The following is a 72,089-nucleotide window of genomic DNA, read 5'->3' on the forward strand; positions in this document are numbered from 1 at the left end:
TGATCCAAGAGTGTATCCACCACAGGTGATGTCGCTTATTGAAAAACATATATTATTTTTAATAGACAGAGAAAGTGCTGAAGGAAGATGTGTTCGAGATGTTGTTAATTATCCGAATTGGATATATGGTGCATCAAATTTGTCAAGACAAGCAAGTGCTAAGGATGTTTCATGCCAAGGAGTTCTTAACTGTGGCATAAGAGATTTGTGTGCAAAACTTATGTTATCATAATGTTATTATGTCAAAACTGAGTCTTATTACTGATAATTAATCCCATTGGTATTGCCAGCTAGGTGCAAAGACAGTTGCACAAAGATCATCAATTGAAAATGCTAAGATGATTATTGCACAGCCTGCTCCACATGTAGTGTTAATTGAATGGATTAAAAAGCAAAAGGAAGACCTAAGATATCAAGGTTTTGGCGGAGGCAGGAGTGGTGCACCTCAGGCTATAGAAAATTATTATGATGAATTAACATCTTCTTAAGTATTGTAAATTATGTTGTGCTCAAACTGGGGCTTTGTTTTTTAAATTTTGGGATATTACTTTTGTTTTTTGTTCAAACCAAGTGTAATGCAATGTTCCTACACAATATGACAAATGAAATTCGAAATCCATGAAAATTTGGTATGTTGAAAATGTGATCACGGTCAAATAATTTCCATCTGATATGATAGTTTTTAAGGCCATCAAAGCATGGCTTTTAACTTTGACAAGTCCACAAAGATTGAAGTTGAAAAGAATACTACACAGTTAAGGCCAACAAAGCATGGCTTTAAACTGAACTTTGGAAGGTCCACAAAAATAAAAGAGTAGGATTTTCCAATTGCATATGCCTGTACATTTTAGCCTTTGTTGTAAAACATGTATTTCAAACCTTACAGAAGCATAAAAAAAATCATCTGTTGTATGAAGTAATTTATGGACAAAACCAAATCAATTTCAACATAATGGTCTTAAACAAATCACAACAAAGCATACAAGTGTCCAACAGAATTACAGAATAGTTGGGAGTTGACTTGTAGAAGGGTATCATCAAAAACACTGTAAGGTTTGCTTTTAAGTGTGCTGGCAGCCTACTACCATTTGGTGCAGAAATGTCTAAAATTTGCTATATACATATTTATAGTATTTTGTAGGAAATAAAAAAGTAGATTCATAACTTGCTAACATGTGGCTACAACGTAGGTATAAGCTACACTAAGTCTACTGGCTACCAAAAAGGTGTTGTTACCAACGACAGCATAGCAATCAAGAGTACTAAGTCTTCCACTAAGTCACCTTTTCCATTCTAACCATTGTACCATCTAAAATCCTAATGAAAAACACAAGATTTTCTAATTAGTAGAGTTTGTGCAGCATTTTTCCTGACAATTTTTTTTAAATCACTGTGTCATAGTTGGTAGGTGAGTTAGAGTTGATGAAACAATGATTTTGAATATCATATCTTCAGTTCATTCTTAAAGCAATATAACTTTTAAAAAATGGCAATCTTTAAATACGAAGTAATATTTTCATTTTATCATATTCTGCTAAGATATCTTCAGGTCATTATTAAAGCACTTTCATTTCTAGTTAATCATTCATGGAAGAAGAGGGTTCTAACACAAGAGTTTCTGCTAAATTTGCAAGATTAAAAGGAAAGCGTTTACGAAGAAGTCAGAATGATAGAGCCAAAAAGGTACACATATTCAATGAAAATATAGGTTTTATCTGTACACTAATATCCTCAAGTTGTATTGTTGTTATAAGGTGTATTTCTTCATATGCTGTGAACACTGAGCTTCTGTTATGAATGTCATAGGAACCGGTAATGCAGCTGGAAAAAGTGGCAAAAGCCAAAGAACTTTTCAAATGGCATTAGCAGATATCACTAATACTCAGCCAAATAGTCAACACATGCCAACCAGACAGAGGAAAACTATCAATAACATATTTAGCCTTCGTAGTAATTTGTACAGTGACTTTGTGGCTGCATCTTCAGCTTCTACTGGACTACTGGATAATGAAATCCTCGATCGTTCCTTTGTACCTCAACACGCAAATGATTCACTTCATCATACTAATGAAGCCTTATCAGATAACAATGCTGAAAATGCAGGTGAGAATAATTTGAAATACTTTATCAAATGAATTACACATAAAGTAATAAGAATATTGGTGTAACTATTTGTGGTTATACAAAAAAAAATGGCATTGTACTAGATTATGAGAATGAACTATCAGATAGTGTTGATGATACCGCTCATGACATTAGCACTGGTTTTACTGACAACATGGTTTAGTAAAGTTTAACCATAATGTCATCTGTGTCAACCTAAATAACATTTATTTTGTAGGATATGTTGGTCTTGGCGACCTGTCTCAAATATGTGCATATTGCCAAGCTGCTATGTGGTATCAAGAAAGTACGAGGAAAAATAGAAACCAAGCTAATCCCAAATATAGTCTTTGTTGCAGCATGGGAAGGATACACCTTCCTTTTCTCAAGAATCCTCCAATGCTTTTCCAACAACTACTATGTGAAGAAGAATCATGTGAAAGCAAAAATTACCAACAAAATATCAGGGCTTATAATATGATGTTTGCATTCAACTCTCCTGGGGCCAAGATAGATACAAGTCTGCTCAAAGGAAAAGGTCTAGCAATTTACAAAATTCATGGACAATCATGCCATTTGATTGGAAGCCTGCTACCAATGCCTGGAAACCACCAAAATTTGCCCAACTATATATATATATATATATATATATATATATATATATATATATATATATATATATATATATATATATATATATATATATATATATATATATATACAAAAAATGAAATTGAAAACAAAATTGGTGCAATTAGGTAAACTGTGTTTTTTTATTTTGTTTGCTTTGAATGACTACATGCCTATTTTTATTCAGTTGTCACACAGGTAAATGATGGACCCAATTATTTAGTTTATATCACTGATGGCATTTTTTGTATTTGTGCAAGGTCAAATCTACTTGATTCAAAACTTATGTCGAAGATAAAAGATATGCTTGATGAATACAATGTCTTTGCTAAGTCTTTTAGGAAGACGAAAGACAAATATGATAACTATTAGAAAGAGAATCTTAACCTACAATTAATTGTAGACAAAAAGAAGGATGGAAGGATTTATAATTTGCCCATAGTTTTAAAGGTGGTTGTAGTTATTGTTGGTGATGCAAGTCAACCTATCAATCGAGACATAATACTTGAAAAGAAAAATGGACGATTACAAAGAATCAATGAGTTTTATCCAGGTTATCTTGGATTGCAATATCCTCTGTTGTTTCCTTATGGTGAAGATGGGTACCGCAGTGATATCAAACATAGAGATATGGATGATTCTCATGAAAGGAAGAGAAACAAACTAACTATCAGAGTTCTTGTGTTTTAGGCTGCAATCTAGAAAAAGTGAAGCACAAACTTTACTGAGGTCCAGATGATTATTTCAGCAATTCATTGTTAATGGTTACACAATGATGGAGGTATAATAATTATTGTTTATCAAAACTCATCAGAAGCAGTTGCATTGTGTTAAATATAATACTTTAAAAAACTCACAACATCGAGTTGAAAATCAACATGCCAGTTGTGGAAAGCGTATTATCTTACCTTCATCTTTTGTTGGTAGTCGTAGATATATGGATCAATTGTACTTTGGTGGAATGACCATTTGTAGCACTGTTGGATTTTCGGATTTATTCTTAACATTCACTTGCAATCTATACTGGCCTGAGATTCAACGATCTATTTCAGCTCTTGATGGAACCCTGATTTGCGGATCCAATTTTTAACATTAGCAAATTGGGGAACCAATTTGGGCTCTATGAAATTGCGGAAAATAACAAGGAAAAAGTGGAATTAGAGAAGGAGATGGAAAGAACAATGCCATAATCTTAAGAGATTGATAAATTAAGGATGATTCGCCACAAAGAGTAGAATTCTTTGGCAAGAACCTAAGGTTTCACACAAGAACCAAGAGAGACACTCTCTTAACGGTGTGTCTAATATATGAAATTTCATAAAAACTGCCAACAAAGTGTTTAAGGAGTCTATTTATAACTCCTACTAATAATCCTAAATTAGGCCAAGGCTCAATAACTAATCTAATAATCAAAAGACTTAGAAATAACAATAAAAAGGTAGTAGCCCATTACAAGTCCAAAAATAAGCCCAAAAATATAATTAAAAACAAAAATTAATATTATTCTAAAAGTTGGCAAAAATAAATGAACTTTGTAACATCCTAATTTTCGTAAACTAGATTAAAAAGAATTGTTATTTATAAATAAATAGAATTTTAAAAATAATGATGAGATTTTATAAATAAATAAATAAGGAGATATAATTATTAATTAAAATAATGATTTGAGAGAAAATAAAAAGGGTATTTTATTTATTTGTTTGATAGAGAATAAAATAAAATTTGTTTTTATAAAATAATAAATAATAAATAAATAAATAGAGTAAATAATAGGTCGGAAATGCCCCTAGCTATAAATAGCAACATGATAGGTCAGTTTTCAGACTGACTCCTCAACCTCCTATGCCTCACAATTTCGTTTTTTTTTTCTCTCTTCTTCCAAAATCCTCTCTTTTTCCCGTAGGCCACCTAAGCTGTCTCAGAAAAATGTCGATCTCAGAATCATTCACCGTTGGATCGTGGTGAAATTTGAGCACCACGTTCACAACCCGATTCCGAGCATTCTCACCGTTGGGAATTTCGATATTATGTCTGAGCTAAGAGAAATACCCCTCACATTATAGCATTTTCCTTTCCCGCAGAAACCCAGAGCTGTCTCGGAAAAACTACGATCCCGGTTTCGTTAACCGTTGGATTTTCATGAAATTTGGATATGTTGTTCGAAATTCAGTTTAGCACGCTTTCAACGTTGGGATTTGCGAGATAATATTTGTGGAGGGAGAAAAATAAATCGCATGATGACAGTATAAGTGGAGGCTTCAATCCCTTCTCTGTCTCTTTGACATTTGGGAACTCTATCGAAGCAATTAGAGGAAAAAGATTGGGGGAATCTCAGGGAACTGCTAGAGATGCTGCTATCGCTGGCTGAAGACACTTGAGCCCGCTTAGAGGTAAGGGAAGAGTTATTCACAATTGGGAACTAGTGAGAACATGTGTAGGGATCCTTAGAGATATCAATTGGAATGAGTTTTGGGGTGTTTTTGCAATTTCATTTTATCCTTATAATTGTTACAGTGAATTATATATGTTTGACAGACCAATTGTTGTGAAATTGATATGCTATTGTGTTGAGTGTGAACCCTATAAATTGAGTATTTTTTCTAATTAATATGAATTGATGAAATAAAGTAAGGAGAAATTTAGAGAAAGATATTGATTTTGTATTTTCTCTTTTTCTTGCTGTTAGGTTTTTATATATAATTTTAAAAAATTAATATCATAATTGAAATTGACCAAAGTGTTCATATAATTATTTAGAATTTGTGCATTAAAAGCTTACTTTGAAATTTGTGATTTAATATGATGTATGCTAGTTTATATATATAGAGGTAGTTATTTATATTAATAATTTATGTAAATAATATTGTAGAATGTTATAGTATGATTCCAAAAATTATTAAGTGTTGGGGTTTGAGAATGTTATGGTTAAATTTCATGAACATGTGTATGTTGTACCTTATGAATATCATTGGGAATGTTATGAGATGGTTGATGTAATGTTATGAGATGTTAAAGTGTGGACATGATATTCGACTGTGAATAAGTGGATGTGCTTAACACTTGATGCTACATTAATTATATCGTGAGCTATGAATTATACAATAACCCGACCAGTGTTTATGCGCAGTGTTAAAGAGAAAGTGTAGGTTCCTAGTTTAGGAACCAATGTTAAATTGTAGCGCAATTGTGTTAAACGTGTGTGAAATAGGAGTGTGAGGTCGTGGTATTGTATAATTCATGAGCAGTGCTTATAAATGAAATATGTGATGAATTGTGGAATAATATGTTGCCTTGAGATTGAGTAAAAGTGTAAAGTAGAATGAGTGTTGAATTGTGAGATACGTGAAAACATGTGATGGTAAATTGTGACATTATGAGATGTGAAATTGTGAATGAGTTTTGGTTGTGAATAAGTGTGTGATTAACTCTTGATGTGACATTATTTATGTTGTAAGCTGTGAATTGTACAATAACCCGACCAGTGTTATCTTGAGAAAAGTGTAAATGCGCAGTGTTAAAGAGAAAGTGTAGGTTTCCTATTTAGGAAACCAGTGTTAAAGAGAAAGTGTAGGTTCCTGTTTAGGAACCAGTGTTAAATTGTAGCGCAATATGTTGTACGTGTTTAAGACACGAGTGTGAGGTCGTGGGTATTGTATAATTCACTAGCAGTGTCTGTGTGCTAAAATGATTTTAGGGGTTGGACCTGAATCAGGAGGGAGAGGCCCTGACGGACTCTTCGGAGTGTAGGCCTTGGGGGTCACCGGGTTTGAGTGCTCCTTTAAGCCTATGCTGATCCCATATGGTTGGAGCATTCTCGCAAAACATCGTGACCCTGACTGGTCTCCCTATGATCTTACTTAGTGAGAGTGACCTGACAAACCCATTGTGTGGTGTGTCTTGTTATGTACTCCTAAGCGCCCCAGGGTGGTTTTTCACTGACATGGTACCGCATTGCATATAGGCTTGAGTCTTAGCATAATTGTCTCATGCGCTTGCTAATTGTTTATTATGAAATTGATGTGTTATTATGTCTTGATCAGAGCGTGTGATTCTTGTGTAATGTGATTGATGATTGAAAAGTGAACTTTGAATGACAAAGTGGTGGAATTACATGAATTTCGTGTAACTAAGTTTTATTTGGTTTATATGATATGTATATCTAGTTGTCTTGTTTCTCTATTAGTTAGGAATGTAATAACTCACTCCCGTGTGTTGTTTGTGTTTGGATCCTGTGATGATCTTGAACTTTGTGTTCGGGGGAGCAGATGACTAGGTGAATTGCTTTAAGGAACCATGTGCTGAAGGACGTCGGGACACAACGCTCTGATAGGATGTGGCATTGGGGTATAGGGTTTTATAGACGGCCTTGTTTGAGCCGAAGTGAATTTATTATATATTTTAATAAGTTTTAATTGATAATAGCGAAGTGAATGTGAACCTTTTACCCGTGTGAATTTGGTTACCGATATTTTTTATATATTTTATTTATTTATATGTCGGGGTAGAGGGTGTCACAAACTTCACTTCTTCTCTTTCCTCCATGAGATAATTTAGTCTCTTGCTAAGCTCTTCTTAAAATCTCTTACTCCTTGCTCAAGTGATTGGTCCATCCATGTTGAGCCCAGCTAAGCCAAACTCTTCCTCCTTGGATAGTCCTCTATCAACTCTTAAATTAGCTGCATAGGATTGGCCAGACATTGTAACAAGAGTTTTTAAACTTAAGCTAGAACAATTAATGTCTGACTTAAAAGATAGAAAAGTTTTACGAAATGTGCTTGCATGTAAGTTGTCCATTCCTGATGCTCTTAGTGCTAAACTGACCATTGCATGTATAGTTGTGATTAACCTATCCATCTTCCAATTATAGATATTTACATAATCGAATTCCAAAAGAGAGGTTTGCCACATGCTCATATCTTGTTGTTTTTGGATGCTACCAACAAGTATCCATCTCCTGCAAATATTGAAGGCATCATATCAGCTGAGGTACTAGATTCTATTGAACAACCACAACTCTATGAGTGTGTCAAGAAACATATGATGCATGGTCCATGTGGTCATGCAAATAGGCAATCACCATGCATGAAAGATGGAAAGTGTTCTAGATATTTCCCCAAAAATACGGTAAGTTGAAACTGTTGTTGACCAAGAGGGCTATCCTGTTTATAAAAGGCGTAACGATGGTAAATATATTGACAGAAATGGTGTAGCATTAGAAAATAGATACGTGGTACCATACAATCCATACCTATTGTTGAAATATCAGGTTCACCTTAACATAGAATGGTGCAATCAATCAATGTCCATCAAGTATTTATTCAAGTACTGATGTGAACCTTACTAGGAGCGGATCGCTTGATATAGGTTAAAGAGTTTTGGATGACGCCACTTCCAGTGAAGGAAGATAAGTCATGGTAGACGCCATAAGGATTACCTTGATAAGTCTGAGATTGGTTCAGCGAGGAACCCAGAGAGAAGTTCTCACAAAATTTTATCAAATGCCAAAAGTGCTTATATTGAAAACGAAATCCATACATATAGTGTATATGAAAAAATAGAAATAGACATGGGCTTTCAAAACAGTTTGGCCCAAAATCACAACGAAAAAAATATAAATAAAAAAAGAACATATTTGGCATGGGCCTTCAAATTAGTCTGGACCTTCAGTAACAATTAATATTCTTAGTAGTGCCTCTGTATCTGGGCCTTCATCCTTATCCACTTGGGCCTTGTTAAGTATGCTTGCTACCATTTGTTGGAGGGTATCCACTGACTGTTTGGTCCTACTCCTAGTCATAGGTCCCTGTATTTGGGCAGTTTTAGGATTCTCATCATTCCCTCCTTCTTGGAAAGCATTTTCCCTCAAATATTCAGAATCATCACCTGTAACAAATGGATTCAAGTCAGCAACATTAAATGAAGAACTTACTCCATACTCACCAGGAATATCAATCTTGTAAGCATTGTCATTGATCCTCTCTAGTACTTGGAAAGGTCCGTCTCCTCTAGGTTGAAGTTTGGACTTCCATTGTTTAGGGAACCTCTCCTTCCTCATGTGTACCCAAACCCAATCACCTGGTTCAAGTACTACTTCCTTCCTGTTCTTGTTGGCTTGCTAGGCATAGCCTTCACCTGCTCATGCAATCTTTTCACATACTCAACTTTAGCCTATGCATCCTTATGCTTAAAATCAGAAATGTTAGGCAATGGTAACAAATCAAGAGGAGTCAAGGGATTAAAACCATACACTACTTCGAATGGCGAGTGTTGTGTAGTGCTATGTACAACCCTATTATATGCAAATTCAACATGAGACAGACATTCTTCCCAACTCTTTATATTCTTTTTAATCATAGCTCTAAGAAGAGAAGACAAAGTTCGGTTTACTACCTCAATTTGGCCATTGGTTTGAGGATGGCATGTGGTGGAAAAGAGAAGATTTGTTCCAACCTTACCCCACAATGTTCTCCAAAAGTGACTTAGGAACTTGGTGTCTCGGTCTAAAATGATGCTTCTTGGTAGTCCGTGGAGACGCACCACTTCCTTGAAAAATAAATTAGCAACATGGCAAACATCATCATTCTTCTTACAGGTTATGAAATGTGCCATTTTTGAGTTCCTGTCAACCACCACAAAAATAGAGTCCTTACCATTCCTTGTCCGAGGAAAACCTAAAACAAAATCCATAGATAAGTCAGTCCAAGGATATTCAAGAACAGACAAAGGAGAATAAAGACCGTGAGGCATGACCCTAGACTTTGAGTGCCTACAAACAATGCAATGTTCACAAAACTTATGCACATCATGTTTCATATGCGGCCAATAGAAATGCTCCTGCAACATATCTAAAGTCTTTTGAACCCCAAAATGCCCCATTAATCCCCCTGCATGGGCTTCTTTCACAAGCAATCTCCTCATGGATCCTTTAGGCACACATAATTTTTTTTTCTTTGAACAAATAGTCATTATGCCGAAAGAACCCATTTTGAGCAGTATGTAAACACACAGAATATTGAGAAGCAAAATCTGGATCATGGTCATACAATTCTTTAATGTGCTTAAACCCAATGAATTTAGTTTCAAGAGTAGAGAATAAGGCACACCTTCTTGAAAGTGCATCAGCAACTACATTGGACTTACCTTTCTTGTACTTGATGACATATTAGAATTATTCAAGTCCACCCATCTGGCATGTCTCTTACTCAGTTTTCCTTGACCGTTAAGATGCTTCAAGGATTCATGGTCATTATGTATGACAAATTGTTTGGGTAGAAGTTAATGCTGGCAATTTTGTAATGCCCTTACCAACGCGTACAACTCCTTATCATATGTGGAATGATTAAGGACTTCCCCATTTAGTTTTTCACTAAAGTAGGCAATGGGATGTCCCTCTTGAATTAAAGCAACCCCAGACGCATCACACTCAATTTCAAAGGATTTGTCAAAATAAGGTAACGCAAGAATTGGTGCATGCATCAATTTTTCCTTAAGTGTAGTGAATGCATGATCTTGTTTTCCCCTCATTTAAATGCTATATTTTTCTTGGAAATCTTAGTAAGAGGTGCTGCCACAGTACTAAAATCTCCTATAGAAACTTGCTAAACCATTAAAGCTTCTTACCTCACCAACAGTTTTGGGGGTTGTCCATTCTTGAATGATTTTCACCTTTTCTTGATCAATCTGTACTCCCTGTGAACTAACAACAAAACCAAGGAAAACTACATGGTCCATACAGAACACACATTTATCCATGTTAGCATACAAGCTCTCACACCTAAGGGCCTCTAAAACTCTCCTTAAATGTACAAGATGTTCATCATGGAATTTGCTATAAATCAAGATATCATCAAAATAAACCATAACAAATTTTCCTGGAAATTCCCTTAACACATGGTTCATTAATCTCATGAAAGTGCTAGGAGCATTGGTCAGCCCAAAGGGCATAACTAGCCATTCATACAACCCATGCTTAGTCCTGAAAGTTATTTTCCATTCATCCCTCTCTCTAATCCTAATTTGATGGTACCCACTTTTAAAATCAATTTTATAGAAAACACAAGCTCCATGCAATTCATCCAACATATCGTCTAGCCTAGGAATAGGATGCCTATACTTTGCCGTGATGTTTTTGATGGCCCTGCAGTCTGTGCATATCCTCCAAGTTCTGTCTTTCTTTGGCACTAGAATAACTGGGATGACACACGGACTCAAGCTTTCTTGCACCCACCCACTTTGCATGAGGTCTTGCACTTGCTTCTTAATCGCCTCAGTCTCTTAGGGATTGCTTTTGTAAGCTAGTCTATTAGGCAGTGAAGCTCCTGGAAGGAGGTCAATTTGATGTTCTATGCCTCTTGAGGGTGGCAGTCCATGAGAAATCTCCTTGGGAAAAACATCCTTAAATTATTGCAATAAGAGTTCAACACTAGGAGAAACATAAATAATTAACTCATTAGAATTATCAGTAGAAATTTTACTGTCTTTGCAATACAGTAGATAAAGTGGTTCACGAGCAAGTAACACTTTCGTTACTTCACTCGCCTTTGCTAAACAAGTAAATTTTCTCTCATGTGTATCACTCTTCTTTTTCCTATTCGTCTTTGGTGTTTCACTCATTTCTTTCTCTTGTTCTTTATTTTCTCTCATTCTGATTTGGTCATCACACATTTCTCTAGGGGATAGAGGTTTAATAATAATCTTCTGCTCATGGTGCTAGAAAGAAATCTTGTTGGTGAAGCCATCATGCACTGCTTTGGTGCCATACTACCATGGTCTTCCCAACAGTATATGAGTCGCCTCCATTGGAACCACGTCACACAACACCCTATTATTGTATCTTCCAATGGTGAGACACACCTCAACCTGCTGAGTCACTTTTACCTCTTCATCTTCACTAAGCCGCTAAAGTCTGTATGGCCTAGGATGGGGCTTAGTATCCAAATTCAATTTGGACACTAACTTGGAACTTGTAACATTGGTACAACTTCCTTCATCAACAATTAAAGAGCAAAGCTTACCATTAATTATGCATCTGGTGTGGAAAATATTTTCTCTTTGGGTGTTGTCCAGTGGCTATGTCTGACTTCCCAAGAGCCTCCTCACCATTAACATACCACCCTGCATAGCTTCCTCCTTAAGCTCTTCTTCCACTTCTTCTTCTTCACTAATTTTAGATTCATTGGTGATTTCTCCATCTGCCTTCATGATCATGGTCCTCCTGGTTAGAGAGTCAGAAGCAATATGTCCTCTGCCTATGCATTTAAAGCATTTTATGTTTCTGGTATCGATGTTGGATGATGAGGCAGAATTATGCTTCTTTTCTGCACTGGACACTGCTGACTTTGCATGTGGGTTGGACGAGTTGCCTTCCTCCTTCTTGAATTTGTTGGTCCAGTTCTGGTTAAAATTGTTGGATGAGTTCCTTCTCGCTGCAATTTTCCTCTTCAGCTGCTATTCAACCTGGACTTCCTTATGCAACAAGTCATCCAATTCTACATACTCCTCTAATTCAACAACATCTCTAATGTCAGGATTTAGGCCACTCAGAAAACGAGTCATTGTGTCCTCAGTTTCCTCTTCAATGTTGGCCCTCATTAGTGCCATATCCATCTCCTTGTAGTACTCCTCCACAGTCAAACTTCCCTGGGACAGCCTCTGGAGTTTCTGTTGCATGGTTCTGCTATACATGTTGGAACATACCTTTTCCGCATAATCCTTCTCATCTCAGTCCTTGTATCTATCTCCCGCCCTTCCTCTCTCATCATCTCTCTTTGATTTTTATTTCACCAAACAAGGGCATAATATAAGAATTAGTTGCTGCTAACTTCACATTCTGTTCTTCGGTATAATCATTGCAGGAGAATACATGCTCAATCTTCATCTCCCAATCAAGGTAGGCGTATGGGTCACTTCTGCCTTTGAAAGGGGGTACATTGAGTTTTACTCCCTCAATTTTGTTCTACCCCTCCATTCTGTTTTTCCTGGGTCTAACATTGCCCACTCTATTCCCACCATAATGTCTTCCAGTATTCTGATTCAGTTGGTTCTCCAGACCCTCAATTTGTCCATAGAGATCTTCATTGTTATGGTTCAACAATCGTTGCATTTGTGTAGTCATTACGTCCAATAACAAACGTCGAGATCCATCTAGTTCATGATAATCACCACCACCATCACCAGCTCTTGCCATAATTAACAGAGAAGAAAATTTGCAGTAATTTTAAACAAAGGTTTCAGGACCTCACCATACTCTACTCACGTGTTTCTCTCTTTGATGGTAGTACACTTGTGTTTGATGCTCTCAATATAGGCTTTTGTGTGATGTTTTTCACTCTTGCCTTTTACCACTCACTCCCTCTTAAGTTCCTGGATGAAACAAATTAGATGCACAAGGTAATATAATAGGAAAGAGAGTTTAATTATCATAGACTCAGTAACAGATTTGGATAACAGATTGGATAACAGATTTGGATAACAGATTTGGATAACAGATTGGATAACAAATTGAATAACAAATTTGAATAACAGATTTGGATGACAGATTGGATAACAAATTTGATAACAGATTTGATAACAAATTTAATAACAGATTTAACAACAGATTTGGATAACAAATAGAAGAAACAAAGAAGCTACTTAATCACAGAGAAGAAGAGAACAGAATTAACGAAGATGACATGTAAACTTCAAATGGTCATAACTTTTGTACGGTTGTTCGTTTGAGGCCCACTATATGTCAAAACGCTCAGAATTCAGAGAAGAATGTCTAAGTTAATATCCGAAGGGGATTTGGTTTACGATTTTTGCCAAAAAATGTCTCTAATTGCCTCAAATCCGTGTTCAAAGATCAAACACCCATTTTTTTTTCTTTTTTTTAACATTATGCAAGTTTTTTTTCAAACTTTTTGCAACCTTTTTTTTATAATGCTTTCTTTCCAAATTTGTCTAGGATAATTTAGGAAATTCGTTCTATAGGCAAATAGGAAAATAGATTCAAGAGTGTACTAAACCCTAAACCTCTAAGCCAAATTGTCCCCAAACTGAATTTGTAACAGAATTCAAACATAATATTTTTTTTGACACAGAATCTGAAAGACACAAGAAAAAGAGCAAGAACAAGAACATAACAAGAACATAAAGAAGAACACAACAAGACACAAATAACAGAACAAGAACAAAATACAAACCCGAGACAAATTACGAAGAAAAAGAATTGGATAGGATAGAACCTGTATCAAGAGTCGAAGCTCTGATACCTAATGATGTGAACCTTACTAGGAGCGGATCACTTGATACAGGTTAAAGAGTTTTGGATGATGCCACTTCCTGCGAAGGAAGATAAGTCAGGGTAGACGCCATAAGGATTACCTTGATAAGTCTAAGATTGGTTCAGCGAGGAACCCAGAGAGAAGTTTGTGGAAGCAATGCTTTCCAAGATTATTTTGATGATGCCAAAGACTCAAGTCAAGAATCAAGAGTCAAGCAAGTTTCAAGAATCAAAGAATCGTTCAATCAAAGCAAGTTTCAAGAATCAAAGAGTCGTTCAATCAAAGCAAGTTTCAAGAATCAAAGAGTCGTTCAATCAAGATTCAATATTAAAGTGAAGATTCAAGAGAAGACTCAATTAAGATAAGTATTAAAAGAGTTTTTCAAAATATTGAATAACACAATTTTGTTCAAGAGAATTTTTCAAAGAAAAATCTTTTACCAAGAGTTTTACTCTCTGGTAATGATTACCAGAAGGCAGTAATCGATTACTAGTAGCCAACATTTTTTTTCAAACTGATTTACAAAGCTATAATCGATTACCATAATCATGTAATCGATTACCAATGTTTTAAAACGTTAGATTTCAAATTTCAAGAGTCACAACTTGTGATAACACTTTTTTAAATCATTTCAAACTTGTGTAATCGATTACACAATGCTTGTAATCGATTACCAGTGTTTCTAAATGTTGGTTTTCAAATTTAAACATGAAGAGTCACATCTGTTGATGTGTAATTGATTACACTACAAGGGTAATCAATTACCAGTGACTTATCTTGAAAATTAAATTACCAAAAGTCACAATTCTAAAAGTGACTAGTTTCTGAAGATTTTTCAAAAGTCACAACCTTTAAAGTGACTAGTTTTCAAAAGAGTCACAACTTTTAAAGTGACTAGTTTTCAAAAGAGTCACAACTTTTAAAAAGTGACTAGTTTTGAAGAAATTGCCAAGAGTCATAAAATTTTAACTTGAGTCATCAAATGACTATAAATATGTGATCATGGCATGAATTTTAAATAGACAACTTTCAGATTTCTTTCATTCATTCAAAGCATTCTTCTAAGAGTTTTTTGTTCAAAACTTTCTTTATTCAAGAAAAGTTCATTGGCCAAAAACTTGTGCTATTCTTCTTCTTCATTTCTTCTCTCTCTTGCCAAAAGATTCAAAGGACTAACCGTCCGAGAATTCTTTTGATTCTTCCTTCTCCCTCTTGCCAAAAGATTCAAAGGACTAACCGCCAGAGAATTCTTTTGATTCTTCCTCTTCCCTTTAAACAAAAGATTTCAAAGGACTAACCGCCTGAGATATCTTTTGTTTCTCTTTACAAAGATTCAAGGGACTAACCGCTTGAGAATTCTTTGTCTTAACACATTGGAGGGTACATCCTTTGTGGTACAAGTAGAGCGTACATCTACTTGGGTTGTAATACTGAGAACAAGAGAGAGTACATCTCTTGTAGATCAGTTCAAGTGGAGGGTAGATCCACTTGGTTGTTCAAAGAGAACAAGGGAGGGTACATCCCTTGTGGATCTTTTCTTGTAAAGGATTTTACAAGGTTATTAGAAATCTCAAGAACCGATGGTTGCTTGGGGACTGGATGTAGGCACGGGTTGTGACCGAATCAGTATAAATCTTGTGTTTGTTTTCTTCTTCCCTACACTCTTTACTTTTCCGATGTGCACTTTTTATTTCTGCTTTACTTTTGTCTAAGTTATTATTTCTGTTCTTTACTTTCTCATAACTTAGTAGTAAAGCCTAATTGAATCTAGTAACATTAAGAAGGATAAATTTTTAATTAGTCAAGACACGTTCATAATTAATTCAACCCCCCTTCTTGATTACTCTGAGGCCACTTGATCCAACAAAGTTCTCACAAAATTTTATCAAATGTCAAAAGTGCTTCTATTGAAAATGAAATACATACATATAGTGTATCTGAAAAAATAGAAATAGACATGGGCCTTCAAAATAGTTTGGGCCAAAATTACAACGAAAAAAATATAAATAAAAAAGAACATATTTGGCATGGGCCTTCAAATTAGTCTGGACCTTTAGCAACAATTAATATTCTTAGTTTGGGCTTTCAGCAACAATTAATATTCTTAGTAGTGCCTCAGCCTCTGGACCTTCGTCCTTCTCCACTTGGGTCTTGTTAAATATGTCTGCTATAATTTGTTGGAGGGTATCCACTGACTGTTTGGTCCTACTCCTGGTCAATAGGTCTCTGTATTTGGCCAGTTTTAAGATTCTCATCAAGTATATTAATAAAGATTATGATCGCATAACCGCAGCTCTTGTGCCTATCGAAAATGAAGATGGAACAACCGTTGATGAGATTAAGCACTATCTTGATGAAGCTTATTGGAGAATATTTTCATTCCAGGTTCACAAGAAATCACCTGCTATTGAAAGGTTGTACTTTCATTTGCCTAGTGAGAATTCAGTGATATTCCCTAAATTTGACTCATTCACATCACATAAAAAGTTTTACCACCAAACTTGGCTTAATTATGTTAAAAAGTTGACTTAATTGTAAATTTTACCATCAAGTTTTTATTATTTTATGAATTTTATCATTCAAATTTTATTTTTGTGAATTTTACCATTCAACTTCCATAGTTTCGGGGATTATACAATTCAAGTTGTTTTTTTTCACGAATTTTATCATTCATCTTTTAATATTTTACAAATTTTACCATTCAATTTTTTTATTTTTGTATATTTTAGCATCACATTAGTAACAAAATGATGTAAAAAATTTCTTTTTAAGATTTTTGTACATCCATTATAGTTATAATCAATGTAGAAAAATGACTTTCTACATTAATTGTAGTTATAACCTATGTAAAAAATCATTTTTCTATATCGGTTTTGATTATGACCGATGTTAAAAGTTAAAATCATCCATATTTGTTAAATAATTTTCTAACCCACTTAGTTTGGTATACAATTTTACAAAACCACATAGTTTGGTAAGTAAGTCTGCCAGTAATGGTAAAATACGCAAACATTGAAAACTTGGGTGCTAAAATTAACAAAAATAAAACTTAGATGTTAAAATAATAAAAAGTTAAGTGATAAAATTTACGATTAAGCTTAAAAATTATAAATTTCATTTTTTTTTCTTGACAGAACTTTGATTTTCTTGATGTATATGAAAAATATAATTTATTAAAATAGTTATTCTAAAAACAAATAGATATATGATAAGAAATCCCATACATCTATCTTTATTTTATATACATTTGCAATTCACATCTATAGATATTTTTACTAAGTGTCAATCTCTCATCATCTACAAACCTCCCAAACACGTACATGCCATTAATCTGAAACTTTTTTATTTTAAATTTCAAATAATGTAAGTTGGCCAGTGTTTGAAATAGCGCTGCACCCCACAGGTATTGTAGTTTTTAAACAAAATGACAAATACTTAACAGTTCATCCTCTTGATCGTAATGGGTAGCTTTACTTGAAAGGAATAGTACCCACCTGTCAGCCAAGTCTCATAAATACTTGACGTCTTTATTGGGAATAATTACTCCAAGACATGTGAGCTGTGACCATGTATATGTCCAAATTTTTTGGTGCTCATTCACCTACGTACAAACCAGCGAAAGGGTCAGGGCACAGAATAATCAAGAAGAAAATGAACCTACCTACATGTTGCTTCATGTATTTCTTGTCTATATTTTGGTAATAATCACTAAGAAAATTATTATTTATTAATGATATATTGATATGCTTTTGTTAGTATTTTATTTCTATAATAAAAATTAAACTGTTTACAATTCTTTAAAATAGACAAGTGAAAATAATATAATATTTTTAGTAACTATTATAATATAAATATTACAATAGAAATAAGAAAATCGTATTTTTACTATTTCCTAAAGAATAAACCAAAACCCTAGGTATATACGTCCATTTAGTTCTCTTTCAGATGGTAAGTAAATAAACCCTTGCTCTGGGCATGTCGGTCTGGCTTGGCTCAAATTTTGGCGTATTCTTCGTCGTTATATATATATACACATACCTTAATTCTCTATTTTCTAGCTAACATCCACTAGTCTTTGGGTTAATTGTTTCTTCTTAGGTGTACATACACAAGGCAAAAAGCAAGGGTCACTTTCCATTTGTTCCTTCGTATCTCTTTCCCTCATGAGTATGACATTGCTTCCCAGAACTAGAGCTTCGCACCTCCCAATCTGCTTGTTTCATCTTTCATATTAATATATATATATATATATATATATATATATATATATATATATATATATATATATATGTATATTATATATGAAATTTGTGTCTGGAAGATTTTACTTGTGTGGAGCAAATTGAGTTAGGTTTGAAGAATGGATGTCAACCATTTTGCAATAAAGCCTTGTGCTACACGAATACGTAAATAGATTTAAATGCTTCTATCCGACGGCGATGAAGATCTATATTGTTTTTTTATATAATTATTATTATGATAAGGCTAGCTAGATACATGTTCAGAATATTTTTGTCTTGGGTTTTAAAAAACAAGGTTCTCACCATAACATTGAAGTATAGGTTCATGCATTTTCAGGTGTCTTTTTCGTATGAAATGGGTTGATAAATGCTCATATGACTGATGCGAAAGTTTAAATGAGGGCACATCTATCCTTGGATTTGTTTTAAAATAGGATAAATTATTTCTTACCTCCTTAAAAAATAACAACCTTTTTTTACCTTTTCTATAATAAGATGATAATAATTAATTTGGAAACTAAAATAGATATTTCAATTTCAAGCAGTGTACAAAACGAACCAGGTAAAAAAAAAATTGCATATTACAGACAAAAAAAAAAAAACATAGAAGACTTAAGAAAAGGTTTGATGCATACAAACCAAAGGAGCAACATATACACCAAACGTTTGAAAAGGAGAGAGAAAACCACACTAACTTAGCATAAATTTTTGCCCAAGACCCATTCTTAATAATTTCTAATTAACAAAACATAAAAAACTGATGATTAAACTTGAGTTTGAGTCTTGTGAATGAAAAAAAAAATATGATTGAAGGAGAAATCCGACTAAAAGTAATCAGTCATATTTCTTAGCAAAAATTAGTCATCGGGAAAATTGATAGGTATTCCACACAAACTAATGATGACAAAAAAAATGATATTGTTAAGATTTATAATCCAAATACTAAGAGAATACCAAATCACTTGTCAAGTTCTTTTATCATTTTGTTTCACTCTAAACATAATGGTTACTACATAAATCACAAATAATAGATGGTAAATAAGCCTAGCTAGAAAGCCAATCAATCAACAACAGTATGTTACATGGATAACATGGTTGTGCTAAGGATAAAGTGTATGGCTAACATTTTTAAATTCTCAAATATGAAGAGTAATCTTATGGAAAAATCAAAATTCAGATGGTTATAGGAGGGGGATGCAAATTCAAAGCATTTCCATTCTTCTATGGTGAAGAAGAAAATGCGAGATAACATCTTATGTTTAGAGTTTGATGGGATCAAAGTGGAAGGGGTAGTTGAGCTTAAGAGCAAGCACTACTAAAGTAATAGGATGGCCCTGTTAACATCGGTTATGATGAAAATCGATGTTACAAATTACGCGGTGGCATTTTTGTAAATAAAATGTCATCGCTAACATTAGTTTTAGAAAAATTGATGTTAACAGTGTGAATCATGTAGGTTTTGATGATGCCGAAAAGAATTCACTTGATAATGATTGTCATCATAAAAAAAGGGGAGAATGTGAATGTATGAATACAAGGTTTTGATGATGCCAAAGTAGAATCAAACAAGGTTGCTTCAACAAACATTCAAAGGTTAAGCATTGCTTCAAGATTGATTCAAGGTCAAGCATACAAGATCAAGAAAAAGATAAGGCCTCAAACAATCTCATTGGTTGATTGGTTTTTGCCTCAAAACAAATTGTTTCCAAGAGATCAAAGGCACTAGTAATCGATTACCAGACAGTGTAATTGATTACCAGAAGACAAGTTTGCAAATCAGCTTTTCAAAAGGGTTTTAAAATTTGAATTTTGAATCTTGTAATCGATTATTAGATGTTTGTAATCGATTACCAGTAATAGAACTCTTGAAATTCAAATTGAAAAGTCATGACCCTTCAAAATATAACTGTGTAATCGATTACCAAGTGAGAAAACTTCAGATTTTTTTTTGAAAAAACACATCTCTTCAAACCATTTTAAAAAGGCATGATGGGTCTATATATATGTGTGTATCTGACTTATAAAAGAAAGTGAGAGAGTTTTAAAAGAGAACTTAATTGTCAAATGCTCTCTCAACAACTATTGGCCAAACACTTGCAAATCTATTAAGAATTCTCTAGGATCTTCAATTTGTATCATCTACTCTAAAGGAGAGAAATCTTTCTGTTCATCTCTTGAACTCAGTTGTAATCAAGAGACGGTGTGTCTTTTGGAGTGTGAGAATCTTGAACACAAGGGTGAGGGATCCCAATGTGTGTTCAAAGTCTGTAAAGGATTTATAGAGATAGTGGAAAATCTCAAGTGGGTTGCTTGAGAACTGGACGTAGGCACGGGAAGTGATCGAACCAATATAAATCGAGTTTGCAATTCTCTGGCAACCCACTTGAGATTTTATACTGGTTCGACCACTTCCCGTGCCTACGTCCAGTCCTCAAGTAATCCACTTGAGATTTTTCACTATCTCTATAAATCCTTTATAGACTTTGAACACACCTTGGGATCCCTCACCCTTGTGTTCAAGATTCTCACACTCCAAGAGACACTTCGTCTCTTGATTACAACTGAGTTCAAGAGATGAATAGAAAGATTTCTCTCCTTTAGAGTAGATGATACAAATTGAAGATCCTAGAGAATTCTCAATAGATTTGCAAGTGTTTGACCAATAGTTGTTGATAGAGCATTTGACAATTAAGTTCTCTTTTAAAATTCTCTCACTTTCTTTTTGAATTGAGGTGATTTTAACATCGGTTATTTAAAAACTGATGTTGTCTAACTACTTACATCATTGATTTTTTTTTAAAAAAAAATTGATGTGAACAGGGCGATTTTAACATTGGTTATTTAAAAGCCAATGTTACACTTTTTATTCATTGTTCACGAACATCGATTTTTTAAAACTGATGTTGTGTATTTCTATATTAAAATCACTATCACCCTACTTCTCTCTCCATTTTTCTTCTTTATTCTTCTTCTCATCCTCCCAAAATACAACTCATTCTCCTCTTCTTTTCCTCTCGCCACACACCAAAATTTCCCTCCCTCAATTCGACCCGCCCGTCGCTGCTGATGACCGCCCCGACAAACGCCTTAAGACCGATGCTAGGGTTTCTCCTTCAAGAGATATAAATCATTCCTTTGTGTGCATAGTACAGTTCAAGAAACTTGAATGTTAGGGTTTGTGTGAAAATGACCCATCGATCACGACTGGACCTATCATGGTGGTTCACGGGGATTGGGCTGCTAAGCCTCAACGCACGGTGCGAGCACTTGGTGGAGCTGAGCATCCTCGGCGTTGCTGCGATGGCGCATGCGCAGAACCTGCGGAAGTTGTGGCTAGCGAGGTGCAAGATGGTGACGAATATGGGGATTGGATGTATTGTGATGGGGTGCAAGAAGCTTAAGCTAATTTTCTTGAAGTGGTGTGTGGGAATTGGGGATTTGGTTGCAATTAAGTGTAAGGAGCTCACAACATTGGATCTCTCTTATTTTCCTGTGAGTTTTTTTCTCTCTCTCTTTTTCTCTTTCTGGTGTTCATTATTCGTTGATTGAATCTGGTTATGGATTATTGGTGGATAGTTGGTGATATTTTCTATGTTTGGTTTAATTGATTGGATTAGCTTATTTTCATGATAAAGAAGCAGTTGATTGGATTGACTTATGTACTAAATTTAAAGGTTTAGATTTCACATATTCACCCCTTTGTACATTCTTTAGGTTGCATTTTTCATAGCCATGTAGCAGAGAATCTGTCTGCTTAACCACAAGGTTATTCTCTTCATAGTGATCACTAGAGTTAGAAGCAGAGTCATATCTCATCCCATCAAAACCATGCTTAGTACCCTTTCTATGATTTTTAGTGTTATTATAAGCAAATGCTTCCCCAATAAAGTATGCATTCAAATCCAAGGAAGAGTTCTTGTAAGGCAAAGGATTGGTAAAACTTTGAAAATTTCTCCGTTGATTTATATCCTAGCGGGATTTCTTATCCTGGAAATCAAAACCATGCAAGGAGCCAAAGTCACCTCTGACCATATTATGAATCTTGGGAATTGATTTTAGTAAAATATGAATCACATCTTTGCCAACAATACATGAGGAAAAAAGAGTGAGAGGCTAGGAAATTAACAATTAAGCACTGATTTTAAAGAAACTACCACTCACCCTAAGCTTGTAAGTTGTAATATTTGATGAATCTTTACTACCTAAATGTCTTACTAAGTTTATTATATTCAGATTGAGTTGTGCTTGATGTTATCATGAGGTCAAAGAAGTTAAAAAATTAAATATTTTTATATTCCAAACTCAGTGATTTGTATCATGCAAGTTTTGTAGTTTTTGTGTCATATTTTGGAACCTTTTCCTTTTCCATTCATGAATAGAACTTGGATATATCTGATGTCTTTGTTCTACACAATGTTGATGAGCCTACCGTGTGAAGTTTGAATGGTTGTAAGGTTGTAGATCAAATTCTGAAGCTTGTTCCTAATGTTGAGGTATTTTTAGGATGTTTCTTCTGATTGCATTAACCCTTCCATTTCATAATATTTACTGTTCACCTAATACTTCTACACTTTATTTTTTATGGCTTATAGCACTTTCTCACAACACTTTGTTGCTTGAAATTTTGGGCCAAAGGGCGAGGCATTTATTCTAATGTGAGTGATATTTTAATTTTTTTTACATCATTCTTTCTAATTATGTTAATTCATTTGTTTGCTTCCAGTATCCACTAATATGGTTATTGGTTTGTTCATAAATATTTGTGTTACGTTTTTTAATGTTTATTTTCATGTGACAGGTTTTCTTGGTGGTGTTAACTTGGCACTTCTTGTAGCTTGAGTGTGCCAGTTTTATCTAAAACCAATTCCAAGTATGCTTGCTTCTAGATTCTTCAGGGTATATACACAGTGGCAATGGCCAACTTCTGTCATGTTATGTCCAATAGAGGAGAATGATCTTGGGTTTCCTGTTTGGCATCCTGGAAAAAAATCCTTGTGACAGATCCCATCATATGTCAATCATTACCCCTGCCTATCCCTATATGAATTCTAGTTTTAATGATTCTATGAGCACACTTCGTGTAATGATGTAGCAGTTTCAATATGGCAACAAAATTTGTGGGGTAATCATTACTTGTTGAATCATTTTAGATATTATTAATACTTATTGATTTTAAATAATAATACTTATCTATTTAAATATTTGGTAATTAATCCTTTGTCTAAAAATTACAGGAAATATAATTGAGTAAAGCTTGTTGGAAGGCTCTGTTTGAAAAGTACAGTGTCTTTGAAAGCTATAAAAACTACTTGCAAGTTGATGCTGATGACTTGCACAATTGGAAAGGTTGGGTGGAATCATGCCTTCACCAACTAACTTTGATGGTGTAAAACAGATGTTAGTCAACTGTTTTTTATTGGCAAGATTATTTTACTTGACTGAAACTAAAAGAAAGGTTGTTACTCTTTCTAATCTTGGGTTAAGATTTAACCAATTTTGTTGTGATTTGAGTTGTAAATTGAAGCAATCATTCAGGAACCGTGTTTGTTCTATAATTGGTCATGTGTTTTTATGTGCATAGATTTTTTCACCTATGTATGTTGTTTCAATACAATAAGTTGAACTGCCTGGTCCATTTCTTTGTAATTAGAAGCTTTATATAGATAAACGTCATAAACTAGAAATTTCAAAACTCATAATGATGTTATTATTTGATATTTTCATTGTGGGAACTTGGGAATCTTGTTGTTATCATACACTTGTATGGATCAACGTCAAATTAATCACCTCGAGTTTCTCCATACCATATACTATCACTAATTATGCTTTTGCATTCAAGTATGATTCATGATTTACAAATTATTTGTATAGAATTGGAAAATTGAAATGGATATTTATATCTAGTTTATGATTAATAAAAAACAAGGAATTGTAACTTTACTTCTTGTTTGTCTCTCATCTTAACACATAGCTTATATCATAGTGGCATTAAGGTGCTGAGTATGATTGAAAAGGGGGAGAAATAGAGGACTTAGTTTGGTTTGTGACACTGAAAATTTTTTATTTCTTCTCCTGCAGGTTGGGTTTAGGAAATGGGAAGAATCTTGATCTTGAACAATGCTCTTGATCAAAGCTTCAAAAACAGTGCATCAAGTATTTGGGACCTATATGTGCATCTTCGATTTGATTGTGTGTGAATATTATATATATTTTTTAAATGCATGAGGTTGTTTGACATGTTGCTCTATTTTTATATTCTTTTTTCTACTGGTTATTATTTTCTTAAATTAGCAAGAGAGAGAACGGTATGAATACATTGAGCGTGTGGGCAAAATTATCGACTAGCAATATGGAGATTTGCTTCACACAAATGAAGATTCTGAAGATGCAAAATGGATATTTGTAATGAGCAAGAAACTTTATGTTGTCAAGGTAACAATTCAAGGGTAGTTACATTTTAAAGTTACTTATTTTCTTTAAAGACAATTACCATGTCTTTCTTGTACCACTATTACATTGCATTAATCTTGTAGAAAAAGAAACATTATTTCATCATTCTAGTGTTTTGGCTGGAGGAGCTACATTAGCTGCTAGAAGGCTGGTGGAAGAGAATGGAATTCTTAAGGTGAATTAACTTCATAGGTTGCATGACTAAACTATTGTGCTAATGGAACTTCTTATGATATTTGTCTGCTAGCTTTTATAGTGACAAGGAGATAGTGGATTGCAAATGTGACATGCCTAATTTATGTGAATTGCAAATGTTTGATTATCAATGGCACAATGGCTTTGATTTTTCAATCTATCTCAGCTTATAGTGGACATTATCGACCAATGGATAGTGGATTAACTTATGTAATTTTAAAAATTTCATGAGCGAAGATTATGTAATAAAATTTTGGTTCATAGATAGAATCTTGAATCCTTGATTCACCATGGAACATCATAGAGTTGTTTGATCCATGCGAAAAACCTTGATAGAATCTTGGTAAATTAATAGATTTTTTATTCTTTTATCTCAAAGTGAAAAACGGGTTGTATATATGATTAAGTTACATAAATGCTTGATAGAGTCACTCATGACCTCTATTTTTAATCATGATAGAAAAGTTATGGTTTCTCTTAGTGGTAAATATATCTATGCATTTGTTCTTCTAGCTTGCTAGATGCTATAGAATTTCTTTATAATTTTGTTATTAGGTTGTAAATACTTTTATTTTTCGGATTTGAGTCAACTAAAATGAGCAATAGTGAAATAAGTCATTTTAGCGATAAAATTAATTGTTAATTATTATTAATTTTTTTGCAAAAAACATCGGTTGGTTTAAAACCGATGTAAAAAGTATTTTTACAACATTGATTATGGCCAAAACCGATGTTGCAAAGATACTTTTTACATCGATATTGGCCAAAACTGATGTGGTAAACACATTCAATATCAATTTTGCCAAAAATTGATGTTGTATACAACTTTCAACATCATTTTTTTAGAACCGATGTAGAAAGTGTTTCAAAATACACAATTTTGGTCATATTTCTACATCGTTTTCAGCTAGAATCGATATAAACAATGATTTTCAACGTCGATTTTTTAAAACCGATGTTGAAAATGCCTACTTTCAATGATGGCCATTTCAACATCGGTTCTAGAATCAATGTGGAAACTTCTCTAGAATCAATGTTAAAGCCCTTTTATGTAGTAGTGAAGACTAAATAAGGAGCATTTTTAGTGGTTCGAATCAATGCAGATCGAGGTTAGGAACTATGTAGCTTGCTCAGTTATCAAAAGATGTTGTGATTTTAAGTTTTTTGGTGGATCCTTTTCTAAAGAAGAGATTAAGGTGACATTATGGAGTTGTGAGAGTTCAAATAGCCCAGGACTTGATGGAAAACTTTTTTCCTTTCTTAAGGAATTTTGTGACACCATAGGATCCATTCTTGTGGCTTTCTTGGAGGAAGTTCATGAAAATGGAAAGAATGTGAAATGGTAAAATAGGTCTTTTCTAATGCCAAAGAAATTTTTTTCGCAAGAAGTGGGGGAGTTTTGACTAATAACTCTTCAATAATAGAAAGAATGGATATAACATCACTATGTTAACATTGATTTTTTTTTTAAAAAAAACTTATGTTAACAAAAAACATGATGGCATATTCATAAATAACGCTAGTTCGTTAATGTTGGTTTTTGAAAAAACCAATGTTAACATAAGTTTGTTAACATCGGTTTTTTAAAAATTGATGTTAACATGAGTTCATTAACATTGATCTTTCAAAACTGATGTTAACAAACTCGAGTTAACATTGATTTTTTAAAAAAAACGACGTAACAAAAATATGTTAATGTTGATTTTTTGGAAAACCTATGTTGTGTTAGCTAAATTAAATTTGTTTCTTCCTCTTCTCGTGCTCATTCTGAACCATCTCTCACTTTCGTGCTCTTGTTCTCACATCACTCATCTTTCGCACTCTCATTCTCGCTCATCTCTCACGCTTTCATTCTTAGTTTCATTCTCACGCACTCTCTGTGGTGGTGCGGCGACATTGTTCTCTCTCGCTCTCCCTATCATCTCTGACTCTCGTTCTCGCTCTCCCTCACAGCTCTACTCACTTTCATTCTCGGTCACGAAAGGTTAGTCTTCTATAAATGCTTGTTTCTGTGTTTGGTTTTGATGGTGATGGTAAGTGAGAAGCTAGGGCTCGTTCTTGGTTTTGATGATTTCTAGTTCTCATTTTGATGTGCGTATTGCTTCTTGTTAATGTGTGTATTACTAACATGAAAATGCATGTTTTTGTGTATGTTGCTGAAAACATGTGTTATTTTCTAGATATACAAATATTGATAATGGGACTTTGTGCGTATTACTAACATGAAGATGCTTGTTAATTGAACTTTGTGCTGGTGTAAAATTCTGCCACAGCCTTAGGCCCCCAATTTTTTTTCAAAATAGGAATATCATTCTTGGTTTTAAAAAATGGGTATATGCATTGTGTCTTTCAACTCCGTGGCATGTACTCGACCAAACTCATATGTCTTGATTTACTACTAGTAGATGGCATGCATATTTATTTTTAATAGTAACTTTAATATTGTAATTGGAGTTTAGAAACAATGAATGAATATCAACATAACTAGAAGGAAATGGTTAGGACAATTATGAAGATTTAACAAAAAACCAGAGGAAATGTTCAACACAGTTCATATTATGGATCATGTTAAAAATTTCAAGATTAGTCTCAAATAAACATGACATGATATAACACATTTGCTTATATTAGTTTGATTGTTAAATGTAGCTTTATGGTGAAATCAGTTGGTCCTTTGTTGTAAGATCGAAGGATGAACTAGAACACACTTGGCATCTGTTACAAAGTAATGACAACATGCACTCTATTACATACAACCAAGATCTGGTGAACCCAACTCTACTGGTTGGATGGGTAGAACTCAAATATTTCTATGGACTCACTAGAAATCATCTAGTGACCATGACCCATTTTGGACAGAGTGTTTTCTTCCTCACCATCTCAAAAGGAGCTCTAAACCAAAAGCTTATCCTAAATGACACTCCTTGTACCACCAAGTTCCTAACTCAGTCACTTTTAAAGTCCTACTGAGCGAGCAGAAAGTGACTTGTAGCAGTTTGGTGAGTAATTAAGTACTCCTTTCTCTGCAAATTTTAAAATCATCTTCATATCTAATATGAACTTAATGTTAATTTTAGGATGTGTTGAGTACCATGTACTCATTTATGAAAGCTACAGGATTCACCCATCTAAATTCGGTAGGGATTACGGAGTGCAAGACTATTTATAATCATTGGAGGAAGACTGTAAAATTGGAAATAGATGGAGGACTTTTGCACAATCATAAAATTTGCAAACTGGAACTCAAATTATATTTGAGTTCTCAGATGCAACTTCTAACTTTGTTTTATTTTGGATTTTTTTTTGTAATTAAAGTACATTACATTATACTATTATCAATCTGTAAATTTTTGTTTATAAGTCTTGGTGGTATATTTTGTGGGAATTTGAACATCCTGAACACATTTGTGGCATATTTTGTTCATAAATGTTATAAGTACTTTTGGTGCATGGTATATTTTGTTTATAACTCTTGGTGTGTGGCTTATTTTATGAGTATTTTACAACTTTGAATGATAAGTTGTGATATGAATAATTATAGGTTGGTAATAAAAAAAATAGATAGGATATTAATAAAATCCAAAAAACAACATCGGTTTTTCTAAAACCAATGTTGGTTTTTAAAAAACCAATGTTAACGTTGATACTTTTAATGTCAACAGTTTCAACATCGGTTAATAACTGATGTTGAAGTCCTTAATAACTTATGTAAAAAACCTATTTTCTAGTAGTGCTTTATTGGTGTGTTTGTATAAGTTGTTGGCTATGTTATTAACTAATAGGTTGAGACGAGTGGTTTCAAAAGTCATATTTGATTTTCAAACAACTTTTGTAAGAGAATACCAAATCCTTGATGGTGTGCTTATTACAAATGATTTGGTAGATAAATCTAAATATGATAATAAAGAGGTACTTTTTTTTAAAGTGGACTTTAAAAGGACATATGAGTTAGTGTGTTGGGAGTTTTTAGACTACATGATGATGAGGATAGGGTTTTCATTAAAGTGTAGGTCTTGGATTCATGAATGTTTATCTATAGTAGTCGTGTCAATTTTGGTGAATGACAACCAAACAAATGAATTCAATATGCATTTCCCATTTCTCATTTCTAATTGTTGTTGAAGGCTTGAGTGGGTTGTTTAGTGAAGCTAAGAAATGAGAGCCTTTTCTGGTTATAAGTTGGAGAGTACACATCAAAGCTTAACCCTTCTATAGATCATGATAAAACACACCAAAATGTTTGTGCAATTAAGGAAATACTGCAATTATTTGAAGTGGTGTCAATCTTGAAGGTGAACTTTCATAAAATTTGTTTGGCAATTATTTCAAGTGATGTCTATTATCATCATTCTACTTTATAAACATATGTTCATATATGGTGTATAGAAACTAACCTTTCTGACAGCTTAGGGCTTACGGTCTTCATATGTATGAAACAATTGTATTTTAAGATAGGGTTTTCAGCCACTATATACTTTTTTATTATGGTGTGTGTATATATATATATATATATATATATATATATATATATATATATATATATATATATATATATATATATATATATATATATGACAGTCATAGAAGATACACTTTCAAAATTAGTTTTCCAAAAAAACCGTCATAAAAATAGATGTAAATGAGTCTTCTTTTGTAAAAACGTAACAAATTTCACATCGATTTTAAATAATCATCATAGAAAGGCATGTTCTATGATAGTTTTTAAACCATCATGGAAAGCGTGAGCATTCTACGATGGTGGATTCCATGACAATTAAAAGCTTTCATGAAAGACCTTAAATAACACTCAAGGAATCATTTTTTGTTGTAGTGTATTTGAGAAACTCTCTCTCTTGCAACAAATATTTCATGAAGAGATCCATATATAAAAGGGAGACTCGAAGTTAGAAGATCTATTTGACTTTCTAAATGAACTTTTTCTTTGAACTCTAAGCTTTAAATTCTTGGATGACTACTTCACTAGCTTAAATAGTTTATTTTTTACATTGTAAAGTTACATTGTAAATGTGTTTAACATTCATATATTCTCATTGTAAGCATATTTGGTCTGTAACCTTCAACCTTTTCTTTTTGTGAAAGCCTGGAGAGACTTAGTACTCCCTCTGTTCCTATTTATAAGACCCAAGTTTGGAATGGTGTTTATTCATTTTTATAAGATCCAATCTATAATGTTTCTTACATTGTAAATGTGTTTAACATTCATATATTCTCATTGTAAGCATATTTGGTCTGTAACCTTCAACCTTTTCTTTTTGTGAAAGCCTGGAGAGACTTAGTACTCCCTCTGTTCCTATTTATAAGACCCAAGTTTGGAATGGTGTTTATTCATTTTTATAAGATCCAATCTATAATGTTTCTTGCATTAATTATTGTTATAATAAAAATAATCCTCAATAAAAGAAGAAAGAGAATGTATTTACAAATCATTAGAAGAGAGAGAAATATTAACGACAAAGATAATTTTGGAAAAAGTTACAAATTTAAGGCAAATTTATTACTATTAACTAAACTAATCATTTTATTCAATCTTGACTAATTAAGTAATTAGGTCTTATATATAGGAATTGAAGGAGTGTTATATAATACTTCATTTGGTCTCAAATATAAGAAGAAGAAAAAACATGACACACTAACTAAGAAAGTTAGTTAAGCACATTTAATTGCATCAATTTCAATTAAAAAGTAATTTTTCCCAACTTGCCTTTCATTGGAACTTGATTTCAAGGATAATAAAGAGTCACTCAAATTAACACCTCAATTAATTGAAGGGTATTTTAGATATAGTAACATTAAATAAGGTAAAGTTAGTTAAAATTTTCTTATATTCGAGAAATTTTTTTCTTCTTGTATTTTTATCTTGTGTATAAGATTATGGTTGTGAAGCCATAAGTGGTTCAAAGAATAGTTGTTGTGATCATTGTGTAGTTACTGTAACTATGGGTGGGAATAGGTTAGGCCAGACCAGGCTTTGAAAGGCCTGAGCCTAGCCTAAGATGAATTTTTGAGGCTTGAGCCTGGCCTATAGCCTATCAAAGGCTTTTATTTTTGCTCGGTCTGGTCTTTTTAAAAGCCTAGTCTGGCCTGATAGTCTTTTTAAAAGTCTTCTTTACATTAAATCTTTAATATCCCTTTGCTCTTAATGTATAAAGGGGCATATGACTCACACCTAAATTGTAATTAAAGTCTTACCTGATTATAGGAATAGAAGTTATGGAACAGTAATGTGTAATCAAAGTCTGATAGTTTAAAAAAAATTAATTGTACCCAAAAAATAATATAAGTATATATATATATATATATATATATATATATAGGCCGGCCTATCAGGCTTATAAGGCTTTTTAATAAGCCTAAGCCTGGTCTATTTAATTTAATAGGCTTTTAAAAAAGTCTGAGCCTAACCTTTTAATTAAATAGGTCAGTTCAGACCTGGCTTTATGTAGACCAGGTCGTAGGCCCCTGTAGGCCGGTCTGGCCTATTCCCACCCCAAACTGTAACACCTTCGAGGAACTTGTAGCTTAGGTTGAACGAATCAATATAAACATTTTGTGCCTTCTCTCTTTTCATTTTCCTCACCCGTTTTTCATTAGACAAGTGTATATTTTGTTTAAAAGTATGTTTTGCAAAAGAGTTTTATAAGACACACATACACCCGATTCAACTAATCTTTTTGTGTGTTTTTTACCATTTTAATTTAGCAGTTAAAAATTAAATAAAAAATAATATAAATATATTGAATTTACCTAGAAGGTATTGAACTAATTTTCTAGCATCTCATTTGAGAACATCATCCCTAATATGTATGATTTTAAAAATTAGGACCATATAATTAATTGTTGTAATGGACTAAGACACATTATTGCATGGTGTAAACCTGATTAATGATCAAATATAGTTAATAATATCAAATTATTCAATTCACTAAAACAATAATAAAAATAATGTAACAATTCTTACATATATACTAGCAAGTAGCCAAGTAATATTATAAGCTGAACATTTTAGCAATTTGAATCTTTTATTAATTTTGATCCTTTATCGAGTGCTAATCATTCTTCTAATGAAAGTGAGGGTGATAAGATGTCATGATGCAGTGGTGATGACGATAACATTTGGGGAATAGCTCAACACCTTGTGTCTAGTGTAGGTGAAGGTGATGTTGTAGCTAAAAGCATGGTTAAATGGTAATTCTTATTTAGGTATTGAGGATGATGAACCTCAACATATGATGCCAAAACCTATGTAAATGAAAGGGACAATATGCACATTTGAAATTGTGTGTGCATGGAGCCTTTTTCCCTACATTGCTTGCTGCAACCTTACCCTTCCCTTTATCATTGTTGCATGGAAGCACTAACCTCCTATCCATGTTTATCTAATGAAAAATTATTTAAGATAAAGTTGTAAGAAGTTTGAGGTGAACATGTGATAAAATATATGTAAACTATAAGATGATTATTATACACAAAGCATAGAATCATACTACAATATGAAATTTATTTATCATTGTTATCATCATTAAAATCATATTTCTCATCTTCAACATCCAATTCATCTAGATTTTTACTAGAATCTCCTTCAAAATATTCATCCATATTTTCATTTAAGATAGGAAGATTAGAAAGATCCACTCTTTGTGTGGAATCACATATTGTAGTTATGACTTCAACTCCAACACTTTTATCAACATGTGTTGTTTCATCTACTTGAAAAGGTTTTTCATTGTCAATATCATCAATTTCAACATAAATCCTAGGTTTGATTTTGATTGTTACATATCTATTGCATTTGTTTATTCTTAAATCAAGGTGTGGGACATAACACACTTGTCTTACATTTTTTCCCATTATGAATATTATATTATGAGTGAGATTTTGTGCCCCTCATAGATGAATTAAACCAATGACAGTAAAACAATAACACTTTTTATCTCCCATAAATATATAACATTAATTTGATTTACAAAAAAAATCACATATTTTTTATACACCTTTAACAAAGATTCCACTATCTATAGTTTCCTTACCTCTACTCCCTATTTAGCTGTGAAATTTGTAACCGTTGACAATGAATTTATATTGATAGTTAACTTTTGAAAAAGGACCATATGACCAGCTTTAAGTCTTGGTTCTCTTCACTAACATCCTATAATCATTTCAAAACAAATATAGTATATTGACATGCTAAAAATAAGGATGACTATCTTTGAAAATCAATGTATATTTGTAGAAAAATCTTGTTCATTTATGGTATTGCATTCCAAGAAGGACCTAATACAACATTTGTAACTTAACAAAGATATAATGATGTCTCACTGATAATAAAATATTATCCTTTATAACAAGAATTACTTACTAGTGTGATTTAACTTCTCTACAATTAATCAACACACAAGCATATGTTAAATTTCATTATATGATTGGGGTAGTCACATATCCAACTCGATCCAATGACTCAATGAATCCAAACCAAACCAAAGAAAAATTCACGTTAGTTTGGATCATCGGATCAATTTAGATTTTATAATTATGAATGCGATGACATACGTTTTGGTATCAAATTTAAGCATGTAAAATCCAAACCAACCAAAATTCATACTAGTTTAGAAAAAAGATGGTTTTTTATGTTGTGTAATTTTATTATTCTATAATTCTTATGTTGTGTAATTTTGTAACTTCCTCTTTTAATATCATCCATTAGTTTTTCTTCACTTTTTAAGAATTTATTATTTATTATTTTCTATTTTTATTATTTTATTAGGTGATCCAATTACCCGATTCAAACAAACCCAAATGTTGTCGGGTTGGTTTGGTTCAGGTTGTAATTTTTTTTAAAATCGAACCAATTCAAACCAATTAAATTGGTTGTCTTGGATCAAAATATCTCCTAAACTCAAACCAACTTGGCTCGCGGCCACCATAATGCATCAATCAATGTGTTGATACCCTCCAAATAAACTTACACAAAATAATTGATATGTTCAATATTCTAATTAGCCTTTTAATGCAAAAAAAAGGTTACACAAGGACAAGTATACCCTATGCAATGGTATTTTGAACTTTAAAAGTATGGATATTGTATCCTAGAGACTAGCTGTGTTCCTAAATAATTCAATTTGCATAAAACTAAACAATTAGATGTTTTTTCTTTGATTTGTAATTCAAACAACAAGCCATAAACACAAAATGAGATTAATGTATAAGAAAGCCTGGGGTTATAATTCCAATCATTCAACTGTTTTCCTAAATTATTATGCCAATGGATTCCTTTACTGATTTCAAATCACCGACTTCTCTAGAAATTTGTTAATAGGTATTGGTTAAACATTATTAACAACCTTTCCCTTAATTCAATTCTTATTTGGTCAATTAAGCTTAAAATTGGGGAATATCATAAACGTAAGGAGAAAGATTAAAGGTTATCAATCTGTTAAACATTCACAAATATGTTTGATCATTCACTACTTGGTGAATTCATTTGTTCTACAACTCTACCGATTACACGAAGATGGTCACTAATACATAACAAATTAAAATAATAGGTTGAACAAAGTCTAAAATGAAATTAAAAGCAATACAACAAATTAATTGACTAATCAACAAAAAGAATAGAAATTGGAGGTTCACAAGCATATTACATCATAACCCTAGAAAAGGAGAAAATTAGCCAGTCATGGGCACAGACACGCAAATAATCAACTCCAGAGACATAAAGATAAATATAGGAATGAAAACTTTACAAGAAAGAGTTCACGTGAAGATCTCTATATTCTGTCCTACCCAATGAAGCTCACCCTCAGTCAATAACTCTTCGTTTTCTAATTTTGAACAAGACAAAAAGATAAAAAGAAAAACCCTCACCCAATTTTCCCTTTTATAAAATAAACTCATAACAAATGCGGAGAGGAGCATAGTTGTTCGCATAGAGTGAGCAACTTCAACATTCAAATTTTAGGGCAACACGATCATTCTCCAAGCAGCACAATCGTTCTTAGAAATCTGATGTTGTTTTTTATTTTGCCAAAACCAATGAGCTTTCATACTTTAGCATGGGTGTGCTAGGATGAGCATGATCGTTCTCCCAAAGAGCATGGTTGTGTTCTTCATTAGAGTACTATTTTTCAATCTCTTTATGTTTTTTTTCACATTTTCCTGCATTTCGACAACTGTTAAACACTTTATAAAATTCATGAGTCTTGCCAACAAATTATGATTAAAATATGTCAAAATATAACAAAAACTAGGGCTCAAACACAGTCAAATAACAGTTTACCAAACCACCCCACACTTGAGCATTGTTTGTCCTCAAGTGATTATTCTAGATTAAAGACAAGAATAGTTTCCCATGGAATCAAGAAACCGTTTTAGAGAACTCGTCAATTTATTAAGAGCATATATAAGGTAAAGAAACAAGAATGAACAAATAACCACAGACACATGATGCAACTCCACATATTTCCATTAGGCTTTTAATTTTCATCCAAATGTTAAGTTCCACAATGAGTAGGAGATCACTCATCTTACCATTCTCAATCTTTCATAGGACAAAGGAAAGCCACTCAGATCACTACTCAAGAAGCACACACCTAATTTATTTATCAATCAACTCAACCTATAAAAAATTATAGCATTCACAATAGTGAGGCATCACAAGATGTAGTAGGATAACAAATGGGTCTAGACATTAACTTGTACTGAGTGACTTACTACACATGGGGGAGCAAATTTCCTCTACTATGGATCACATCCAAAAACATATTCTTTTGAAAACTTTCTTATTTTACTACTTATACAACAACTTTTCATTTTCTTTTTTTTTTATTTTTCTATTTCTTTTAATTTTTGGATGGCTTCTTGACTGCCTCGCTTTTATTTCATCACAGAAGAAGAAACATCATGGGATAATTTATTTCTTTAACCATATACTAGCATTTAATTGCTCCCTTATCTTTCAAGTCACCAAGCAAAGTAGTATCAAACATTCAGCACAACAGGGTCTCAAAGAAAATTTCAAATTGGCTCAAAAGGGGCAACTAAGGGATTTATTTCAGTAGAATTTATAGGTTTAATAAGAAAGCCTAAAAATTGTCTCAATCAGTTCAATGCACAAAAGAAAATCACTGGATATGTATTTCAAAATAAACCAAATTTATAATGACTCAACTGGACAAAACATCAAACATAACATCAATATCAAGCTCAAAATTCATTTAAGTGGCTAAGCTCAAGGGAAATTGATCATCCAAGAATGTTAAGCTCATGTTTTGCCTCTATGAAGAGGTCTCATCGTGAAGCTGTGGGTTAAAAAAAATGTTATTTTTATTTTACATTTTTTAAAGGGCTCTATAAAAATGAATTCCTACAAATTAACAGAGAATTAAAGCAATGTCAAGAACATAAAATCACACTGAAGTCATAAGCATAAATTCTACAATATCATCAAGTTGTGGGTGAAATGACATAACATGAACCCCTTCCCAACACTCAAGAGTTATAGTGTGCCTAGTGCATCATCAAAGCAGAGATGAAAAACAAAAGTAGTCAGGAAGGGAAAAAGTATTGAAAGAAACTAAGCCTAGAAAAAATGAAATATGGAAAGCAAAGAAACCAAAAACGTAGAACCTTCTCAAAATGGAGGTGGTGGGTCCATGAAGAAATGGTCTTGCGGCTAATGAAGGAATTGTAGAACCTTTTTTTTTTTTTGTTAAAAATGATATTTTGTGGGTATTAGCCAGCCATGGACACATACAAGCAAATAAGCAAACTTTACAAGAAAGAGTCCCCTTGATGATCTCTATGTTCTGTCCTACTAAATGAAGATCACCCTCAGTCACTAACTCATTCTTCATTTTCTAATTTGGAACAAGACAAAATGATCCAACAAAACCCTTACCCAATTTCCATTTTTATAAAAAAAAATCATAACAAACATGGGGAGGATCATGGTCATGTTGTTGGGGAGCACAACGGTTCTCATGGAGCAAACAACTTCAACATTCAAATTTTGGGGCAGCACAATCGTTCTTGGAAATTTGAGTTTTTTTTTTTTTTTTTTGTGAAAATCAGAGAATGACCTTTCTGAATTGAGAATGGGTTGCTGGAATGAGCACGACAGTTCTCCCAAAGAGCTTGGTTGTGCTTTTCATCAAAGTAGTATTTTTCAATCTCTTTTTGTGTTTTCCCCCCATTTTCTTGGCTTTGACCAACTTTTAAACACTTTATAAAAATCTTAGTTTTGCCAACAATGACCAAAATATGTCAAAACATAACAAAAATTGAGACTCAAACACAATCAAATAACAATTTATCATCTTTATTCAGTTTACAAGAATAAAATTTCAGTGTTCAACTCCATCCATACACACAAAATATATTTATTTTATTTTGTATTTCTTTTATCTTGTTAATTAATTCTATTTGTAATATTTTTTAAATAGGAATTGGATTATCTTTGAATATATATATTTTTTCAATTGAGTTACTTGTTTATTTTTAAATTAATGTTCTTGTTATTGATTTTTAATGTTAACATTATAATATTAGAATTCTTATTTATTATTTTATTAAACAATATTCACCAAAGAAAACAGATACAATATAAAAACTGTAGGATTTAAAGTATAAGAGACAAGAAGAGGAAAGGGAACTGATAATTTTATTGAGCATAAACAACAAATATTTATACTACAAATTAAAAACAGAAATGTAAACAAACTTGAGAGATATCTGCAAAGCTAATTAACTAAACCATGCATAAAATCCTCCTAAAATATAGCATTGGAACATGTCTTTATTTAACTGGTTTGACTCCTTCAACCACATGTTGTTGGAGTCACAAAATCCCAACAATCTCCTCCTTGACTCAATGGTAGCATACACCAAGTTTTTGTCGAAGATACTCAAATCTTGCTTGAGGAAGTGATTTTGTTAAAAAATCAGCAAGTTGATTTTCAGTTTTGCAATATAGCAGCTGCACGTCACCTTGCTTTTGCACCTCCCTTAGGAAATACAACTTTATCTTAAAATGTTTTGTTTTCCCATGAAACACAGGGTTCTTAGAAATTGAAATTGCAGCTTGATTATCAACAAGAACCTGTGTACTCTCCTTTTGCTCCATGTGTAGATCAGCCATAAGTTTTCTAAGCCAAATTGCTTGATTTGTAGCTGCAACAGCTGCTACATATTCGGCTTCAACGGTAGATTGTGCTATGACATCTTGCTTCTTTGAACGCAATGAAAAAACTCCAGAACCAAATGTGAAACAGTAGCCTGAAGTGCTTTTCATGTCATCATTACTCCCAGCCCAATCACTATCTGAATATCCATAAAGACTGAAATCTTTTACTGGTTGAAACTTCACTCCATAACCAATAGTACCCTTGATATATCTCAGGATTCTTTTAGCTGCCTTAAAATGAATCTCACTAGCACAGTGCATATATCGTGACAGTAAGCTTACTTACTGCATAGGTAATGTCTGGCCTGGTTGCAATCAAATACATCAGACATCCTATTAAGCTTCTGTACAGTTTTTCATCAACCTTTTCAGCTCCGTCTTCATTGCTGAATTTCTCCTTTTGATTCATTGGCGTTGCAATTGGCTTGCATTCCTCCATCTTGAACTTTCTAAGAATTTCCTTTGCATATTTTTCTTGATTTACAAAGACTTCACCTCTATCTTGTTGCACCTGCATACCTAGGAAAAATGACATTTTTCCAAGATCAATCATTTCAAAGGCTTCTTTCATTCCTCCTTTAAACTCTTCAATCAGCTCCTTTGAACTTCCTGTCATAAGTAAGTCATCAACATACAAGGAAACAATGACTATTCCAACATCCGTCTTCTTGACATACAAGGTAAACTCACTTAGACATTTTTCAAAGCCTAAGCTTATCAAATGTGCATCAATTCTGCCATACCAAGACCTTGGGGCCTGCTTTAAGCCATACAAGGCCTTTTTCAGCCGATAGACTTTCTCCTCTTGTCCATGAACTACAAATCCTTCAGGCTGCTCTACAAAAATTTCTTCTTCCAAGTGCCCATTCAAAAAGGCTGATTTAACATCCATGTGATGTATAATCCAACCTTTTTGTGCAGCAAGAGCTAACAACAGCCTTATGGTATCCAACCTGGCAACCGGAGAAAAAGTTTCTGAGAAGTCTACCCCGAACATCTGCGCATATCCTTTCACAACAAGCCTCGCCTTATGTTTGTTTATAGAACCATCAGCATTAAGCTTGGTTCTATAAACCCATTTCACTCCAATGACATTTTTATCTTTAGGTTTCTCCGTGAGCTCCCATGTTTGATGTTTTTCAATCATATCAAGCTCCTCCTTCATTGCACTTACCCACTTCGAATCAGTTGCAGCTTCATTGTAGTCTACAGGCTCCATTACAGCAACATTACATCTTTGATAAATATCAGAGAGAGATCTAGTTCCTCTAACTGGCTGGTCATCCACATCTTCTTCGCTCTCCTCCTGAACTTGAAGCTTCTCACTTTCCTTGCTCCATTTTTCTTCTTCAAAGAATAGCACATCTCTGCTAACAATAACTTTATTACTTTGAGGCAAGAATATTCTATAGGCTTTTGATGTTGAGCTATAGCCTACAAAGATTCCCGCTTCCGCCTTTTTATCAAGTTTGTCTCTCTTAACCTGTGGAATATAAGAGAAACACAAGCAGCCAAAGACTTTCAAGTTCATCAATTTTGGTTTGAAACCATACCAAGCTTCAAATGGGGTCGATTTTGAAAGAGCTTTTGTTGGCAATCTGTTTAGCAAAAAAACAGAAGTGCTTGCAGCCTCTGCCCAAAATTTTTTTGGAAGATCTTTGTCATGAAGTAAACATCTTGCCATTTCCAAGATCGTTCTGTTTTTTGCGCTCCACAACCCCATTTTGCTGTGGGGTATATGGTGTTGTCAATTGATGTTCTATCCCCGCATCTTCACAAAACTTGCTGAACTTATCATAAGTATATTCTGTACCATTATCAGATCTTAATATCTGCATTTTTCTTTCATTTTGATTTTCAACCCATGCTTTAAACTTGTAAAATATGCTGGCAACCTCAGTTTTGTTTTTCATGAAATAAATCCAACACATTCTTGAAAAATCATCAATAAAAGCAATATAGTACTTACTACCATTCAGAGATGGGGTTTTCTGTGGTCCTTCGACATCCGTATGTACTAACTGTAGCTTGCTTGTTGCTCTCCAAGATTTGCCTTTTGGAAAAGACAACCTCGTTTGTTTTCCATATTGACAAGCAACACATACGGGTGATTTGTCTTCCAATTCAGGCAACCCTTGTACAAGATCATTCTTCCTCAAATAGAGCAAAGCGCCTTGATGAAAATGACCCATCCTTTTATGCCAAACCAGCGTGTTGTCTATAACCTTGTGCACAACAAGCTGCTCTTCATCAATCAAATTCAAGGCAAAGCTTTTGCCTTTCATTTGAACTCTGAATAATTCTTTATTATCTGAATCTTTATTCATGCAACTTTTATCTTCAAATAGAACTTTATAGCCTTTCTCTAGAAGTTGGCCGACACTTAACAAGTTTTGGTTAATTTCAGGAACGTATAGAACATCAGGAATTAATTTCAGACCTGTGCAACCCTCGATCATGATGGTTCCTTTGCCCTTCACTGCTATTTTTTCTCCGTTTCCAATTCTGACATTTGTGTTGTAGGTTGCATCAAGATCTTTGAATAATTCTTGATCGTAAGTCATGTGGTTCGTGCACCCACTGTCAATTAGCCAACTTTCTGTTGATCTTGCGGTAGCAAAGCAAGAAACAACAAAAAGTTATTCTTCATCCACCTCTTCAACAACAGCTTGTACATTCTCTTGTTTTTGTGATGACTTGCAGATTTTCTCCACATGCCCTAATTGTCCACATTTATGGCCTTTCACATTTGGCCTCCACCAACACTTCGTCTGTGGATGATTGTTTTTTTTTACAAAAAGGACATGATGGAAAATCATGAGAGGATTTGCTACCATTTTTGTGGTTGAAACTTCCTGACTTGCCCTTCTTTTTTTTTCAAGTGATTTAGCTACCAAAGCCCCTTCAGTAGTACCTTCTTGTCTCATGAGTCTTCTTTGTTCCGGAGCCTGAAGTGCGGTCAAAAGCTCTGCCAAGGTGATAGTAGAAAGATCTTTTGAGTTCTCCAAGGAAGTCAATGTGGCTTCATATTTTTCTGGAATTGTTACAAGTATTTTTTGAACAATTCAAGAGTCAGGAATTTCAGTGCCAAGAAGACGTATTTTGTTTGCAATGCCAAGAAGCTTGTCCGCATAATCTTTGATTGTCTCCGAATCTTTCATCCTCTGCATCTCAAGTTCTCGAATCAGATTCAAAGCTTGCATTCCTTTGATTTTCTCACTGCCTTCATACTCTTCCTTCAAAAAATTCCAGATTTTGTGTGTTGTTTTCATCATCATTATTCTGTTGAAAATGACTGGAGATACAACTATGAACAAAATTGATTTAGCTTTGGACTTTCGAAGCCTCCTTTCTTTGTGACTTTTCATTTGGGCAACAGTGGGATTATTTGGCAAAGGAGGAACTTCGTAGTCCTCTTCTACTGTTTCCCATACATCGTTAGCATCAAGATATGCTTCCATTTTGACAGCCTATATTTGATAGTTTAGTCCATCAAATACGGGTACAGAAATGGTAGTAAAGGAGGTTTCAGATTCCATCTTATGTGTGGTGGCTATTTGGTGGTTGTAGGTGTTTGTGGGTTATATCACAGATCTCGTAAGATACTTTATTGCTCTGATACCAATTTGTAGGATTTAAAGTATAAGAGACAAGAAGATGAAAGGGAACTCATAATTTTATTGAGCATAAACAACAAATATTTACACTACAAATTAAAAACAGAAATGTAAACAAACTTGAGAAATATTTGCTAAGCTAATTAACTAAACCATGCATAAAATCCTCCTAAAATATAGCATAGGAACATGTCTTTATTTAACTGATTTGACTCCTTCAACCACATGCTGTTGGAGTCACAAAATTCCAACAAAAACTATATTCAAATGAAATAAAATGTGACTAATGGGTTTGGGTATGGACAAATAGATTTATAGATACCTATTAATTAAGGGTTTGAGTACTAAATATCCTTATTATTGTCATCCGTAATGTGTTTTCGGTGGATTGGTGCACCAGAAATTGTTCTGCCGAATTTTGTTCCAAATTAACTCGTGTATAATCTGCTAGAAACTGTACTGTATACCTCGGTCAGTGTTGGATATTTTTAGTAAGAAATTAACTTATGCAAAAGTTAATTAAAATTAGATTTTGAAGAAATTAAATCAAAGAATTTCTATAAATTAGTTTAAGTATGAGCGAATTGTAATTTATAAAAAAATATTATATTTTCTTGCGTTTTTTTTTCTATCATTGTTTATTGAAAAAATTATGTTACAATCTAGAAATACTCTCTGATTGAGATCTGATCTTTTCTTTTAAAAATAATATTTTAACTTCAATCCGAGGTGATGTACATTTGGTTTGTATTCTTTGGTTATAAACAAAATAAAAATTTGGACTTTGGAAATTAAAAAATAAACAAACAAATAAATAAAAGGAATGGATATTGTATAAGAAGAAAACAGAAAGCAAGGATGTGGATGATAGAAAACTGATGCGAGTGGCAGAGAAAACATGTGAACCCACCATTTCGGGACTTGGAGGATAAAAGCTATAGATAGATAGCACGATCAAGCACAAAAACAAGGTAACAACATATATGCATGGACCTAACATAATGACCATGATCGATTGTGGGCTTTTTCTACAAGCAAGACCCTTAACTGTCAAACAAACGGATAGTTCTTTGAATTCCTCAACTTAAAAGCTTGATGGGTATGATATCATTGTTTTCTGAAACTAGAGGGATTGGACCACAAATGGGGCATCTTTTCAAGTGTTGAATTAGCATTGTGGGGGCTATCTGCGTGATATTCATGGTTTCTTTTGTTTTTATTTAATCTCATCATCATTATTTTACATAAATAAATCTTAATTCTCTTTGCACTATGAAACACAAAAAGTATTCTTTGGGAAAATAGTAAATTAAATATATGGACCACAAAGAATAGCATTCAATTTACGACCTTCATGTGGTTGCAAGTATATATATGCTGCAGAGCGAATAATTATTTTGAGTAAGAAAAATAACGGCATGAAAATTAAGGTTATTTACAACCGTATATCAAAACTATTTTGATCTTAAAAAATTATGACAAACAAGAAATAAAGCATGAGGGACATGTTATGTTGCTCAAATGTATTTCCCCTATTGCAATTAACAAATTTGTGTAGGAAATTTTGGTTTGTTAGGTTAAAAATAAAAAATAAATATCGTCACTCTTTTGTATTGTCTGGTTGACCACCATTTGTTAATCTTCCACAGATGTTCCTATCATCTTATCATTTTCTCTGGATCTTAATTGATTCGTAGTGATAGATAACGAGTGGTTGATCATCTCCAAAGTCCATCAATACAGATTCGTGGTTCCCGATACATAATTTTACACATGATTACAATATGAAAAGAAGTGGGTCGGACAAGCTACAAATCATTAATTATATCTTTGTCTTCCATTAATGTTATGATTTGATATTTAAAAGCAACATACAATGAGAAGTAAATTTTTAATTAATTAAAAGAAAATTTCTAATTTATCCTAAGTAAAAATAAAATAAAATAATTATATTGATCAAAGTTGATTGGTACAATTAATACCTGCAACCATTCATCTAAAGTACGTAAAAAGTATTGTACCAACCAGGTGTGATGGAATTATTTTACCTCATTTTTATTTGAAGTAAATTAGGCAACCCCTAATTAAAATATCAAAATTAATTATACTAATTCTCAGACGAGTTCCTCTTATGTAGTTTTTTCTATGAAAATTTTTACAGACTTCCCAAAGTAGTAGTAACTTTAATTTCATTTACTTGTCACTGTTGCTGACAACAATCATGTGAGGGAGAGGAAGAGACACGGAGGGATAGAAAATTCATTCACATTAGTATGTTGTTTTGAGTTTGACATTAAAAGCAGTACAGTATAGTATCTGAATTTGGTAGTTGTAAGTTAACGACGTTCACATGAATAATGTTCCCTTCATTTACTTCAATCACTGAACATTGGTCCACATCCATAAATCAAGATGTTGACACTTGAGACTGCTCTCTATAATACCATAAAGTGCGTTTAAACTCATTCTTCAGCGGATTTATGCATTATTACCAAAATACTTGAATCTCATTGGTAATCATTATTAATTTTATTTCTATTTTTTATCAACAATATTATAAAAAATAGCTATCTCATGTAGTTGTCATTCTTTATCTATTTTTTTCTTTTTATATCTTGGCATTATGATTCTATTTAACTCGTTCTTCCGAAACACCATAGTCTTAATTAATTAATTGAGATAAGATCATACAATACACTCTCATGTCAACCATACCATCAAAGTCCATCTCATAAGATGGATCTCTTAAGCATGATACGAGAATTTGATTTTTTGAAGTGGTAAAAAGTTGTAACGGTCATTTCAATGATCTTTACATCTCAAAAAGTTTAATCTCTTTATTTTACTACGTAAGATCGATCAATTACATGAATTATATAATATTATAAAGATAAAATCTTTGAAGATATTATTCACTATATAATATTCAATTCCTTTCAACAACTTCCTCTAATGATTTTTTTTAATGTACATCTAGTAAGAGAAATGTGAAATCCTGCTCTTTTAACATTACATATGGACACCATTGAAGTATTAATGCAACCGCTTTAACTCATTTAACTGTAATTGAATAACATCAGTCTTATTTCACTAAATGAGATTGGTTACATGAAGTCTTTTTGTTGAGTAAAAGACTAAATCTTTAGAGAAATTATTATTCATTATATAAAAATCCTCTTAACAACTTCTTCCAATTTCTTGGGTTTTATCTACATGATGTCCACAAAATTGTGAGAATCCTAGCTCATTTAACAATACACCTGAGCACCACCGATGCAGCAACTCTAGCTAGCTCATTTTACACCGTATTTGAACTTTAATGCCCACCAAAAACAAAAAACAAAACTCATGTCAACTGTGTAATGACAATAAGTGTCAACTTCTTTGCAGGTTTAACCTGGCCATTTCCCTTCTGAGCAAGAATCTAGCAGATCAGAGAACTGCATGTGTTGTCCAAACCAACTGCATGTGATGTTTTCAATTTCTTTCCTCTAACATGATTAACAGTTGTCCACCTGAATTTTTCTTTCTCCTTGTAGTAGAACCATGTATGTATCAATATATAAGTGTACGTATTTGTATATATATGCGTATAATATAATATAATGTGACTGAGATGAAAGCTAGAGAGATGTACTTGGTAGGGCAAATGCAGTACAATAGGCTTAATAGAAAACCAGTGCTCTTTCACAGCTCTCTTCTGGCATTCTCAAAGTGGTCCTATCTCAAACAAAACAATCAGTCTCACGCCTTGTGCTTTTATCTTCATTTCTATTGCTTTCCTCTACACATTAACCTATCTGACTAACTTTAATGATATGTAATCAAGTGTTATCAATTATTTTCTCAAAAATTAAAAAACTTAAACATATGCCAAATAAAAATTAGTCGAGACCGATCATGAACAGGTATGATCCAGGACAACCTAATTAATAATAATTTGTCATCTCCAACGACCCCTTGTGCTTTTATCTTCTCTTCCATTGCTTTCCTCCACATATTAACCTACTTGACCTTTTCTTGAATGTTTAATCATGTGGGGCACCCCCTTTGATGTGAAATCGGTGAAACCAAAAGCTTCCATCATGCTAACCTCCGCAAAAGGATAACATGCACCACACACGCATAGTCCAAAACTGTAAAGCTAAGGAGAGGACAAACCGGGAAAAAAGCAATCATAACTAGTTATGGAAGACTAAACATATATTCTGTCTTCATATATGTGTAGTAACCCTTTCTTTTAAATTTTTTCTCTTTTTCATTTGTTGACAAACACTTGTATGAAATATATGCGCGTATTCTTGTTTGCTTCAATAAAAAAGGTGGGGATATCTATGACCAGGTGGCAACTTATTGCAAACCTTCATTTTCATAATGTTCTCATCTACTACTTCTAGACCGTTATGCTTATGCCTGTGAATCACGTTGTGCTATAATGTAAGAGTGGCCAATATGAATTTTGGGCAATTCCAATATCATTATATAATTTCACCCGTTAGTTCATATATAGCGTTTTCAGGCAATATTTACCTGTGATTATCCAAATATATATAGGTTATAATAAAATTGCTCAAATTTGGGTTTTATAATTCGTTGGAATATTCTAGGTTCTAACACTTTAAATAACCAATTACGGATTAAAACAGTTGGACAACTACACTAGTAATCAATTCATGTTACTCCAAGTCGAATGAACGATGAGTGTAAGTTTCCCTTTGTGAAGGATTTTCATCCATATTCGGAGGAAATCAGAAATGGCAGACAGAAGAACTATCAATTTTTTAAGATAGTTAATTACAGCTTGATTAAAGTAATTATGATGATGAAGTTCCTATCCTGGGTGAGTTTGAGGAAAAGCAATTATATAGCGTGTTATTGAATTGTATCTATATCTTTGCTAGTGGTTCTAGCTAAGTATAAAGAAGGTTAGAAATGTTAGATACAATCATTCATATCTCCACCTAAACTTTGGGATAATTAATTATTAACATGCAACTAAAAAGCTTATATGATGATGTGGTCCCCGAGTTTGTTTTTGTCACCTTTTTTCTTTAGATAAGAAGTTAAAATCCAGCATGAGGCAAATACGCTTGTATGTGGCCATGGTTCAGTCATAGAAAGCTTGTGTGAAAATTCATAGACTTCAATCTAACATTTTAATCTTTTAGGGCACATTTACGAATCAGGTTTTTTTTTTTTCACGTGATCAGAATATGATAAATTAATTATGTATCCTACTTATTCTATCATGTTATAATTCATTTTACGCTACATTAATACAATATAATAATATTATCTTATTGTTCATCTTATCCTATTAGTTTCACATATTTTTTTATCTTGAGGGAGGAACCAGATTAGGAAGCACCATGATAGAATAAGTTGTCTTTAATCTTTGTGTCCCCTAATTATCTCTCTCTATATTATATGTAATATGCTAAATTTAATAATAATAATAATAATAATAATAATAATAATAATAATAATAATTATTATTATTATTATTATTATTATTATTATTATTATTATTATTATAAAATATAATATTACTATGCAAAAAATTTATAAGATTAATTTATAACTGATATAATATACAGCAATATTTTAATTTATATAACATATAACATAATATATATATATAATATTTTTAACATGTAAATTTAAATTATATTATAGTTAAAATATTAATTTAAATAATTATTATTCAAATATTTTTTAAAGATAAATAATTGAATAGTAATATAATTTTAAAAATCCTATATAACTTTCTTTAAAATTTCAAGACAACTAACTACGTAAATAAAATATAGTTTTCTATAATTTTGTTAAACTCATAATATTTTATAATTTTCATAATTTTTTAAAAAATGAATTTTAGGAAATTATATGTAATTTCAACGAAATAGTAATTCTGTCATTTTTATATTATATCTTATGATTATTTTGTTTTATATCCGGTTTGCACCAAATTGAATTAATTAAAGTTTTTTGTCTTAACCATGGTTTATTTGAGAAAAAAAATTTTGACTAATATGAAGTTCGACTAAAAGATAAGTAAAGCTTAGTCAATAATTATTTTCGCCCGAGAATCAAACTCGAATAATATTTTAACTATTCAACCTTAACTACAAAAAATTAACCACTTTTGCCAAATTACTTGCTTGGATTAGAATTAAAATTTATACCATGTTCTTATCTCACTCTCACATTCTATCACATTTTTAATACCAAACAAAGCCTTAAGAAAATTGGATCTTACATCATAAAAAAGGGGACACAATGGTTCATGGCTCATAGGATAAATTGTAATTAAATTTGTAATAAATTAAAGAGGTATGGATGGTATATTTCACAGTTTGGAATTATAGCAACTAGAGAAACATTATATAGAGCAATTTGGTAGTGTGCTTCATACAGAAAATACCTAGAGAAAATAGGTTGTGCATCAATAATGTAAAATATTACATTATCATCTAATCACAAATTATTATATATGATATATTTGTTGACATTTGTAATGTTTATCTTAAAAGTTATACTAATCATGATTTATGATATTGGTTGACAATGAAAATTCACTTTACACTTTCAATGCATGACCATAAATATGTAATTAGAAAGTGATTATAAAGAAAAAATAAATTTAAATCCATTTTTTGTCCCTATAATTTAGTGTTATTTTTAGTTTTTTTCCTTATAATTTTTTTATTTGTTTTTGTTTTGTCCTTACAAAACCTGTTTATTTTATTTTTTATCCTTAACATACGTTTTTCATTCTTAAAACATGTTTTTCATCATTCAAAATACTTTTTTAGTGTTTAAAGCGTTATCTAAAGTGAAAACACTTTAAGAACAAAAAAAAAACAAACATATCTTATAAGAACTAAAGCGAATTTTTTTATACAAAAACAAAAATAGAAAAACGCTAGATAGCATAAATGGAAAATGTATTTATGCCAAAAAAAAAAAGCTAAAAATGTTTAGAAGGGCCACGTTACGCCACCATAAGGCCCAACTAACTTGGACGAGGTAGATTTGTGACTGTCAGTCCACCTCTTTCATCCATGAGTTTATTGATTTACGGACGTGCATCTTCCTTTTCTTTTAATTCACACCTCCATTCAATTTGTTTTGTATTTTTTTTTCCAAATAATGTCCTTATTACTCAGCCGGAAGGGAAAAAACAGAGGTGCATAAAACAATTGCTTGATTTAATTTAACCATAAAGTGGTAACTTTTCCAAGTGCTAATAAATCAATGTTGATATACTGGCCTCTTCAATATTGGGGAGTTAATCGGGAAGAAAGTGGCAAGGGGGATACTATTGGCACCCCTGCATTCCTATCAAGACCTCCTATTCTCATAAACATGTTTTTCTTTTTATGAGAATACATTTAACCTTTCACACCCAACGAAAACTTGCATTCATTGGGTATCTGATCGAGATACACAGCAAAAACAACTTTCTGTTGCATTTTTTTTCTATCAAAAAATAACATAATAAAAACTTACTTTCGTTGTGTAATTAGTTGTTACTTTTTTTAAAAAATAATTTAAAATGTTAGGATTTATTCTATTTAAATAATTAATTTGATTCACTTGAATAAATATTATACTTAAAAAAATTAATCAAATTAATTATGAGATAAAAAATATTCTTTGTTACCTTGATTGACTCGTAATCAAACAATTTTCAAAATTCAAAATTACCTAGGTAACTTCTTTTAAAAAAAAAATAGCATACATATATAATTAATTACATAATGAAAATAAGTTTACGTTATATGATTTTTTTCAAAAAAAAAAAAAAGCAATAAGGTAACTTGTTTTCGCTTTGTATCTCAATTGAATACACATCGAAAATAAGTTCCCTTTGCATTATGATGGGTGTTATAGATCAGAGATATTTACGTCAAAAACACACTTATCAAAAGTGGGTATCATAACAACAACATTGATTGTGCTAGGGCAACTGCTTTGGCACCCAGCAGCCTGTGTGAAATGATCAAATTGTCCTTCGGTAAGTTAATATTTAAAGGCACAATGACTTGTCCGTACGAATCACTTTCTTACTCCTCCACACCGCGCTTTGTCTTCTACCTCTTCTTCTTCCTCATTGTTCCTTTGCTTCTTATTTCTTCTTCGTTTTTGTTTGCTTCTTGTCATGCACATTGTTGGTTCCTCCGTCGCGCTCCCTTATGCTTCATCTTCTTCGTTGCTGCTCAATGTTGGTTGCTGGTTGTTCTTGTTGGCTTCATCTTCTTCCAGGTAAGTTATCCTTTTCGTATGAATGTGTTGTTTAATTCATTGCTTTGTATTCATGTAATGCTTTTCCATTTATGGGAGATTTATTGCTTTGTATTGAATGAACGTGTTGGTTTGTTGTGCATCAATGGTTTATATTCATGTAATGTTTGAAGTGCATCAATGGCGGAAGCTATTTTTTCTTCGAAAAAAAATACCCATATGGATTCATGTAATGGTTTTCCATTTATGGGACATTTATTGCTTTGTATTCAATGAATATGTTGGTTTGTTGTGCATCAATGGTTTGTATTCATGTAATGTTTGAAGTGCATCAATGGCGGAAGCTATTTTTTTTTTTTCAAAAAAATATCCATACGGATTGATGATCCGTATGGTTCATACGAATTCCGTATGAACCATATGGATCACTGATTTGTATGGTTCATACGGATAAACAATTTTTATGAATCATACGGATTAGTATGAGTTTTTTTTTTAATTTTAAAAAAAAATTGAAAATAAAAGTTTTTAATTTTTTTATATTATTTTGTAGTGTGGTTAATTTTGTAATATTTTGTGAAATTTGATAATGTATTGTTTTTTTATTATGTATATTCTTATTTGTTTTGTGTTATTTTTAAAATATTATTATTATTATTATTATTATTATTATTATTATTATTATTATTATTATTATGTTGTATTAGTATTTGTGATTTAATTGTTAAGTATATTAATATAAGATTAGAGTATATTAGATTTTGAAAACTAAGAGTAAGATAAATTACATTAGATTAGATTTCCAAAAGTAAGATTAGATTAGTTTGGCCAAAATACGGATTATATTTGTTTAACGTTTAAAAAAATTGAAACAAATAATTGAATTCGCTAGTTATGAAAAAAATTGAAATGATAAAAAATATTTAAAGTAATTTAAATTTGCTAGTTATAAAAATAATTGAAACAAATATAAAATTTGGTAGTTAAAAAATTTTAATTTGTTATACAAACTATTCAACCAAATATTTGAAATGTATAACAAATATTGACACAAAAATTTAAAAGATTTAAAAATTGTTAGTTAGTTTTTAAAAATTGATTGAAACAAAAATGTATACGAAAATTTTGATGAAACCAAAATTTTAATTTAAAATACGATTGAAATAAAATTTTAGAATATATTAAAATTATTAGTAATAAAAAAATATTGAAACCAAAATTTAAAATGATTGAAAGTAAATTTTTAAATAAATTAAATTTGGTAATAATAAAATACTGGAACAAAAATTTTAAAATAGTGAAAATAAAATTTAAAATTTTTGTAAATAAGTTAATTTAATTTTGTTAGTTTTACAAAAACTTAAGACAAATATTTTAAGTAATTAAGAATTGTTAGTTAGTTTAAAACAATTGCTGAAATTGTTAGTTATTTTAAAACAATTGTTGAACCCAAAATTTAAAATATAATAAAATTGTTTGTTTTCAAAAATGATTTAAAATGAAAATGTAAAAGATTTTAAAATTGTTAAATATTTTTAAAAACGATGGAAACAAAAATTTAAAATATTTTAACATTGTTAGTTTTAAAAAAAGATTGAAACAAAAATTGAAAATAGTTTAACATTGAAACAAAAATTGTACAGATAATGGTTAGAACTAAAGGTCTTGGTTGTGCTTTAGGCCGAACAATTGGGGAGGAGACAAGCGAGTGATGATGATAATGATGCCCCCAACGGTGAAGACCTACCGCATTTGGCCGCATGCAACGACATCAAGAGCGTGTTGTTGAGGATCCTTCTAAGGCTGCAAAGGAATTGCACAAAGAGCAGCAAGAAGCACCTGTTGAGGATCCTCCTACTGATGAGAGATTATGAAATTCACATTGCTCTCAGAATCTGGAATGGAGAGGTTTGTATTTTTTTTAAAAACAAAAAACACATAATTTACAACTTAATAATATTTTTACATGGTCAATATTAATATTTGTAGGAACGTCCTGAGTTGAAGCTATCTTCCCATGGAAGGAAGATGGCTAAGTTCAGGAGGCCGGCTCCAAAGACTGAAGGCCTTGTGAATGCTAGCAGACTAAGTCCGCTGATCGTATATTCCCTAGATACGGGCGATCGAGGACTAATGTCCGCTTTTGTGGAATGTTGGCATAAGGAAACTAGTAGTTTCCATTTGCCCGTCGAAAATGTTGGATCAAGTGGCCTCGAAATAATTAAGAAGGGAGGGGGGTTGAATTAATTATTAATGAACCTTTACTAATTAAAAATACATCCTTCTTAATGTTACTAGATTCAATTAGGCTTTTACTATAATGTTAAGAAAGTAAAGAACAGAAATAGAAACTTAACCAAAAGTAAAAGCGATAATTAAAGTGCACAACGGAAATTAAAGAATGTAGGAAAGAAGAAGACAAACACAAGAATTTATACTGGATCGACAACAACCTGTGCCTACATCCAGTCCCCAAGCAACCTACGGTCCTTGAGATTTCTTTTCAACCTTGTAAAAACCTTTACAAGCAAAGATCCACAAGGGATGTACCCTCCCTTGTTCTCTTTGAACAACCAAGTGGATGTATCCTCCACTTGAACTGATCCACAAGAAATGTACCCTCTCTTGTTCTCAGTTACAACAACCCAAGTAGATGTACCCTCTACTTGTACCACAAAGGATGTACCCTCCAATGTGTTTAGACAAAGTTCTCAGGCGGTTAGTCCTTTGAATCTTTGTGAAGGGGAAACAAAAGATATCTCAGGCGGTTAGTCCTTTGAAATCTTTTGTTTAAGGGAAAGGGAAGAATTAAAAGAATTCTCAGACTATGTCTTTTTGAATTCTTTGAAAAGGGAGAAGGGAGACACAAAAGAATTCAGGTGGTTAGTCCTTCGTTCTTTTGGAAAAGGGAGAAGAGAGACACAAAAAGAATTCAGGCGGTTAGTCCTTGTCGAATTCTTTTTGGCAAAGGAAGAAGAAGAAAGATAAGTAGCAAAGGTTTTAAGATTTCTCAAAAGTTGTTCAAGAAATTCTAAGTTGTTTTGAATTTTTTTTATTGAAATGCAAGTCAAGGTCTTGCTTTTATAGACTCTTCATGTCTGGTCAAGAAAACCATTGGAAGAGTTATAAACTTGAGAAAAACCTGAAAATCATTGGAAGAGTTATATCTCTTGACTTTTTATTCAAAACTTGTCACTGGTAATCGATTACCAAAACCATGTAATCGATTACACAAAGCATTTTATGAAAAGATATGACTCTTCACAATTTAATTTGAATTTCAACATTCAGATACACTCGTAATCGATTACCAATATATTGTAATCGATTACACCATTTAAAAGTCAATTGGAACGTTGCAAATTCAGTTAAAAACTTTTGAAATCAAACTTTGCCACTGGTAATCGATTACCAGAGAGTAAATACTCTGGTAACTTAGAAAATTTTGAGAAAAACTCTTTTGAAAAACAAAATTGTGCTATGTTTGTTTTTTGAAAAATCTTTTCAATACTTCCTTTGTGAAGTCTTCTTGATTCCTTCTCTTGAATCTTGAATTCATCTTCTCTTGAATCTTGAAATCAAACTTCTCTTGAATCTTGAATCTTCTTGATTTCTTCTAATGAAACTTGAAATTAATCTTTGAACTTGAACTTGTTGACTCAATCTTGAAATCATTCTTTTGGGCTTTTTATCATCATCAAAACTACTTAATTCATACTTGAATCATCATCATGAAGCTTGCTTCTATAGGAGAGGTGACTATCATCTTGGATGACGTGGCATCGTTGCTACATTTGCCTATCGTAGAAGCATTCCACAACTTTGAGCAACTTCATGTCGACAATGCTGTCGAGATGTTGGTTGAATTACTCGAGGTCAGCGCTGAAGAGGCGAGAGCTGAGACGTTTCAGTTGATGTGATTCTTACTAGGAGCGGATCGCTTGATACAGGTTACAGAGTTTGGATGACGCCACTTCCGGTGAAGGAAGATAAGTCAGTGTAGAGGCCACAAGGATTACCTTGATAAGTCTGATATTGGTTCAACAAGGAACCCAGAGAGAAGCTTTCACCAAATTTTATCAAAATTCCATTACTTTCATCCTTTTCCACTTGGGCCTTCATCCTTCTCCACTTGAGCCTTTCGTCTTTCTCCACTTGGGCCTTCATCCTTCTCCACTTGGGCCTTCATCCTTCTCCACTTGGACCTTCATCTTTCTCCACTTAGGCCTTCATCCTTCTCCACTTGGGCCTTGCTCAGTATGCCTGTTACCATTTGTTGGAGGGTATTCACTGACTGTTTGGTCCTACTCCTAGTCATAGGTCCCTGTTATATACCTTTTGTGTGTCTAATTTGATTCATCCAGGAACTTAAGAGGGAGTGAGTGGTAAAAGGCAAGAGTGAAAACATCACACAAAAGCCTATATTGAGAGCATCAAACACGAGTGAACTACCATCAAAGAGAGAAACATGTGAGTAGAGTGTGGTGAGGTCATGAAACTTTTTTTTTAAAAAAAATTATTGCAGAAGATTTTCTTCTCTGTTTATTATGGCAAGATCTGGTGATGGTGGTGGTGATTATCATCAGTTAGAAGAATCTCAGCATTTGTCATTGAACGTAATGACAACACAGATGCAACAGTTGTTGAGCTGTAACAATAAAGAGCTCTACAGACGAATAGAAGGACTAGAGAACCAAATCAACCCAAATGCTGGGAGACCTTTTGGTGGGAACAGAAGGGTCAATAATGGACCAAACCGAATAGAGGGGCAGGACAAAATTGAGGGAGTAAAACTCAATGTACCCCATTTCAAAGGCAGGAGTGACCCAGATGCCTACCTTGACTGGGAGATGAAGATTCAACATGCATTCTCCTGCAATGACTAACCTGAAGAGCAGAAGGTGAAGTTAGCAGCAGCTACATTCTCAAACTATGCCCTTGTTTGGTGGAAGAAAAATCAAAGAGAGATGAAGAGAGAAGAATGGCGGGAGATAGATACATGGACTAAGATGAGAAGGGTTATGCGAAAAAGGTATGTTCCAACCAGCTACAGTAGAACCATGAGGCAGAAACTCCAGAGGTTGTCCCAGGGAAGTTTGACTATTGAGGAGCACTACAAGGAGATGAAGATGGCACTAGCGAGGGCCAACATTGAAGATGACACCAAAGCAGTGCGTGATGGCTTCACCAAAAAATTATTCTTAAGCCTCTTTCCCCTAGAGAAGTGTGTGATGACCATATCAAAATGAGGGAAGAGAAAGAACAAGAGAAAGAAAGTAGTGAGGCACCACAGAGGAAAAAGAAGAGTGATACACCTGAGAGAAAGAGTGATACACATGAGAGAGAGAGAGTGATAATTCTAATGAGTTAACTATTTATGTTTCTCCTAGTGTTTAACCCTTATTGCAAGAATTTAAAGATGTTTTTCCCAAGGAGATTCCTCATGGACTGCCACCTTCAAGAAGCATAGAACATCAAGTTGATCTCCTTCCAAAAGCCTCATTGCCTAACATGCTAGCTTACAAAAGCAAGCCCCAAGAGACTCAGCATAAGGATGCACATGCCAAAGTTGAGTATGTGAAAAGATTGTATGACCATGTGAAGGTGCAAATTGCAAAGAAGAATGAAAGCTATGCCAGGCAAGCCAACAAGAACAGGAAGGAAGTGGTACTTGAACCCGATGATGATCCTGGACATTTGAGGGCAAATGTTTTCCAAGAAGGAGGGAATGATGAGAATCCTAAAACTACCCAAATACAGGGACCTATGACTAGGAGTAGGACCAAACAGTCAGTGGATACCCTCCAACAAATGGTAATAGGCATACTTAACAAGGCCCAAGTGGAGAAGGATAAAGGCCCATGTGGAGAAAGACGAAGGCCAAAGTGGAGAAGGATGAAGGCCCAAGTGGAGAAGGACGAAGGCCCAAGTGGGGAAGGACGAAAGGCCCAAGTGGAGAAGGATGAAGGCCCAAGTGGAGAAGGATGAAGGCCCAAGTGGAAAAGGATGAAGGCCCAGAGGTAGAGGCACTACCAAGAATATTAATTTTTGTTGAAGGCCCATATTAATTTGAAGGCCCATGCTAAATATGTTCTATTTTTTATTTCTAATTATTTTTGTTGTAATATTGACCCAAACTATTTTGAAGGCCCATGTCTATTTGTATCTTTTTGTTTAGATACACTATATGTATTGGTTTTTGTTTTCAATAAAGAAACTTTTGGCATTTTGATAAAATTTGGTGAGAGCTTCTCTCTGGGTTCCTTGTTGAATCAATATCAGACTTATTAAGGTAATCCTTGTGGCGTTTACCCTGACTTATCTTCCTTCACCAGAAGTGGCGTCATCCAAACTCTGTAACCTATATCAAGTGATCCACTCCTAGTCAGGATTACATTATCAGTGTCATGGCTCTTATGTTCGACTATTGTGGCTACGAGACGTGTATCAGATGAAGATTGATGCATGCCACTAGATTGTAGCAGCGCGAGCGTATTTATTGCATCTGCTTGGATACACACTCTTTGCTAACAAGATTGCCACACACATGCACGTGGTATTCTTGGATGCGCACCGCGTGACTTGACACAGAGTGGGACTTACGCTTGGGGCGTTGTTGCACTTGTGCACATGTATGATAATGTAAATGAGGCGTCGAAGAGCACAGCGAGGTAGCTTGCAGGATATATCACTCTGTTATAGGTTAGTTAAGATGTTACAAAACAAAATTTTATTAGCGTTGATTATTATATGTTGTCGCATATTTTAATGAATGTATGCAAAATATATTTAGTGTTGGATCTACGAGCATTTTCTGTCTGTTGGTTTCGCCCTAGCTGCCAAGGATTATGATGAGAGGAGACCGTGCGCATTCTGATGGACCTCTGGCAAGCCACTGCCCATGTCGACGTATCGTAGGTGTCTGGACAGATTGACCCCTGACGTAGTGTGCTGGATTTCATATGATGACCATCGTTCATTCAGAGAATTTGAGATCATCACGTTGTTTTTTGGCCATCTCAGATGGGGTCCCTTGATGGTAATTCATCGAATGGAGAGGGTTGTACGATAATTTGGAAGCATCCAAACTATTCCGCCACATCCTGCTATGCCTTCGCTTTCTTTTGAAGAGATGGATGATAGATGGATGCAGTTCAGTGACTATATTGCACTTGTAGGATAAATCTGTGTAGTGTCTGGCCAGTGTTTACCAGATTACATGGATTGGTTCTACATGATTTCGCACCCATTCATCAGTCCAACATAGCCAAGGGATCCTCCCAGAGTTCTGCCGATTCAACAATATGACACATTTTTTGAACTAGATGGGCATCAACAATCGGTGGTGTTGGATCGAGTGGCCTTAGAATAATTAAGAAGGGGGGTTGAATTAATTATTCCTAAAACTTTATCAACTAAAAATTACTCTTTTAAGGATTTTACTTATGTTGTTAAGAGAATATGGAGTAGAAGAGAAACTTAACAGAAAGTAAAAGCGAAAATTAAATGCACAACGGAAAGTAAAAGAGTAGGGAAGAAGGAAACAAACACACAAGGATTTTTATACTGGTTCAGCACAAACCCGTGCCTACCTCCAGTCCCCAAGCGACCTACGGTCCTTGAGATTTCTTTCAACCATGTAAAAATCCTTTTACAAGCAAAGATCCACAAGGGATGTACCCTCCCTTGTTCTCTTTGAACCTAGTGGATGTACCCTCCACTAGAACTGATCCACAAGAGATGTACCCTCTCTTGTTCTCAGTCAAACCCAAGTAGATGTACCCTCTACTTGTACCACAAAGGATGTACCCTCCAATGTGTTGAGACAAAGATCTCAGGCTGTTACACCTTTGATACTTTGTGAATGGGGATACAAAAGAATTCTCAGGCGGTTAAACCTTTGAACGCTTTTGTATTAGGGAATGGGAAGAATCAAAAGAATTCTCAGACTGTGTCGTTTTGAATTCTTTGACAAGGGAGAAGGGAGACACAAAAGAATTCAGGCGGTTAGTCCTTCCTTCTTTTGGAAAAGGGAGAAGAGAGACACAAAAAGAATTCAGGCGGTTAGTCCTTGGCGAATTCTTTTTGGCAAAGGGAGAAGAGAATGAAAAGGATGAATAGCACAAGTTTTCAAGGTTTGGAAAACTAGAAAACTTCAGAAAGCTTTTGGTACAAAGAAGAAGAAGAAGAAGTTCAAAGAGATTCAAGGCTTGTAAAGGATTGTTTGAATGAATTGGAAAAGTGTTCAAGATTGGAATGATTGATACAAAATGCAAAACAAAGCCTTGCTTTTATAGACTCTTCATGTCTGGTCAAGAAGGCCATTCAGAAGAGTTATAACTTTTGAAAAACTTAAAACCCATTTGAAAGAGTCAAAACCTTTATGAAGAGTTACATCTTTAGATTTTTCATAAACAAACACTGGTAATCGATTACCAAATATGTGTAATTGATTACACAAAGCTTTTGAGTGAAACAATGTGACTCTTCACTTTTAAATTTGAATTTCAACGTTCAAGGACACTGGTAATCGATTACCAAAACATTGTAATCGATTACAGCCTTTTGAAAATATTTGGAACGTTGTAAATTCAGTTTGAAAACATTTTCAAACTTATTTTGCTACTGGTAATCGATTACAACAATATGGTAATCGATTACCAGAGAGTAAAAACTCTTTGGTAAAGGTTTTGTCAAAAACTCATGTGCTATTCAAAGTTTCGAAAAACTTTTTAATACTTATCTTGATTGAGTCTTTTCTTCATTCTTGAATCTTGAGTCTTGAATCTTGATCTTTATTCTTGAGATCTTGAATCTTGAATCTTGATTCTTGTTTGTAGGCTTTCTTCTTGAGTCTTGAATTCTTCTTTATTCTTGAACTCTTGACTTGTTCTTGATTCTCTTGAGATGGATGTTCCTTGATTCACTTGAGATGGATGTTCTTTGATCTTTTGAGCTTTTTGTTCATCACCTTTGTCATCATCTTTTGTTGTCATCATTGTTATCATCAAAACACCTTTGAATCATTGTTGATTCATCATGAAGCTTTGCTTCCACTGGTGGCGGCAGTAGAGCGGCACTTGATGAGGCAGACGCTGAGGTGCATCATGTTGGACATGCAATGGTAATATATATTTTTGGAAATTTGTGTTTGTTGTTTTCTTTTCTATTTTATTACTAACAATTGTTATCTTTGTTTATTTTTGAATTGCTACGATGCTTTTGCGACAATTGCTGATAAGTTGGAGAGGCTACTGAACCTGAGGATCTTAACCGAAGGAATATAAGCCTATATTGTTGCTGAAGAATGTATAGGCATCGCAAGAAGCTTCATTTGCCAACCAGTTGTAGGTCATAGATCGAGGCGCAGGCGGCATACGGACGGTCATTAAAGTTGATTTTTTTTTATTTGCCTTATTAATGTCATTTTTTATTTTTTTGATAATTTATTTATATCGTACATTTATGTATGGACATTAACATTTGGTAGGTCTATAATTTTTGTACCTTATTGATGGACACGTTTTTTATTATGCGATACAAATTTTTGTCATCCGTTTATTGTTAATTATCTATTAATGTTTATTTTAGGATTAAATTAAATCATCCATAACCAATTACGAATGTATGTTTTTTCTTGCATCGTAAATCATTCTCAAAGTTGACAACACATTGTTAATTGCATGCTGTCATACCCTAATTTTGTTCAGGGACCATCTGTTTGGTGGGATGTGACCTTCGCTTGACCACTTCGAGGTACTTGACACCCATCGTTAGGCAATCCGTGAAGTTCCGCGACATGTCGGGAGTTGAAAGGAAGCATTATTGCGCAATCCGTAAAGTTTCGTAACATTCCAGAAGTCAAAGAGGGGATGGTTGCGTAATCCATAAAGTTTTGTGACATTACGGAAAGAAAACAAGCATCGTTACGTAATTCGTAAAGTTCCATAACGTTACGGAAAAAGAATAAGCAAAAAAGGGCAAAGAGGGGTGTATTTAGTAAACAAGGGTGTGCAAATAGCAACTAGGCCCACTTGGACCTTCCAGGGTGTTCCAACAGAAGGCGGTGCCTTCTGGTGGTAGCAACCCAGCTCGCCTGGGCGAGCTGGGCGGCAACCACCTCCCTCTTTTCCCCTATAAATAGGGGAAAGAGGGCAGAGCAAATTCGTTCAACCCTCCTGGTATCTAAGATTCACTTGAAATTAGTGAGAAAAATCGTTTTCGTGAAGAAAATCCAAGCCGAGGCGCTTCCGTAACGCTTCCAAGATGTTTCCATGGGCGATTTCGTGAAGGTTTTCCACCGTTCTTCATCATTCTTCGTTCGTTCTTCGTCGTTCTTCGGTCTTCAACCGGTAAGTTCCCGAAATCGAACCTTTCAATTCATTCTATGTGCCCTTAGTGGTCCCCACTTGTTTCGCGTGCTTTTATTTTTATTTCGTTTGCTTTCCGTACCCCCTTTTGACGTGCTTTAATCATTTATTTTAAGTCATTTTCTCGCCTAAATAAAAAATAAAATAAATTTCCACCAATCATTTGAGTTGTAATATCTTTTAATCTCTGTTAGAATAAAATCCGACCGATCTTTCACGCCGTAACCACGTTTAAAACAAAAAAGAAGCAAAATAATAATATAATAATAAAAAAAATATCTTTAAATAAAATAATAATAAAAAAAATCAGTTAGACGTTTTTCTTTGGGATTTTCTTTCTTAATCGAATTGACTAATAACCAAAGTGAAACTAAGGCTAAAATCAACTCACAAATCAAACTTTTGTCATCACCTAAAAACCATTTTAAAGGTCCAACGCCTTGAAATGGTCCTCTTTGCTTTTACTGGTTAAACATGGACTTTTAAAAGCCTAAAATCAACACATAGCTTTGTCACCTCTTTCAAAAAAACCAAGAGATCATTAATGGTCCAATGCCTTAATGTTTTCTCTCCTTTCAAAAGAATCGAAAGATCGTTTAATGGTCCAACACCTTAAAACGACCTTTTGTTCAGTCAAAATATATCTTGCAAAAAAAGATAAAAACAACTTAACCAATGTTCAGTTCTCAAAGAACTACGTAGGTCTGATTTCCCTATCACAATTGAGGAATACGTAGGAGCAAGGGAGACACCCTTGTCGACCACAAAAAGATAAAAAATACAAAAAAAGGCATAAAAAGACATAAAAACGTAAAAGGTAAATAAAACAAATTGAAGTCACATTTGCACACTTGATTAAAGGTTGTCGTCCCTTGTGACGGACGCATGGGGTGCTAATACCTTCCCCGTGCGTAAATATAACTCCCGAACCTTTCAAACTTAAAGTTCGTAGACCACACATTTCCGATTTTTCCGACGTTTTCCTCGAATAAATGTTGGTGGCGACTCCGCGCATTTTCCTCCTATGAAAGACGCAACCGCGAGCCCTGCGTCGCCCTCCCGCCGAAGGGTAGGTTGCTACAGTTGGCGACTCCACTGGGGATTATTGTTAGAGAGTTAGGCCAATCAATTAGTGTGCTTTCCTTACCATGACTTCCCTTTTGTTCCTTTTTCTTTGTCTTTTTCCTTATGTTCTTGTATATATAAACTCTTTTGATGCTTTTAGTGTGTTTTTCAAATGTATGCATGAGGTAAATATTTATTCATTTGATGCACACAAACACCAACACTATTTGCACACACGGTGAGTTGAAAAAGGGCCCTATACCCGGGTCCATGGGAACATAAGGAGTGGAGGTGAATCTGTGGTCATGCTAGGTCTCCGACTTGCTTGATAACAGTGAACTCTCGTCTAGAGTTTTTCTTTTTGATAACATATTGTTGCTAGTAGTCCCTACTATCGCAATATGTTCTTCGAAGGGGATGATACCTCCAGAAACCATCAAGAGAGATATGACCACCTTGGGAATTATCACTAAAAGCCCTTTTAGTTTCCTCCCGTGTAGGTCCCTAAAATAGGGGCACGGAGCAAACACGCCGCGTGCCATTTTTAACACTGCCATGCATGTAGTCCTAAATGTCATGTACGCCTTTGCTTGTAATTTTTTGTGGATATTGTCGTACTATGTACATCCTCGTGTTGTGCCTTTCACATATGCATCATGCACGGATTACGTCTTGATCCCCTTACTTTGTTAAACCGATGGAGGGTCCGTGTCGCCTTCTTAAATGCATACGTCGGGCGCTATGCTACCCGAATGTTGTATCTAAGAAGGGGACAATTTCCCGGGCTCCCGTATTTATAAATTGCATCTGTGTCATGTGCATTTCTTCATGCATTCATCCATTCCACCCATGATAGATGTTAGAGTTTTGATTCGCACTGGGTTTTGTTTCACTTTAGTAAAACATAGGATCGAGTCAGGCACCTTCGCTTAAAAAGAGGTTCTATCAAGTCAAGGTCAAGAGCCTAGGAATCACCAGTTTGAAAGAGTTAGGGCAGGTGATGGGTCAGCTCCAGCGACAAGCTTTTCGCAAAGCTTACGGTAAAATCTGGGACCTAGCCATGGCAGAGGTCTCCACAGAGGCCATTGCCTCCCTCGCCCAGTATTATGACCAGCCGTTGAGGTGCTTCACCTTTGGGGACTTCCAGCTATCACCCATGGTGGAAGAATATGAAGAGATCCTAGGATGCCCTCTAGGAGGAAGGAAACCATACCTCTTATCAGGATTCTATCCCTCTTTAGCTAGAGCTTCTAAGATAGTCCAAATCTCGGCGCAGGAATTAGACCACAGAAAGCAAGTCGAAAATGGGGTGGTTGGAGTACCGAGAAAATGCTTGGAGGCAAAAGCACAAATCTTGGCAGGTAGAGGCGAATGGGCCCCGTTCATAGACATCCTCGCACTTTTGATCTTTGGAGGAGTCCTTTTTCCAAATGTGGATGGGTTCGTGGACCTAGCGGCGATCGACGCTTTTCTCGTCTTTCATGACCGCAAGGAAAGCCCGGTTGTCGCTATCCTAGTCGATCTATATGACACCTTCGACCGAAGATGTGAAAAGAGCAGTACAAGGATTGTTTGCTGTACTCCGGCCCTCTACGTATGGTTGGTTTCGCACCTTTTCCGCCAAGAGGTGAGACATGCTTGCCCGCTAGAAAGCCACCATTCATGCACAAAGAAAAGAGAGACAAGTTGGGACCGACTCTTAGCAAGCAAAGAAGGAGCGCCTGTCAACTGGTTCCCCCGATGGAAAGAAGGAAGAACCGGGGTTCTTATTTTGTGTGGAGGATTTCCAAATGTTCCCTTGATGGGGACAAGGGGTTGCATTAGTTACAATCCCATTCTTGCTATAAGACAGCTTGGCTACCCTATGAGAGGGGCACCACTAGAGGAAGAGCTCGCACCTATTATTGCACGAGGTTTCAATAACACCAACATGGAGGCACTTCAGAAGGTCTGCAAGGCATGGGAGATGGTGCAAAAGAAGGACAAGGAACTCAGAGGCAGTTACAACGGGCCCATCGGTGGCTACCGTAGGTGGTTGAAATCCCACATGCAAGGTCTGGATTGGCTCCCGAGTTTGAGAACCACTAAAGGGGTGGAAGTTGAAGCACCGGAGGAAGACGAAGAGGTGCAGGCCTTTAGGGCAGAACTCGAGAAAGCCCAAACAGTCAAAGAAAGGTTCAAATCAGTAGCTCTTAAGATCCGAAAGGAGAATGCCGAACTGAGAGACATAAATATAGCTACCACCAAGGCCTTGGAACAAGAGACCAAAAGGGCTCGTAGGGAAGAACATGGCTGGAACAAATTCTGAGGGGCTCTGTGGGGCTATAACAGCGAGCTTAAGCTCCGGAGAGAGGAAAAGGACCAATCACGAGTAGACAGTTTGATCTTGAAGGATGAGTTGAAGGTTTGTCTAAGGTCCAAGAGAAGCTTGTCTCAACGTTTATGCGAGACAGAGACCAACATGTTAGCCATCGTCAGCAAGTATCAAGAAGAATTAAATCGAGCAACGGCCCGCGAGCACAAAGTGGCAGACGAGTATGCCCGAGTGTACGCGGAAAAGGAGGCTAGAGGAAGGGTGATCGACTCGTTACATCAAGAGGCAACAATGTGGATGGACCGATTTGCTCTTACTTTGAATGAGAGTCAAGAACTTCCCCAATTGCTGGCCAAGGCCAAAGCAATGGCGGACACCTACTCCGCCCCCGAGGAGATCCACAGACTTCTCAGCTATTGTCAGCATATGATAGACTTAATGGCCCATATAATTAGGAACCACTAGGAAGTTTGTATTGTCACTCAGATCTTGACTAGTTATAACTTTCTAAATAAAATGGGTTTATCCCGCATTTTTACTCCAAAAATTAGTGCGAATCAAATTACTCCCGCATTTTATCTCTAGCATGCATTCATTATTTTTTACGTACTCCTCACGTTTGGTTTTTTAGGAAAAACGTCATAACTAAATGCGCCCCAAGGCATCTCTATCGCACCAGATCCAAATCTAGGATGATGGGTGACCAAGAGGAGATACAGGAACAGATGAAAGCCGACATGTCAGCTTTGAAAGAGCAAATGGCTTCCATGATGGATGCCATGCTAGAAATGAGACAACTAATGGAGAATAACGTGGCCACCGTTGCCACTGTTAGTTTGGCTGTCGAAGCAGACCCAACTCTCCCAGCTACCGCACATCCTCTGCCAAATGTGGTAGGATGAGAAAGAAGCATACTGGGGCACATCAGCAACCCCCATCTGGGATACAACTGAGTGGCTTACCCTTATGGATTACCACCTAATTACACGCCACCAGTCATGCGTGATGACGCGGGTCATGTCCCTTCCCCCATCCTTGAAGGGGAGCCTCCTCGATAGTCGAACGACGTTCATGAGGATCGTAGAGAGCATGCCCAAGGAGACATCGATTCCTACTCCTCGGTCCCCGTCGAGGGGCTGGCACCCAACACACTACCCCAGCCCAACCTCACGGGAGAACCTCGAAATCTCCCAGCACAGCCAATATTCTTGTCCACAGAAGGGCCACCCCCGGTAGTGGAAGAAAAAAGGAAACTCGATCTCATCGAAGAAAGATTGAGAGCTGTTGAAGGCTTTGGCGACTATCCGTTTGTGGACATGGCAGATCTTTGCTTAGTATCGGACGTCCTCATCCCCCCAAAATTCAAGGTACTTGATTTCGAAAAGTACAAAGGGACGACTTGTCCTAAGAATCATCTCAAAATGTATTATCGCAAGATGGGGGCGCATTCTAGGGATGAAAAGTTGTTGATGCACTTCTTCCAAGATAGCTTGGCTAGAGCCGCGGTCGTCTGGTACACTAATATGGAAGCTTCTCGCATCCGCACTTAGAAGGATCTAATTACTGCCTTCCTTAGGTAATATCAGTACAACTCCGATATGGCTCCCGATCGGACTCAGCTGCAGAACATGGTTAAAAAGGAAAGCGAGTCCTTTAAAGAGTACGCTCAACGTTGGAGGGACTTGGAAGCGCAAGTAGCCCCTCCTATGGTCGAAAGGGAAATGATTACCATGATGGTAGACACCTTGTCAGTGTTTTACTATGAGAAATTAGTGGGCTACATGCCCTCCAGCTTCGCAGACTTGGTATTCACCGGGGAAAGAATCGAATTGGGCTTGAAGAGAGGGAAGTTCGATTACGTCTCCTCCACAAGTACCAACGCTAGGAGGATTGGAGCAACTGGGGCAAAGAGGAAGGAAGGAGATACCTATGTCGTCACTTCAGCGCCTGCATGGATCAAGCCACCACAGATCTCTCACGGTACCCATCAGTACGCGCAACATCACCTGAGCTTCTCAGCTCGAGCCGGGGACTCTTCCAACTCAGCACCTGTACAAGCTAGGGCGCCTGCCCCCATCCAGAGGGAGACCCCCCAAGCTACGACTCCAACCCCGACTCGCTAGGTCGACAATGTCCACTTTAGCGTCGGTTCCAACATGATAAGGAACTTTCCCCCGAGGCCAACATTCACCCCGATCCCAATGACGTACGAAGACCTCTTGTCATCCCTTGTCGCCAACCAGATGGCTGTGATATCTCCCAGAAAGATCTACCAGCCTCCTTTCCCAAAGTGGTATAACCCTGACACAACTTGCGCATACCATGGGAAAACCCCGGGCCACTCCACCGAACAGTGTCTGGCCTTTAAACACAAGGTCCAAAGTTTGATAGAAGCCAGATGGCTGACGTTTCAAGAGGACCGACCCAACATAAAAACAAACCCACTTGCCAATCATGGAGGGGGAGCGGTTAATGCCGTCGAGTCAAGTAGGCCGCGCAGGTCCTAGCCTTTGAAGGACGTGACGACCCCCAGAAGGTTTATCTACGAGGCCCTACAAAAGGGGGGCGTAATTCCCCGCAGTGGGCACGAGGAAGATTCCTGTTTGATGCATCCCGGCGCGCTACATAACATGGAAGCATGTTTAGCAGTAGAGGACCTGTTGCAGCAGATGATAGACCAAGGCCGGCTAGAAGTCGGCGATGAGGGGGGTGAAGAGCAGCACATATGCATGCAGTCCACAGATGAGGAAGGTCTTAGAAAGCCTAAGCCTTTGGTGATATATTTCACCAGAGATGCAGCTCCCCAAATGACCCAATACCCCTCGGTAGTTAGACCTATTCTGTTTCCATACCAAAACAGCCACGTAGTTCTGTGGAGGTATGCGCCTCCAAGCGAAAGGAAGGAAGAAGCCACCGACATCAGCTTGTTGTCGGCCAAGGTAACCAATATCACGGGGCTGAGCGGCGTGACCCGCAGCGGTCACGTGTTCGCACCCCCTGACCTGCCAACACAGCCCACAAACACTAAAGGGAAGGCGAAGATAGCGGAAGAACAAAATGACAAACTGATCCCCGCTCCGGACGAGGATATTCCAATGAAAGGTCTTTCTGAGAAAAAGGATGGTTTTGGCAAGAAAGAAGTATCACTAAAGGAGGCAGGCGAGTTCCTCTGCATTATTCAACAAAGTGAGTTCAAGGTCATTGAGCAGCTTAACAAAACCCCGACCAGAGTCTCTCTTTTGGAACTGCTCATGAGCTCTGAGCCTCATCGGGCTTTGCTAGTAAAGGTCTTGAACGAAGCTCATGTAGCCCAAGACATCTCCGTAGAAGGCTTTGGGGGACTTGTCAATAACATCATTGCCAACAACTATCTCGCCTTCGCTGAAGAGGAAATCCCTGCCGAGGGGAGAGGGCATAACAGGGCTTTGCATGTGTCAGTCAAATGCATGGACCACGTCGTGGCCAAGGTACTCATCGATAACGGCTCTAGTTTAAACGTAATGCCCAAAATCACGTTAGAGAAATTGTCGTTTAGCGCTTCCCATCTAAGGCCAAGTTCCATGGTGGTCCATGCCTTCGATGGCAACCGCCGAGTGGTGAGGGGAGAGATCGACCTCCCTGTACAGATAGGGCCTCATACCTGTCAGGTTACGTTCTAGGTGATGGATATTAACCTGGCTTACAACTGTCTTTTGGGACGCCCGTGGATCCACTCGGTGGGAGTCGTTCCCTCTACACTCCACCAAAAACTAAAGTTCCTAGTGGAGGGGCATTTGGTCATTATATCGGGGGAGGAAGACGACTTGGTAAGTTGCCCGTCCTCTATGCCATATGTGGAAGCCGCGAAGGAGTCATTGGAAACGGCCTTCCAATCTTTTGAGGTGGTAAGCATTGCCTCTGTAGATTCCCTCTCTGGGCAGCCTTGCCTGTCCGATACGGCAATGATGGTGGCTCGGGTGATGTTGGGGTATGGCTACGAGCCCGGAATGGGTTTAGGCAAGAACAACGGTGGCAGAACTAGCTTGGTATGCACTAGAGGAAACCGCGGGAAGTTTGGGTTAGGCTATAAACCCACGCAAGCGGACATAAGGAAAAGTATCGCAGAAAGGAAGAGCAGAGGCCAAGGTTCGCTGTTGGGACGACAAGTCGAAGGGGCCCCACCCTGCCACATCAGTAGGAGCTTTATGAGCGTGGGTCTAAGACACACAGGGCAAGTCATCACGATATGCGAGGATGACTCCCCGAGAAGGTCGGGTTTGGTACGACCATGTCCTCCTGGTTTTCGACTAGGAAATTGGCAAGTGGAGGAGCGCCCAGACGTTTACGCGACAAGCATAATGTAACCCTTTGTGGATTTTAAACTCTACGGTTGGGCCTAGGCTTTAGAGTTTCCTTTTGTTAAGGCATTATGTCTTTTGTTCCTGAATTTATAATATAAAGATCTTTCTTCATCTGTTCCTGTGCCTCTACCCATTCTCATTCATTTGCATGTTTATTTTCTTTACGCTTAAAACGCCAGATCCGATGACGAGTCCCTCGAAGGTACTAATACCCGGGACCCGACCATCGATTTCAAGCAAGAAGCGGGTCAGACAGAGAATGAAGAGGACGAGGATGTGGGACTTACCGCAGAGTTGGAGAGGATAGTCGCTCAAGAGGACCGAGAGATGGGGCCTCATCAAGAAGAGACAGAACTAGTAGACTTAGGAATCAGCAGTGGGAAAATGGAAGTAAAGATAGGTACCGGTATGACCGCACCCATCCGTGAAGAATTGATGGCCCTGCTAAAAAACTACATCTTTGCCTGGTCAGACCAAGATATGCCCGATTTGAGTTCTGACATCGTACAACACAGATTACCTCTAAATCCTGAGTGTTCCCCGGTAAAACAAAAGCTGAGGAGGATGAAGCCCGAGGCGTCCTTGAAAATAAAAGAAAAGGTAAAGAAACAATTTGACGCTGGTTTTTTGGCTGTCACTCGGTACCCAGAATGGGTTGCCAACATTGTACCAGTCCCTAAGAAGGATGGGAAGGTACGAATATGCGTAGATTATCGGGACCTGAATCGAGCCGGTCCCAAGGACAATTTCCCTCTACCGCACATCGATATCCTCGTGGATAATAAGACCAATTTCGCTCTGTTTTCCTTCATGGACGGGTTCTCCGGTTACAATCAGATAAAAATGGCGCTTGAGGATATGGAAAAGACTACCTTCGACACCCTGTGGGGGACGTTCTGTTATAAGGTGATGTCTTTTGGGCTCAAGAACGCCGGGGCAACTTATCAACGGGCTATGGTGGCTTTGTTCCACGATATGATGCAACGAGAAATTGAGGTCTATGTGGACGACATGATCGCCAAGTCTAAGACCGAGGAAGAACACCTTGTCAACTTGTGGAAGTTGTTCGAAAGGCTTAGGAAGTATCGATTGAGGTTAAACCCCGCTAAGTGCACCTTCGGGGTCAAGTTAGGGAAATTACTGGGTTTCATTGTAAGCCAGAAAGGGATAGAGGTGGACCCCGAAAAGGTGAAAGCCATCCTTGAAATGCCAAAACCGCGTATCGAGAGGCAAGTCCGAGGTTTCCTGGGGCGTTTGAACTACATTGCCAGATTCATATCACAGCTCACCGCTATCTGTGAGCCATTATTCAAGCTCTTACGCAAAAACCAATCCGTCCGCTGGAACGAGGACTGTCAAGAGGCGTTTGGAAGGATCAAACAGTGCCTCATGAACCCTCCCGTGCTTATGCCGCTAGTGCCCGGAAGATCTCTTCTCTTGTATATGACGATTTTGGACGAGTCAATGGGGTGTATGCTGGGGCAACATGACGAGTCCGGGAAAAGAGAGCGCGCCGTCTACTACCTAAGTAAGAAGTTCACGGCCTGTGAAATGAACTTCTCCCTACTGGAAAGAGTGTGTTGTTCTTTAGTCTGGGCGTCCCACCGTCTAAGACAATACATGTTGAGCCATACCACCTGGCTGATATCCACGATGGACCCGATCAAGTACATCTTTGAGAAGCCTGCTCTAACGGGGCGGATCGCCCGGTGGCAGGTTTTGCTATCCGAGTTCGATATAGTCTATGTCACCCAAAAGGCGATAAAGGGAAGTGCCTTGGCGGATTATTGGCTTAGTAGCCTCTCAACGACTATCAACCCATGCATCCCGAGTTCCCGGATGAGGACATCATGGCCTTGTTTGAGGAAAAGCTAGACGAGGACCGAGACAAGTGGATCGTGTGGTTTGATGGAGCGTCAAACGTTCTAGGCCATGGCGTTGGGGCAGCATTGGTCTCTCCGGACAATCAATGTATACCTTTCACAGCCAGGCTGGGGTTCGACTGCACCAACAACATGGCTGAATATGAAGCATGCGCCCTGGCCGTCCAGGCAGCAACTGACTTCAACGTCAAGCTACTCAAAGTTTACGGAGACTCAGCGTTGGTGATTCACCAGTTGAGAGGGGAATGGGAAACTAGAGACCACAAGCTGATACCCTACCAGGCCTATATCAAGGAATTGGTTGGTTTCTTTGATGAGATCTCTTTCCATCATGTTCCCCGAGAGGAAAATCAAATGGCGGATGCGCTTGCCACTTTAGTGTCCATGTTCCAGCTAACACCGCACTGAGACCTACTGTACATTGAGTTCAGGTGTCGTGGCAGACCCGCACACTATTGTCTGGTAGAAGAAGAGCGGGACGGTAAGCATTGGTATTTCGATATCAAGCGATACATTGAAAGCAAAGAGTACCCACCGGGGACTTCCGACAATGACAAGAGGACGTTGAGGAGATTGGCGGCTGGCTTCTTCGTGAGCGGAAGCATACTATACAAGAGAAACCATGACATGGTTCTACTACGCTGCATGAACGCTAAGGAAGCTGAAAACATGCTAGGGGAGGTCCATGAGGGCTCTTTCGGTACGCACGCTAATGGGCACGCCATGGCTAGGAAGATCTTAAGGGCAGGTTACTATTGGCTCACCATGGAGAGTGATTGTTGTCTCCATGTGAGGAAGTGTCACAAATGCCAGACGTTTGCAGACAATGTCAACGCTCCGCCCTTGCCTCTGAATGTCTTGGCCGCACCGTGGCCGTTTTCCATGTGGGGACTAGAAAAGATTGGGGCCACAAAGCCCAAAGCTATGAATGGACACCGTTTCATCCTAGTGGCGATCGATTACTTCACTAAGTGGGTCGAAGCCGCGTCATACGCTAGCGTCACCAGGAGTGTGGTGGTCAGGTTCATTAAGAGGAAGATCATCTGCCGATATGGTTTGCCGAGGAAGATTATCATGGACAATGGCACCAACTTGAATAACAAGATGATGGGGGAAATGTGCGAGGAGTTTAAGATCCAACATCACAATTCCACACCCTACAGACCAAAGATGAATGGAGCCGTGGAGGCAGCCAATAAGAATATCAAGAAGATTATCCAGAAGATGATCGTGTCATATAAGGATTGGCACAAGATGCTCCCATTCGCGTTACATGGTTACCGAACCTCAGTGCGCACGTCAACCGGGGCAACATCGTTCTCATTGGTATATGGAATGGAGGCTGTGTTACCGTTTGAGGTGGAAGTCCCGTCATTAAGAATCTTGGCAGAATCCGGATTAAAGGAATTGGAGTGGGCCCAAGCACGTTTCGATCAGCTTAATCTCATAGAAGGCAAGCATTTGGCCACCATGAGTCACGGGCGTTTATATCAGAAACGAGTGAAGAACACTTTTGACAAGAAGGTACGCATGCGTAGGTTCAGTGAAGGGGACTTGGTGCTAAAGAAAGTCTCCCAAGCTCTAAAAGACAACAGAGGAAAATGGGCCCCACACTACGAAGGGCCTTTCGTTGTAAAAAAGGGCTTTCTCCGGAGGGGCCTTAGTGCTCGCCAACATGGATGGAGAAGAGCTACCTTCACCCATGAACTTCGATGTTGTCAAGCGATACTACGCTTAAGATCTGGGGCAATTGAGGAAGTCGCTGCATGTTTTTTTTTATTATTTTATTTTTATTTTTGTGTGTTCTTCTTGGTTTCCCCCAGGGATTCCTGTCCTCTGTAATTTTCTCATCGCAGTCTTTTAAAAGAAAAGAACGTAGGATTGAGGTTCCGGTCCTCGCTTTGTGCTTTAAAAGATGTGTAGTATTTGATAACCTGAGCCTTTTCGCTCGGTACATGGGATGCCCCAAGCGCTTAAATAAAACTGAACCCGACCAGCTTTCACTAAAAAGATTATTGCATTTGAAAATGCTCATGCATACGCATACACATGCATATTTGTTATCTTATGACAGGAGTAGGATTGTCTTAGGCGATGGTCAAATACCGAGCCAAATCCAAAGACAGAGAAAAATCGAGGTAAACGGTAACGCATGATCGACGGATCATCGTC

The 72,089-nt window shown here is 35.6% G+C and overlaps 1 long non-coding RNA gene across 4 annotated transcripts; it reads left to right on the forward strand.

Annotated features, from left to right (window-relative positions):
• Positions 1-21,174: 21,174 nt before the first annotated feature.
• LOC114367241 lies at positions 21,175-25,043 on the forward strand. Of its 4 annotated transcripts, none has more exons than XR_003657142.1 (5): positions 21,175-22,731; positions 22,831-22,893; positions 23,037-23,360; positions 23,473-23,693; positions 24,317-25,043. It is a non-coding gene; the product is annotated as an uncharacterized LOC114367241 (long non-coding RNA). The 4 variants fall into 4 exon arrangements; XR_003657141.1 differs by having other exon boundaries at positions 21,175-21,730; XR_003657140.1 differs by having other exon boundaries at positions 21,175-22,893.
• The last annotated feature ends 47,046 nt before the right edge of the window (positions 25,044-72,089 follow it).

Source organism: Glycine soja, chromosome 9, assembly GCF_004193775.1.
Source record: "Glycine soja cultivar W05 chromosome 9, ASM419377v2, whole genome shotgun sequence".
Classification (NCBI taxonomy): Eukaryota; Viridiplantae; Streptophyta; class Magnoliopsida; order Fabales; family Fabaceae; genus Glycine; species Glycine soja.